This window comes from Primulina tabacum, chromosome 7, assembly GCF_025594145.1.
Source record: "Primulina tabacum isolate GXHZ01 chromosome 7, ASM2559414v2, whole genome shotgun sequence".
Classification (NCBI taxonomy): domain Eukaryota; kingdom Viridiplantae; phylum Streptophyta; class Magnoliopsida; order Lamiales; family Gesneriaceae; genus Primulina; species Primulina tabacum.
Window position 1 is genome coordinate 35,857,711 of NC_134556.1, and position 52,484 is coordinate 35,910,194.

General features: G+C 32.6%; 6 protein-coding genes across 7 annotated transcripts in view; 4 read left to right on the forward strand and 2 right to left on the reverse strand.

Annotated features, from left to right (window-relative positions):
* The window catches only part of LOC142551517 (protein DCL homolog, chloroplastic), a 5,468-nt gene extending 2,560 nt beyond the window's left edge, over positions 1 to 2,908 (reverse strand). The window contains exon 1 of the mRNA XM_075660794.1: positions 2,515 to 2,908. Coding sequence (XP_075516909.1) covers positions 2,515 to 2,888 — 374 coding nt within the window. The 5' untranslated portion in view covers positions 2,889 to 2,908. The remainder of the gene's footprint in view (positions 1 to 2,514) is intronic.
* A 2,300-nt stretch (positions 2,909 to 5,208) lies between these two features.
* On the forward strand, positions 5,209 to 8,562 carry LOC142551518 (protein RER1A-like). The gene is made up of 3 exons (XM_075660795.1): positions 5,209 to 5,633; positions 7,911 to 8,091; positions 8,205 to 8,562. The coding sequence occupies exons 1-3, from the start codon at positions 5,269 to 5,271 to the stop codon at positions 8,259 to 8,261; spliced, it is 603 nt and encodes a 200-aa protein (XP_075516910.1). The 5' UTR covers positions 5,209 to 5,268; the 3' UTR covers positions 8,262 to 8,562.
* A 5,674-nt stretch (positions 8,563 to 14,236) lies between these two features.
* LOC142550912 (uncharacterized) lies at positions 14,237 to 16,209 on the forward strand. Of its 2 annotated transcripts, none has more exons than XM_075659957.1 (7): positions 14,237 to 14,482; positions 14,629 to 14,682; positions 14,788 to 14,919; positions 15,041 to 15,149; positions 15,265 to 15,303; positions 15,391 to 15,447; positions 15,538 to 16,209. In XM_075659957.1, the coding sequence occupies exons 1-7, from the start codon at positions 14,259 to 14,261 to the stop codon at positions 16,108 to 16,110; spliced, it is 1,188 nt and encodes a 395-aa protein (XP_075516072.1). In that variant the 5' UTR covers positions 14,237 to 14,258; the 3' UTR covers positions 16,111 to 16,209. The 2 variants fall into 2 exon arrangements, with proteins under 2 accessions (XP_075516072.1, XP_075516070.1); XM_075659955.1 differs by having other exon boundaries at positions 14,239 to 14,482; positions 15,262 to 15,303.
* Positions 16,210 to 24,842: 8,633 nt separating this feature from the next.
* Positions 24,843 to 26,419, forward strand: LOC142550913 (putative WRKY transcription factor 7). Its single transcript, XM_075659958.1, has 3 exons — positions 24,843 to 25,610; positions 25,691 to 25,816; positions 25,891 to 26,419. Exons 1-3 carry the CDS (start codon positions 24,946 to 24,948, stop codon positions 26,042 to 26,044), a joined length of 945 nt encoding a protein of 314 aa, XP_075516073.1. The 5' UTR covers positions 24,843 to 24,945; the 3' UTR covers positions 26,045 to 26,419.
* Positions 26,420 to 37,545: 11,126 nt separating this feature from the next.
* LOC142551521 (uncharacterized) lies at positions 37,546 to 39,598 on the forward strand. Its single transcript, XM_075660799.1, has 2 exons — positions 37,546 to 37,821; positions 38,903 to 39,598. Exons 1-2 carry the CDS (start codon positions 37,663 to 37,665, stop codon positions 39,266 to 39,268), a joined length of 525 nt encoding a protein of 174 aa, XP_075516914.1. The 5' UTR covers positions 37,546 to 37,662; the 3' UTR covers positions 39,269 to 39,598.
* Positions 39,158 to 48,400, reverse strand: LOC142551519 (kinesin-like protein KIN-4A). The gene is made up of 26 exons (XM_075660796.1): positions 48,305 to 48,400; positions 47,936 to 48,074; positions 46,652 to 46,798; positions 46,395 to 46,544; positions 45,788 to 46,041; positions 45,138 to 45,325; positions 44,934 to 45,058; positions 44,818 to 44,854; positions 44,567 to 44,658; positions 44,335 to 44,445; positions 44,092 to 44,205; positions 43,886 to 43,973; positions 43,607 to 43,719; positions 43,273 to 43,371; positions 43,085 to 43,195; positions 42,865 to 42,981; positions 42,713 to 42,793; positions 42,572 to 42,643; positions 42,101 to 42,191; positions 41,861 to 41,892; positions 41,677 to 41,774; positions 41,433 to 41,531; positions 41,050 to 41,271; positions 40,736 to 40,889; positions 40,498 to 40,638; positions 39,158 to 40,419 (listed from the first exon to the last, which is right to left on the reverse strand). The coding sequence occupies exons 2-26, from the start codon at positions 48,059 to 48,061 to the stop codon at positions 40,192 to 40,194; spliced, it is 3,090 nt and encodes a 1,029-aa protein (XP_075516911.1). The 5' UTR covers positions 48,062 to 48,074; positions 48,305 to 48,400; the 3' UTR covers positions 39,158 to 40,191.
* Positions 48,401 to 52,484: the final 4,084 nt, after the last annotated feature.

A 52,484-nucleotide genomic window follows, 5' to 3' on the forward strand; every position in this document is an offset into this window, starting at 1 on the left:
TGACCACATCATTCCCCTGGAAACCTATTCCCTTGTTAAAAAGGAAAAACCTTAGATGAAGTATTAAAGCAATTTTAAATGATCCATCAAAATCTATTTGGGTAAATAGGCATTTAAGAAACTGGTTTAGAAAGCCACTAGAAACTGCATTTAAACTGGGACACGTCTGAAATGGTAAGATAGATTGTTTTGGCAGGTGTCTATGGCAAAAATGAGCTGCATAGGTTTGGTTAGAGAAAGAGTGATCAGAATCTGAGAAAGGCACCCCTTCAAGTTCTAGAAAAGCTCAACAGAAAGGTACAGCAAGCTATGGAAGAAAAGATGTGTGTTGAATACTCAAATTTCCGAATATAACATGTTAAATGTGCCACTTCGGTTGAATTAAGTTCTCGAAAGTTGTATATATGGACTTGAACAATCCTCCCATTGAGCTAACTTTTGGGTTAAGTTACACACAAGTCTATGATCTTGACATGAGATCAGAGTCTAGACCCACTATTATGTGTTGGAATGTCCTAATGGGCCATCCGCTAATGTCTTGTAAACATCACACTCTAATTGTTTATTTCTTGGCCTGAGGGTGTGTGTGTGTTATATTCCACATCGGACAGATTAAGTTATTGTGAGTTGTACATATGGACTTGGACAATCTTCCCTCTAGAGATAGTTTTTGGGGTGGAGTTGGTCCCAAGTCCATGATCTTAACAGAACATTCTATGTCTCCAGCTGTTCGATGAACTAGTCCTCGGATAGCTTGATTCCACAGGAAAGTTTATAATAAAACTTAGAAAAGTTATGAAGGAAATCGGCCACTTTATCTAAATGAAATAAAACAACATACCATAGACCCACGATTCTTGTTCAAAGAAGCCAGAAACAGGAACCATCTTCTAGCAACCAAAGTCGAAATTGTTTTTCGGTTTCGATTAGAAAACCAAAAGCTAAAGTAAGCACATATATTTCAGTTTCGATTTCTAGAAATGATAAATTGGAATCAAAATCAAAACTGCATGAAATCTTTGCCAGAATTATAAACACATCTTAAGTTTTTTAGGCCCCCAATATATGCAAATAATTTAATGATATAATTTAAATTACTTCTTTAATGCAGATTAAATTTAAAACCCTATTTTATTTTAGTTTTTACAATTGAAATATAAAAATTCATAATGTTTCATTATTGACAAATATATTTAATTAATTTGATAGTTTGATGACCCAATCATACTCATACCCCTGCTTTTTCTTGGCATTCAAATTGTAAAGGTGTCAACTTCCAATAAAACCTATTCAAACCATAACAAATTCAGAAATGGAACGGAAACTTGTTCCAACATTTAGTTGAACTGGAACATTTGGTTTCAGAATAATGGTCAAACCTATTCGCTGCCCAAGAATACACCACAGGAAACACAGAAAATCAGCAATTACAACTCATCAGATCTTGATAAACTTTTACTACAATCTCTTCTAAAGTCCTTCTTAAAATGACATCCTCAATCACACTTTTTTGTTAAAAAATCTGGCATTTTTTTGCAGATTATGCTTCGCACGGGAAAGGATACCAAAAAATGGAGATAGGTTGAGGCTGAGGTTGTGCTTTGATTGATGGATTTGATTTGGAGGGAGAGATTTGTTTTGGAGAGATATTTGAGGGATGTATTTAGAATAACAATTGACACTCATCTTAGGTATATTTGAAATTCACTACTATTACTATTAAAATTACATAGCTTGATACGGAGTGGACTTGAAATTCACTTCAACTTTGTTCAACTTTGTCCATCTACGCAAATTGAGGAATTCACAATTAATGGATTTTGAAATTCATGACCTCAAGTCCATCAATCCAAACACAACCAGCTATACCAATGGAAAGGAAAGAGGAAAATCACATATTTCCTAGCCACATGTTCTATTCCTTCAAGCTCAGACACGTTTCATCAAATTAATTGAGGAGGAATCACTTTTGAAATCAGCAAACTAAACTACACTATCTATCAAGTTAACCACTTTGGCCTTTCAAAAAAATAAGTTAGCCACTTTGGAGAACCTCAAGGAAAAAGAACCATTTAGCTTAAAAGTTCAACTGAATTCTTAGATGGAGCATATGCTTTTGCAATTTCAAGAATCCAAAGGCACGAATTGCCTCTTCTAACATGAACAATTTGAATATAAGTGACGACTATGGATCATGCTAATAGCATAATCACCTAAAATATCAGAAAATAATAACATTTACACAACATATAGTATTCAGCGGAAACTCGCCATTTACATGCAAAGCAAAAACGTTGTACCCCATCGGTTTTGATCAAAGGGCTCCAAAAATCTATCTTTCCGTCGTAAAAAGGGGACAACATATAGCCAACAAGAAGATAAGCAGTGTTCGTCATACCATAGACTATATAAAGAGGAAATGCAGTGACCGCAAACCCCAAGTGATCGAACCAGCACAAACTCAATTTAAAAAGAATCCCAGCAAAAGAACGAGATCAAGCGAAAATTGTTTACCTGTCGGAGTGGAGGATTTCTTTGGTGAGACAAATAATGGGCTCAATGTCTTTAAGTATTTCAGCTTCTTTATCTTTCCATTTCCGAAAATCTGGGTCATCCCATCTCGAATAATGTCTCTGGTCATTAGCAGTCCGTGAGCTGGGGATTTTACCCAGAGACGGCGAGTCACTGTCGATCCGACTTGATTCTGCAGTGCCGCACCAGGAACGGAGAGTTACTGGCCCAGTTATGCGTCGTATGTGCTGCGGAATAAGGCGGTGGCGGAGGAAAGGTAGAGCTCTCAGGAGGAGCGGAGCGGCCATGGATTGGGTCGCCGTGCTTACCGGTTTCAGCACAGTAAGAAACGCACTTCTTATTTGCGAAGGACCCATGATTTTCCGAAAATTGCAAAATCCACTCAATGGTTATATATATATTTTTAGTAATCTTTGTACATAAAAATTTGACGTCATCATTTAACTGTTGAGTATTAACGAGAAAAATAAATAAATTATTCAATTTTAAAACCTACTTTTCAACACATAAATCCACATCAATTTACAAACCAACTTTCCCCCTTTTTTTTAGATAATGTTCAATAGTTAGAGGATGTTAGTGAGCTGAAGCTCTCACGATGTGTCAGCGTTCGAGACGATGTTACAGAGATGATACTAAAATTTGAGTTTTTTATTCAATTAAAAAAAATAATTAAGAACAAATAAAAATTACACGTGATTAAAAAAAATAAAATTACACATAACTAAAATATAAAAGCTTACAGAAAAATACACAAAATAAAATAATTTTTAAAAAAAATTACCGATCATCCTTACCAGTCATTTCCTTTTTTAACACTATTATTAATTATTTAAATTTATTATTTTTTAAATCTTTTATTAATTATCTGAATTATTTGAATATTTTAAAAAACAAAAAATATGTTCAAGGGAACTTCACCATCCCTCGCACGGACCACCTACACTATCGTGCAAAGATTGCTTTATCGCACCATTTTCTCGCCCATTGAATTGAAATAAGGTGAGGAAGCCCACCTTGTACACAGCTTCAACTCATCTTTTTTCAATTGTCCTACATCTAATTTTTCAATTAGTTTTTATTTATGATATTTTCAAGTCATTCTTATCCCATTTTTTTAGTTTTCTCGCTTTAATTTACATTTACATGTAGCATTGTAATCTATATTTTATATACAAATTCAATTTTGTCTATCACTTATGATTAATTAGATGAGGTGGATGAACAATTTACCGGATCAGGTTCTGTTCATTTTTGCGAATGCTAGTTATCAGGCAAAAGGGCTTCCGTACACTTAGAAGAGCAAAGAACGTTAGTGGGGCCCCAGAAAAAATTCTGGTGTAGCCACTCCGACGCTCAATTTAGTCGATTATTCACGCAAAGGAAAGTGTTGTATAGAGAATATATAGTGCTTGTGAAAATGTTGAGAGAATATATCTAATGATCGAGCAAACTTGAGTATTTATATGAGAAAAAGTAACGACGACCTTGTTTTTAGTGCTCGGTCACTCTTCGTGATCAGACAGCTGCCCACGCCTTGCCTTCTCACACTGTTACGACTAACAACTCATATTACTTTTAGTGTTGTCACATCGTCCCTATGTGTGTTGGTTGATATACTAATGATTTCAAGGTATGTTGATCCATACTTGTGGGCCTATAGTCGATGTCTGTTCCGAGATGCTCAGGCACTGATTCGGTTAAAATCACAATATGTAGATACTCCCGAAATCATTTTGATCACTCTCAAGGTAGGGGATTTTCCACGGCTTTGGTCAACTCAAACCTTGTATCATTGAAAGGGCTTATCATGATTTCTCGATCTGGATTGGCAACCTTGGGTGTTGGCAGGGATGATGGGACCTGGGCTCGTGGATTCCTCGAGTTTTCTTTATTGACAGACCAACTTCGATAGAATTTGGTCGAGAATGTACCTCTTTGATATCCTTATCTTCATCACAGAGGTGTGCTGCTCAATTTTTGAAATCTTCAAGGGTGTATATTGAGAAAATTGCTCGAGAGGGTTTCTTCTTTGTATCTGGTCCTCTATTTTCCCTACTTGGTTCCCTCTTTCTTTCTTCATGGCTTCCCTCTTCTGTCTCTGGATCTTTTCAATATTGATGTACTTTTATTTTCGAGATATCATATCTTCAAAATCCCGGGGCAATTTCTTTACCAGAGACCATAAAAAATCTCCTTCCCGGAGTCCTTACGTAAAAGTTGTGATTTTGTTTACAGGAGCACAAGATGGTATTTCCAGGACTGCTTTGTTAAACTTGCGGATATAAACCCATAATGATTCGTGTCCATTCAGCTTAACCTCGAACAGACTAAATCAGTCTTCTTATATGTCTTGCTTCCACAGAAATGATGCAAGAAAATATTCTAGAAATTGTCGAAAGAGTGGATACTTTGTGGCTCGAGTTTGTCAAACCGTCGTTGGGCTGAGTCCACCAACGCGGTGAAGAAAACTTTACACTTGATTTTGTCCTCGTGCTAATGTAACATGAACATGTTCTCGAATCGGGCCAAATGTTATTCTGGATCATTGTTCCCATCATACTCTCTGATTTAAAATAAATTTAATCAAACGTCATCTTAACCTCATTTTAAGCCTTTGGAGAATAAAATAACTAGTCAATTCACACACATGTATTTTCTTTTTGTACAAAACATTTTCGAAAGTCACAAAAACATTTTATTGTTATTATTTTAAAAAACGGATTATAAACTAAAATGAATGCGGGTGGCGGAACAGGCGACCTCGGCGATACTTCCGCCGCCTCCGCCGCGGCGCAATTCAGCCACGCGATGTGGCAGTGGTACCAGCACTTACTGGATAAATCGACTCCGTTGGTACTGTACCGGTGGATCTTCCTGTCGGTGATCGCTTTCATGTACGCATTGCGTGTGTACATATTGCAGGGCTTCTACATCACCACGTACGGTCTGGGAATCTACATCCTGCAGCTGTTGATTGCGTTTTTGTCGCCACAGGTGGATCCCGAAATCCGAGAGCTGAACGACGGCCCCACGCTCCCTACTCGGGGCTCCGAGGAGTTCCGCCCCTTTGTCCGCCGTCTCCCCGAGTTTAAGTTCTGGTTAGATAAAATCTCATTTATTGAATCCGTGATTGTTCTGAAATCGACAATCTTGTGCTATGCTAGAGCAAATGTTGCTGATCTCAGCGGCTAACACGTTTATGCGTGTGTTAAAGATAGACACAAAATTGCACCTTGTCATATGGGCGATTATTACATGTTTGCGAAGTTATGTTCATAGAAATGATGAATTCATTAACTAAGCGATTTGAAGCTTGATATTTCTTGTGTTATCATATGTGAGATATAAGGCTTTGCATTTGATTTAAGTAGTTCTATCATAGTTTTGAGTTGTTCAATAAACATGTTCAAACCCACCTCGAAAACGATAAGTGGAATAAAATAATGTCAAGGATCCTAATTAGTCGTAGGCTCGCAGCAAACACTTTAGAAATGGCATCTCTGGAAGAGGGGAGATATATTTTTTGTAGGAGGCACTATGTGCAGACTTCCTATCAAAGAATCAGGAGCAATTAGATATGAGGAGGCAAGTGTATATGGATGGATGACCCAGCTTAGTATTTATAGATTATGGATATCTCCATAGATGCTAGGGGTATGTCTGGTTTTTGTTTCCCGTGTTCCCAGATATTTGTTTTCAGAAAAAAAATGAGTTTTAATATATTAGGTAATGAAATGAACGTGTGGTTCTGTTTTTTCAAAACAACGTTTACTCTAATAGCCAAATTGTTCAAGTTTTTGGTTGGTAATTGAATTTTTAATATCATGCATGATTAAAAAATTTCAGAGATATTTAAAATGGTGTAATGTAATAATAATGTATATTTCGAGAGATATGAAAATTTGAATAAAAAGAATAATTATGTTGGGATTTGTTAAAATGAGCTTTTAGAAAACAAATGAAAATCAGTTAATGCTGTTATTTTTTGAAGATAGAAAATTGGTGTTCGGAACAAAACCAGTCATTCCCTATAAATTCCGCAGAGCTGCTACACTTAGTCTGCTGGTTGCCAATACCAGTGAGCAAGTGTAACTATCCAAATTGGAGCGAGCATGTGCAGCAATCCAAATTGATGGTCACTTATATAACTAAATATGTTGGAAAATCATTGAGATTCGTAAATTTATTCTTGATCTCGTTCTTGGTATAGTTTTGCCCGAGACGAAATGCCGCAACTCGTTATGAAATGACTTAGTGCAGTATCAAACTAATATAACACACAGAGATGGGTATTCTCCCTGACAAAACCAATGTTGTATGGTAAAAGCTTAAAAAACTAAGTTGAGTTGCCATGTAGGCATGGCCACGGCTTTGTCAGACTTATTCAAAATAAGTTTATAGATAAAAACGATAAAGTTGCATTGATCCATTCATTTACTTCCTATAATCCTATTCCATATTCTTCAAATTTTGAGGGCGTTCGGGACTTGGAGGTCGAGTGGCTGTATGAATTTTGGCTAATGGTTGCTTTGACTTTAGGTTCAATTGATTTGGTAAGTCTTGAGAAATTTGTGTTGTGATTTTTAATTGAATTTTGCAAGATTTGAATAAAAATATAAATTAAATTTCTGTAAATACTCATGGACGCTGACGTTTATACACAAACATTTATCTTTGAATAGATATCATCATGTTATGCCGCGTACTAATTTCTTTTAATTTCTTTATTGTGTCCTATTCACATTTTATCTGTATAATAGATTTTGAGGACACTGGTTAAATGAAGCAGGGAATTATTGAGAGGTCCCTCTTGGTGTCTTGTAGCATTAAGTGATAAAAATGAAACCATTGGTTTGCCTCTTCAATCAAATTTTTCTCTGTGCTGAAATAAGATGGTATCTTTTGCATGTAAAACAACCCCTTTGTTAGAATTATTGCCCTTGAACAATGTTATCGTCTGTTGATTTTGTGCCAGTAGTCAACGTCATCAAGCTCCAGTATGACTCTATGAGTGACATAAATCCCCTAAGCATATTTGTGGATGAGCTGTGTTCTTTATGGACATATCAAATATTACTATGTATTGTTTCGTTGACTAGCAATACTTTGGGCGTCCGTGTTTTGTTTCTCCCTGCCTCTGAGATTCTATGCAAGACAAGTTTAATGTTTACGTCCTGTAATCCATAGTTGAGAGCAATGAAAAAAGCATGGTTGAAATCTTTTGCTGCTCTGGACTTCTCCCATTTTTAACATGATAGAATACTTGGGGATTATGTCCTAATTCCTTTATTTTTTCATTCATGAACCAGCTTTGAATTTATGTAGTGTACATCTAAATTCTTATCCTTTCTATGTTCTTGGTAATTCAATTGCAGGCATTCTCTCACAAAGGCATTCTGCTTTGTTTTTGTGCTGACCTTCTTCAGTGCTTTTGACGTGCCAGTATTTTGGCCAATTCTTCTTTTCTATTGGTTGATTCTGTTCGTTTCAACAATGAAGAGGCAAATAATGCACATGATCAAATATAAATACGTGCCTTTTACATTTGGGAAGCAGGCAAGTTCAAAGTCTACCTGTGTTTATAATATTCCACTACATCTCCTATCTTTGTTTTTTTTTACGTTACCAATACCACCTCTTGTTGATCAAAATATTTCTCATTTATTCAGCGTTACCATGGGAAGAATGTAGCTTCTGGTGATGATACAAATACTGCCAGGCTTTAACAGGTGGAGTAAGGCCTTTGATTCAGAGGACAGACTTATGTTTAGAGCTTTGGAGATCGATTATCACTTGTAGCGCCAGTAGTGAATCTCTCCTTTGCTAGAGCTGCCCTATCATATCACCTGAAGCGTCGTGGACTAGAACAGATTTTGTTTATAATCCGATTATGAGCAGCTCTTGCCTGTAGAAACTCCATGAAACATAGGAAAATACTTAAATGTTTTATTACGAAATGGAATCTTGTATTTTCATCCCAAATTAAATGGCAGATATATCTAGATATTTTCTCTTCCGTTAAGATCATACTTAGCTGTGTTGCCTGCAGCCTTTCAGTCTGAGAACATAATCTAATCTGATTTCAAGGCTTGGCACTTGGCTTGTCAGGACCACATATATAGGGCAAAATGCTTTCAGGTTTGGGAAGCTTCCTCATTATGACGCATTTCCCTGAACACCAACCTCAAAATCCAATAAAGCATAAGGTGACTGCCTGGAAAATATGCTAAAGTACACATCAGCCATAGGCAAGGACAGTACACACTCGATACTTATTATTTGGTCCTAGTTAAGCCAGGATATTTTCTTTGCATTTAGCAATTTTTTTACATCATTAGTTTTCTGGCTATGTTGTTTGGCAATGAATTAATGCCATGTAAAAATTCAACAAAATTCAAAAGTCGAGTATCGGATAAAATTATATTAAACTTTAAATGAGTACACAACTAAAGAAAAAACTTAATTGGCAAGATTATGGCTGGATATTCGAAGATTGTTTAGGCATGTTCGCGGCCAACAGCTAGAGCCATATGTGTAAGGTCGTGATTGAAGACACAAATAGCGTACTCAAACAGAAATCTTTTTAAGTATGACAAAAAATCTGGCAATCACTGAGTTAATTCCCAAAAAAAAAATTTATAGTAGGAGATCCATATAGCGCCATTAGGGCTTGTGAGACTAAGAGTTGTCTGATGATTTAGCAATGGACTATCATGATATATTCATGGAAGAGATGAGAATTTGAACATTAGTGTGAAACAGAACCAATAGGATTTTCTCATGGAAAAAATACAGTATATCCCAAAAGATAAGGGAAGGTGGGGACAAATTATTATTGAAGGGACAGAGGGCCATGCTATTGATATCACTGCGGAAAGTTCTGCCCAACAATTGTAGTTGTCAAGTCTCTTTACTAGCCTCCACATTGGGGTGGATTATTTAACCTCTAGCTATCCATTAAAGAGAAACGCTTTAGGTGAACTTAAATTGTCATAAATTCTGATACTTAATCCTGCCATGCAAAGTTGTCTAAGATTTTTTTTTCTTTTTTGGTTCCTAAAGATCGGACACTCAATTTTGTGAACCATGGAGTATGGTATAGGTAGTTTTCGTTGTCATTAATTATGCAAGTCAATCTGTAACTAAATGGGATCCACTATGAGTAACTCCTTACACCATCTTGTTCTAATATTAATTGGTTTATGACTTGGAGCAAATGCTCGTGGTTGTATGTGCGTGTTATCCTCACATCTCAACAATCCTAAACAACTTTGTCAGCAAATAAACTTTGCAACAAATTTCTTGGTTAATCCTCTGCTACATGATTGGAGATGCACCTACATTTGTTGATTACCACCGTCTGGCTCGTGTGATGGATGATGAATGATACATGATATAGGGATGATAAATCAATATATGTGGATGTTATAATGATTTATATCTCTAATCTTCGTTAGAAGTTGAGTATGTAGCACCGTTGAATAAAATTTCTTCGGACACATTTAAATATATATATCTAGGAAAATGATGAGAAACATAGTCCATAGATTTTCCACTCACTAATTGATTGGTGGGTGGGTGGAGGACCACCATTTACTGGTCTCGTGCGAGTGACCCTGACTTACCATGTGTAAACTTTTGTAATCTTGCCTAGTGTTTTTTTAAGTTTCCAAATTGTCCAAGGTTACTTATTTTTTGTTGTCTCTAATTCATGATTTCAATGTTGGATAAATAAAATTTGTCCGTGTTTTGGTCTGCGAGTGTCACCATCACATGATTGCAACCATGCAATAACAATACTTTTAGACCAAAGAATTACATAATATAGATCTATTCTGTTGGTGTTGTGTGTGAGACAAATTAAACAAAATTATGGACTTTTAGCTTTTGCGTAACAGCGTATGTATCCGTTGTTTTCTGGGAGTGGATGTAGTCCAGTCATTTTAAAATACACATATCCAAGATTTGGAACACGAACTAATAAACATTCTAAATTTCACGTGTATGCACATGACTTTGTTCTATTCCAATAGTCCCATGATGTGATCCTTTCGTTTTCTTTTTTTCATTCTTATCATAGCCACTGTGTTGTAACTTGTAAGATCCACGTTTCCACTGGGTACCAGTGGTCTATCGTGCCCGATTTAGATCATCGATTCAATAAGAACTTCAGACGCCTATGACTTGTATGTTGTATAGGTCCCCAGAAGAAAAAAACCCACTTGAAACTCAACTTCCCCTACAAAACTTGCTTCCTCTTCTCCATTATCCCCATATCTTCTATGTAATTTTTCATTTTTCTAAATTAATTCCTTTTTTGTTCAAAATTTCATGTAAATAAAAGTTGAACTTAGATATTAACTTTTATGTACGAATTTTTTTTTTATGATTTTTCATTTTATTTAATTATGCACAGACAACGCTTGTGTATGACGGCCAGTAAGAACAAATGTGGATTTGTTTGATACTGTTAGTTGTCTCATATTGGTTGAATAAAATACCTGGGAGTTGTATATATGGTCTTGGACAATCCTCCCCCTTGAGATAAGTTGAACTCAACCGTTGTACAGTGAGAAATCAATGTTTATCGAGAAGATTGATTTGTTTAGGTTGTGTTCAATGTGTTATGATAAGGACATGATTTTATCATCAACCTTACTCACTCGTTTGGTTGCAACTGTGATATATAATAAATTCAATCATGGGGGCCGGCAGTGAATACAATTTATGGTTGATATTTCATCACTTGTAAATACTTTCTCAACAGATGGACAACACAGTAATGTGGATTTCCAAGGATCAAATTATTTTCTTCATTGAAGAACCGAGAAAGTGCAAGCAAGTACTGAAGAGCAGTCGAGTCGGAGGAGAGATCAAAAGGAACAGCGGCTCATGCACCACGTAATCAACCCTTGATCTATGAAATGATGGACTTTATCACTCGAACTAATCCAACCAAACCCAGAGTTGAAAATAAACTATGCACATTAATGGTCACTGCTGATGTGGGGATGGTTGTCAATAGTGATGGTAGTAGAGACAAAGGATCAGACCAGTACTTTTGTTCCCCTGTTTGAGGTGATAAAACCAATCCATTTGAGAGGACCACACAGCAAACTGCATCCCATCTTTTCTGAATGGCTGGACGATGACTTTCGGGTTTATGCAACCACAAATTCAAGAAATCCGTTTCCATATTCAGCACTTGCTTATGGGTTAACATATGACTCGATTATTATCTCAATACGTATAGATATTTCATTTTCGTGGACTGATTTTGGCTCAAACCTTTCTCCCTGTATGGCTTGAAACATTATAGTTCGAGAAGAGGAGAGCAGTACTGGTACTGTCTCGTTCGTCCCATCGACCCACACCTCGGTTCAATTGGAAAATGGTCCATAAAATATTGTAGCTTTTATGCATTAAAGCTGTCAAGATTTGCCCCGAAGAAAAAAATAAGCTCATTATTGTTAGGTGATGAACATAATGGTGGAATTAAAAGTTGAAGCAGGCAATTTAATGGACTCCCCCATCAGTTTTTCTTATATTTTGGTTACCAAAATGGAGAGAAGGGACATCAATCTGAAGGTGGAGATACAAAATTTGGCAGAGGGGCCTAAGGTTGTCAGTGTAGTGTCCATCGAAGTATATTAGTGATGGATGTGTGGTTTTAACTTTGCTCAACAAAATTTGTACTACCATGCTTTGTGCTAAGATATCATAATTTTTTAATTTTCAAAATATAGATAATTATACTTTAGCATATTTCTTTATAAAATAAATGAAATTTTTTCTATCACCGAATAATTTTTATAATATAATTATCTAACATGATTAAATTACCAACATGGTAATGGATTTTTTTTTAAAAAAAACAAGAATTATAGATGCAATACATTTATCGCAGTAACTATTTTTTGTGCATTGACTAAACTTCATACTAACGTAGCAGAATACAAATCACACTATTCAAGTAACAAAAACCTTACCTGACATGCTTTATTTTCTTAATTATGTAATGTAAAAATGAAAAAAGTAAAAATGCAGAAAATAATTAAAGTAAAATATTAATTACAAATTTTTTTTTCGCGAAACTTTGATTTATTTAGTATATTTAAAAAAAAATCGACCAAAATTTAAAAATCAGTAACCAAATTATCAAAATAGACCAACCGAAAATTTCACTTAAATTGGTTCGACAAGTTATTATGATTAAAAAATGTATTATTAAAAAATAAAACTTTTAGTTAATAACAATAGAATATAATCAATTTTTTAAAATATAATTATCATGATATTTAATATACAAAAAAATTAATGCATTTTGAAAATTAATTAATTTTTATATAAGAAATTTTATGTAAAGGTAGGTAATCTTGGTATTAGCCAAAAAGATAAGTTTTGAGTTTCATTCATACGTTTTGGAGTACAAATAACATCCTCCACAATATAGTTATATTTGTAATAAAAGTAATTAATGTTACAGTTACATTATCAATATTATCTACCGTGAAATTAAAAGAATTTTTGTAAAACGAAATTAATAAAAATTAAAATTTAATAATAATAAACATATACATGCATGTTTTTATTAATTAATAAATCATTTTTCCAATTAATTTAAATGACTAATTTATTTTAATGATTATAAATCTAAAATCATCATATTATAATTATTACATCTAAAAAATTATTAATTCATATGAATTTAGAAAGTAATGAATATAATATTAATGGATCATTCATGGGAGTAAGTCATACGCTTACTAATACCGTTTGGTTAAGTGTGTGTGTGTGTGTTTATATATATATATATATATAAAATATGGATAGTTGAATGGGACAAAATGACCTAATTGACAGGTTGAGTGATTATATATACTATGTTTTCAATTGCAAATATATATATATTAGTTTCTTTAAACTAAAAATGATAATTTTTGTACATAATTATTATCATTCAAGTGTGTATTGGGTGAATCCCAGATAGTAGGTCTCTTGTGACATGGTCTCACGAATTTTTATCTGCGAGACGGATCAACCCTACCGATATTTACAATAAAAAGTAATAATCTTAGCATAAAAAGTAATATTTTTTCATGGATGACCCAACTAAGATATCCGTCTCACAAAATACGACCCGTGAGAGAGTCACACGTAAGTTTTTGTCAATCCCAGATACGTGCGTTACAGCGTAAACCATGTAAACTTGTGGAAGACTACAGACAAGATCAAACAGATAAAAGTTTTGCCAGATTGGGATATTTGACAATTTTGATTGTATACAAAGATTAAAGCGAATGTGATTAATTATTATATTTACAGTGGTGGAGGCAAAATTGGTGTCGTTTACCAACCAACAAACTGATGCATTTTGATTTACATACATTACAATCTGGTGCAACTCAGTCTTTCAAACCAAGATTCGAGTCCTGACAGCTTGCCTTGTGGGCAGCAGCAAATTTAGTACCAGAGAAGATTTTTATACAGCATCGCTGGGCAGCGCCAAATTTAGTACCAGACCAGATTTTTATGCAGCATCGCTGGTGTCAACTCTTGTTCTTTCACGTAAAAATAAATAAATTAATTAATTAAAAACACTATATATATATATATATTAAATAATTTCTCCAGAAAATATATTAATTAAGCAGATTAAACTGTGGTAAATTGAAATGATATTTTCTTTATGTATAAACGGAGCTTTTTTTTCCTCCCAATAAATGTTTTTGCGGGCACTAAAAATACTACAAAAGTTGAGTTTATTATCTCTGAATTTGTGCGTTTCTCTTCCCCTTTTTCCCACTACAATGGAAGGCGGACTTCCAATGCTTAACTGTCTACTACAGCACACACTCAGAAGTCTGTGTACAGCTTCGGATTCTTCTTCTAAATGGATATATGCGGTCTTTTGGAGGATTCTTCCAAGAAACTACCCACCCCCGAAGTAAGAAACTAACCAGCTTTTCTTTCGCTCAAATATAATCAGCGGCATTCGATAATGGATCCCTTTTGTTGACTGATTGATCCTTAAAAGCTCATAAACTTTTTAGTGAAGCTTATCTTTGATTTTTTTATTTTTTTTTGCTGCAGGTGGGATCATGGAGGAAGCTTGCTTGATCGGGCCAAGGGAAATAAAAGAAACTGGTACTTCGTTTTTCCCAAGAAAAACGAGAAAAACGGATTTATTCATTGTTCTCATATTTATGTTCATCCTAGAAAACTTTCAACGAGTTGAGTGTTTTGGATCAGGATTCTTGTTTGGGAAGATGGGTTTTGTGATTTTTGTGAATGTGAAAGAGCTGGAAGCGGATTCCTAAAGGGAAGATTTGGTGCTGATATTTTCTTCAAAATGTCCCACGAGGTCTATAATTTTGGAGAAGGGTAAAGTTTTCTGGTTTTGCTTCTTTGAATCGGTCTCCAAATATTCAAATATATCATAAATCTTGATGGGCATATTTCTTTTCTTTTCTTTTCTTTTGTTTTACTGCCATTTTCTTGACAGATTGGTGGGTAAAATTGCAGCAGATAATAGCCATAAATGGGTTTTCAGAGATAGCCCAACTGAAAATGATCCTAGCTTCATTTCTTCATGGAATGCATCCGTTGATCCTGTAAGAAAATACAAAAACCTTAACTATTATTTCATCTTGTGTCAATTTTCAAGAAGATAGCCTTTTCAAATTATGTTTTTACCGACGTTTTTTAGTTTTTTGTCTGTAACAGCAGCCAAGAGCATGGGAGTTTCAGTTCAATTCTGGCATTGAGGTTTAAAACAATGTCTTAATTAAGTACCTTCTGTATTTCTTTGCTTATTTTCATGTTACATCACTCAGAAAGTTCCCTAATTGGCAGACTATTGCAATTATATCAGTAAGAGAAGGTGCCATTCAACTTGGATCATTTGACACAGTCTGTCTCTATCCTTTTCCTATTATGTCTAGGATTTTAACATAGAACTTTAATATTAGTTTGAGCAAGATTCTTGATTGATATATATAGGTGGTTGAAGACCTCAACTTAGTTCTAAACATACAGAGAAAATTCAGCTCCCTCCAAAGCATACCGGGCTCATACATGATACAAAGGCCGTATTTACCGATCCAGAATCCGAATTTCGACAGCAGTAATCCTCAAGTACTAATGGCAGCCAATGAAGCATCATGTAGACTTGAAGATAAGCCTCAGATTATCGGTTCAAAAAGGCGAAACGATGATCAAACTGAGGATTCGCCCGTAAAGGCGATGTTTTTGGGGTATAATAGCCCAAAAAATGACATGAGTGAATCAATTCCAATGTGGCCAATTCCACCTCTTTTACCCTCCATGGCCTGTAACCTCGGAGCCATTCTGTCGAAAATTCCCTCTGCCTCCCAATCTTGTTATGTCAATCAAAATAATTTTTTCAATAGCAACTTGAAGAGTGGTGGCACGAGCCACGACCTCCGGTTCGATGAAATCCCGATCGATAATGTTAAAGAAGAGGTGAATCAAGAAGAGAATGCAAGCCATTTGGGATATGATCAACCTCATAGAGTTAGAGAAAGTGTTGCAAATGATCAAAAGTACCAATAATATCTTTGCCGTTGTCGGAAATTCTATTTAGGAGGGGCATAATCAAAATGCTAAAAATTTGAGGGATGCATTTGCAATATATATTGTATGAAAATATTATATATACGAAATGTCGAGTAAATTTGTGGCTCATAAATTGTTCACATTATAAAGTTAATACTACAAGTTATTATCTACTACAATATACAATATCATGCAAATTACGCAATGATTGATTATTTTCTTGGAAAAAGTAAGATTTGTTTGAGATCATTTAAACTGTTATAATGATATTTATTTATTTATTTATTTTTATCAAGTGAAGATTCAAAACTAATTTTATGATATAACTTTTTAAAAAATTAATTATCATAATTTTGGTCTCGATCAATTTTCACACAACCGAAATATTGTATGAAATTTATGTTTGGTTTGATTTGATTTGATTTATAAAATTAATGCTAAAGAAAAGAAGCATGCAAAGAATGTGTGGAATTAACTTGATTTGTGTGTATTATAAAGAAGAGAATTATATGCTAAATGTGTGCTAATGACACTTAACAATCTAAATCAATAATTAAGTAAGGCCCGCCGACAGCAGAAGAGGATATTATAGGCCACACGTGAGAACACGCGCGTATTATATTTTAAAAATGGGCCTAAGGCTTTTGTCTTAATTTAGTCGGCCTGATTGTAAATTGATAAAGTATGGCCTCAGAATGTTAAAGTTATTGGGCCGTATAGATTATCCAGAGTATATATGGGCCCATCTGAATGAGAACTATTACACATTTGTGGGCCCTATTGTTTGTAAGGGAATCGATTCTAAGTTTTTGGAAACGTCCAACAAAAAACATAGAAAAAAATAAGAACAAATTCTCCACACAAAAATGGGGAAAAAGAAAGTCGTGGGGGAGATTGGTTGGGGAGGAATTAGCACTTGAACTTTTTATGAATTAGACAAAAAAATTTGAAATTACTCGTTGAACTTCAATTTAAGTTACTAGGAGAACACTATTTTTGGTCATGTAATTTCGTACATTTTTCGTTTTCGGTTAGGGTACCTGTCAGTTCACAGTCTTAGTATACTAACATGGAAAATTCATTCAAATAACGAAGTCGACACGAATAAAATTTAAAGAAATATGGATAACTGGGGTTTGTTTATTTCCCAAATTATGCTCTAATTTGTCAATACAACAACATTAACCAAGGCAAGTCATGATTCATAAACTAAAGCAACATTGCATGCACGCATCATCTTCTCTTACACATACGAAGGTGCATATTCTTTCCTTAACCCAGTTAGGGAAAGTGCACAAAAGTCAAATTCTTGGCAATGGCGTGAAATAAATGGGAAACTTCCTTGAGTTTGAAGCCTCCTTCGTTATCTATCTTTTCTAGACGATTATTGGAGATTGCTTTTCGGAATTATATTATTAAAGTAGGTCTCTTGTGACACGGTCTCACGAATCTTTATCTGTGAGACGGATCAACCCTACCGATATTCACAATAAAAAAATAATATTCTTAGCATAAAAAATAATATTTTTCATGAATGACCCAAATAAGATATATGTATCACAAAATACGATCCGTGAGACCGTCTTACACACATTTTTGTCATATTATTATTTTTTTTATGTTAATGTTTGATAAATCAATGACGACTATCATATTATTATTATTTTATTTCAACTTGGACTGGAAAATATAAAGTAATAAGTTGGTTAATAAATAATAATTTGCTAAAACGTTAATTCAAAAAAAAAAAGTCGTGTCAATGGCCAGTGAGACATTATTTGGTGTGAATATAAGACTGAATTTCATTGTTTAACTTGACTTGATTTTGTTAATAATTTGAATTAAAAAAAATATGTTTCCTAATATTATTATTTCATATAGATTGAAAAATATAAAATTCAAACCTTATTTAGTGCGTAGCTTTATATTTACCTTAATTTATGTGCCTTTATCCAAAAATATAAAAATATAAAAGGAGAAAAGTCTTCCATAAGTTACTGTAAAAAATAAAATATCATTAAAGAAAATAATTATCAATATTAACATGAAGTCTCTTGGATTTTTTTAAAAATTTAAATTTAAATATGATATCTTTTAAAAATATAAACTACATTTTAATATCGACAGTAGATATGTTATTTAATTTAATTATGATACTTTTATATATTTAGTTTTGCTTATTTTCTAAATTATTAAATAAAATATAATTTTTATATAATATTATTTTCTATTTTTTTGTATGAAGAGCGTCATCGTGAGTTTTTTTATATATTGAATGTCTAATAGATTGACATTATTATTATGCATCTTAATAGAACTATCATTCATGTAATTTTTTTTTAACATGTTCTAAATTATAACTAAAATTTTAATCAAAATTCATTCATTTAAAAGAATAAGATAATTTTGAGTTTTTAAAAATTGTTTATTTATTCTGGTTCTCTAAATAAACTATTTTTTATTAGCATGCATCTAAGATCGAATGCAATGATAAATAAGTCAATTTGATGGTAGAAGATTATTATCCTCTTTTGAACGTTATCTCAAATTGTATAAACATTTTTTAGAATAATATTTAAATTTTAAATATATTATTATATTATATCAATAATATTAAGTAATTATTTAAACGTTTCATATTTTAAAATTTAATTATTAATTATATAAAATAATATTTTGTGCATGCACGCATGAGTGAGATATTAGTAGAATTTATCCAGGAATCGGTGTATGTAATGTCATAGGACCTACTTGATTGAAAGAAAAAAAAAGGCGGACAAGAAATCCAAATATTTATATTTTGTTTTATTCAATTTTTACCAAATTAAATAGATTTTAAGATTTCTCTGATTGAGCTTATTTCTCTTCAACTGATTAGATTTTGATGTCTTTAAAATCCAATACAAAAAAATGCGTACTTTTTTATGTTGATTTTTCAAAATTTTAAAGTCATAGATACTACCGATGGAACTGAAGTTTGGGAAATACAAAACCTGATATCCTATTTGTTTATTGATATAAAACGTCGTAAAAGTTCAATTCAACAATAAAAGTTATTTTTTTATATGATAAATGTTCTGAAAATGAACATTAAATCTTTTGTGATCGAGTTTAGTGTTTAGAAGGGATGATCTCTTAAAAAAAAGTTTCAAAATATTTTGATTTCAGATAGTTATTGCCAGGATCGTAAGATTTATTAGAAGAGAATAAATAAAAAATTTCACAGAATTCTCAAGTTAATTCGGTTGGGTTTAGAACACTGAATTGTAAGTCTTGTCGGTTGGGCTTCAGAACTACCAGATGGATATTGTGTAGAAATAGACCCACAGAATCGTTTGAACATTTAAATTGCTAGGCTAAAATCAGTTAGGCTAGTAAAACTGAAAGTAAACGTAAGTGCACAAACAACTATTTATGGATGTTCAAATATTTGAACAACTCTTACATTACTCTTTCTTTCACTTAAGAATGACTAAAAGATTTTGGCAATTATAACAACTTGCAATAACCCATTTCAGTAATTAGCATTGGTATGCTAAAACTCTTAGCTATCTCACAGTCAATCAATCTGATTTGTAAAACTTTTACTGTCAGTTAAGGTATTTCAAAACAAAATACATTTAGCACAAATGATCATCAATGATCGAATAAAAGAACTTAAGTGTGTGCTAAAATATGTTTGATCAGTTGGACTATCAAAAACTTGAATCTTATAATAAGGCTCGTGAATGAGAACGTAATGTCTCAAAGTTCAACCAACTGATCTATATACATGAACTTTCTTCCAACAATTGAAATTTTGACAGACGTTCTCAAATATAGTAATTGTCGTGTCACGTTATTGTCCTTTATAACAAATCATATACTCTAATAATGCGCACGAAATTTGACATTTTAATGGATTGAAAATTGTTGTAGTACGGAAGATTTTATCTAATATGACAGCTATCTCTGATACTTGGAAAAGCTTCTTAAAGTAATCTTCAGATAAGATAGAATAACCAGTAAGCCTTGAATCAGTGATCTACAATGTTCGGTTATCTTCCAATAATCAATTACATTAAAGTTCATTTTTCTTAGTGTCCAGTTTGGTTGGAGAAAATAATTACAAATAATTATTTAGTTTTCTCTTATGAATTCAGGGTGGATAAGTTCTGATTAAATGATTATCTTGAATCACTAGTTTTTGTTAAATCACTAAACTTAATTGATCTAACAGTTATCAAACCGGACTTAACAGTTATTTAACTTTAAAGTCATTTTCTCGACGAGATGGATGTGGCCGGACCACTTAAAAGTGTTTATCAAAGTGTGGAACGGTCCGGCTCTGAATAATGATATAATCAAATGATTGAACTTTTAACAAAGTATATAAGATAATGCAGTAAAAAGCAAACATGATATTTTAATGAAAGTTCGAATTTTAAATCTTTATGCATCTCTCTTTCTTATACTTAAAAAATAAATTACTGTAAAACTTTGATTTTACAACGATTTGTTCAAATTCACTTCGATTTTTGATTTATCACTTTTTAAACTGGAACATGTAGCTCAAATTAAACAACATTACGTAAATGAATCATAAAATTTAAACAATTCTTATTAAACAACGAATTGAGAAATTGTGAGAAGCCTTGTTTGATTTTCGATGATATGTAATAAACTTGAATGTCGGGTCTTATGAGTAGTTGAAGAATGATTCAAATAATTATGCTAAAAAATCTTGAGAAAAATGAGAGTTTGTTGATTTGTAAGTTGTTATAGCTGCCTCAAATGAATAAAGCACTTTTAATTTATAATTGCTCTTTATTCTAACATTCGAATCTTTGCAACGTTCATTTTTTTAACTAATGCAAAAATAACTTTATATTCATATTTTTCTAAATCATAGTACGTTGCATTTAATGATTTGCTCGCAAATTGTCAAAAATAGTGACTGATGGCTATGAAAAATTGATCGCATGACAGAAGACAACAACAACTCTCTGTATCGTTGAGAAGCTAAATTTTCTTTTAAATTTTTTATGTTCGGAAAATTTATTTAATCATCATTAGCGAGTAAAGCTGGCAACAGGTACTTGTGGCTTTCGTCAAGTGCTCGTGGAGTAAATTGTCAACCACTTCATTAATTTTCATAAATAAAACCGACTTATGTGCATATATCCTACTATTTAATTAAAAATATACTCCTTTTAAATGTTATTTTTAATTAATTTGATGGAGTTCACAATGAAATTAAAGTAATATACATTATTTCTTTTTTACACAAAACACGCTTATAATTAATTTCATCTTTATTATCTTAAAATAGTATTTCTTTTTAAATCTTCGATTTAATCTTTATCTATATTTTAAAATTCAACAATGTATTTATCTATATTTTAATTTTTTTAAATAGTTCATTACTTTTAATAAAAAATGTAGAAAAATAATTAATTTGAAAATAATAAAAATTATCATATTTATAAATATTTCAATTATGCATGCATCACGTGTAGAAAGATATTATTATATATTAGTTTGTGTTATAATATCGACTAACAAGTCGTATAGTTATTTTTCAACTTTATTAAATTTTTTTTAAAAAATTTAGTTATTATTATAATTAACAAATCATTTAGTTAATTTTAGATTTATTACTAAAATATGTTGTTATAATAACTTTTATTAGATAGAAGAAGGGGTATTTTTGTTCAACTATTAAAATGACCGATGTAGTTATATATGGTAAGAGGTTTGTGCGTTGTTATATACTAAATATAGATAATATATATTATATATATCAGCGGATCGTGACACGTGCGATTTATGTATTATGTAGAAAATTAGAAACCGGATAGTCAAATTTTTTTAAAAAATAAATAAAATGAAAGTTAACAAGTCCTGAAATTGAAATGATATGAGAAAAAATAAAATGTAAAAAAAATATGTGACATATATGGTTGGATTATTAAAGAGTATTTTGGTAAAGTTTTTTTTTTTAAAAAAAAAAACTCGGTAGGAAGATGTGTATGAGTATTATTAATGTGTGTGGTGTGAAGAATTATTTGTTAATAATCAATTTTGTTATTTTTAAGTGTGTAGAGAAAATATCAAAAGTGTACATAGATAAATTGTTAAAACTTATTTGTCGAACAAATCTCAAATATATCACTATTAAAATTATTTGTTCCTCTCTTAATTATATATTGATTATAAATTTACACTTGTTTTTTTATTTTATCATTAGTCATTATAAATTTCAAATTGCATAACAAAATAAATATTTAAAGTACTCAAATCACTTATGTGTAATAATCTCTATTTGGGGAAAAATTTAAAAACGTGTTTTTACGTTTAAACTCATAATAATCTCTGTTAAACTTGATAAACTTAAAACTTGATCTCTATGTTTCTAACTATTTAAAATTAAAAATTTGTCAAAAATAGGTAAATATACATTTTAACATATAAATTTACATTTATAAAAAAATTTAAGATATTTCATCGCATTCTTTTTTTTTTTTTGAATGGAAGATATTTCATCGCATTCTATTCTTAATCATTTGTTGCATCATGTTTACAATTAAATAATAGTTATTATTATTTTTAAAATCAGCCTTCGAATTTTTTTTTAAATCAAGTTATAAATACAAGATGCTTTAAAAAAATTAGTCAAAAACTTGTGTAAAACGGTCTCACGTGTCGTATTTTATGAGACATGTCTCTTATTTGGTCATTCATGAAAAAATTATTACTTTTTATACTTAGGGTGTGTTTGGTTGATGTGATTAAATAAGGATAGATGAATATCACATACTTATCTAATGTTTGGTTAAAATTTTAGGATATATTAATAATCATTTTGACCCGGTTTAAGACCTAATTTTATAATTAATTATTTGATTATTAATCTAAAAAATTAAGTGAGATAAGTTATAAACACACCACAAATTATATTTTTATCCCCTTATCTCTTATGAAGATAAATATTTATTAAATTCTAATTTATTGTGTTTAATGATTACCGTAATATTTTCAAATATATTTATAATAAATATATTTAAATTAATTTTAATAAACATAAATTATAATTATAAATATTTAATTATCTATTTAATTATTTTAAGAATATTTATAATTATTTAAAAAAACAATAATATTATAATATCACTAAACTTTATTTAACATTAAAATTAATATTCAAAATATTACAATTATTTTAATTATTAATTATATATCAAATTATTTTAAAAATATTTATAATTATTTTAAGAAAAACAATAATATTGTAATTATTACTAAAATTTTATTTAACATTAAAATTCAAAATATTATTGCTATTTTAATTATTAAAGTAAATACATATTTACAAATTTATTTCTAATAAATATATTTAAATTAATTTTAATAAATGTAAATTATAATTATAAATATTTAATTATCTATTCAATTATTTTAAGAATATATATTTAATTAGCATTTGGGACATTTTAGTCATTACAATAAAATTTACAAAATTAATCCATCATTTTAAAATCATACCAAACACTATGTTTTTTATCCCACCATACTATTAATCCATATATCTCGTTTTTTAATCACTCTAATTATTAATCATTTATTTATTCTATCACACGTACCAAACGTAGCCTAAGAATATTATTTTTTATTATAAATATCGGTAGATTTTACCAATTTCACAAATAAAATTAGTGAAAATGGTCGCACAAAAAATTGTCTCACCTATTAAAAAAAGGAAAGAAAAATTGAGACACCACAAAACCAAATGCGGACATTGTCATTTAAAGCTGTGGAAAGGTCAACCTTTCCCAACTTCACCAGTTTCCACAGCCAAGATTAAATCTGGTCACTGCCTTGTACACGTGAAACAATGTAATTGGTTTTAAAAAATAAAAGATTTTATTTTTAAAAATTTTAATCCAAATTACTAAACCCGTCTTAATTATTTAAGTTTCTTTTTCCAACAAAATAGCAATTGTGGTATCAACTTTCCAATTTTATCATTATTTAACGAATATTTATATAAACTATTTTTGTTTTTTTCAATAGTCTATTAATTACAAGACTCCAAATTAAATAAAAATATATTGGTAAATATAAATACATATCTATATATTTGTGACAGAGTAGGTCTCTTGTGAGACGATTTCTTGTGAGACGGTTTCACGAATCTTTATCTGTGAGACAAGTTAATCCTACATATATTCACAATAAAAAATAATATTCTTAGCTCCGTCTCACAAACTACGATATTTGAGACAGTATCACACAAATTTTTGCCTTTGTGATTATCTAAAAGAAACATATTAACATCTTAAGTTACCAATATATAATCTATAATTTTATACACTGAATATAAATAAGTTACTGCATTTAATAATATATATATGATGCACAATATATTAACAAATTATATAGAATATTTTAATTAAAGTCAAACACGATATTTGATTATTTGTTGCATAGAATGATATTAGTTACTAAATATAAATTAAATTATGAAAATCTTGGATGAATTTGTTTAATCTTATATAATATATAAATACTTTTACAGCCTTTTGTAGTAATTTTAATTTTTTTAAAAAAAATTAAAAACACTTTTAGCATTTCTTAAATATTATAATTATTTATGTAAATAAAAAATTGATAAATTGAATATCAAATTCAAAGTTGATTTGTTTAAATGAAAAGTAAACCTCAAAATGGGAAAAAAGACGTCATCAGTTTGACTCCCTTGGAGAACTTTATTTCACTTTCCCTTTATAACTTCCCTGTCCTTTCGATTTCAATTCCCTTTTTCTTTTGTTGTTATCTCTGTATTTGTAAATTATGGCTGCCGATTGTATACCGGCCTATAGTTTCACCGCCAAGATGGAAGAGAACGCCGCCCAAGAAGCGGCCGCCGCCGGTTTTCAGAGCGTCGATAAGCTTATCAGATTATTATCCACCTCCAATAAGTTCCAAGCAGAATCGACCCCTGACGTCGACTGCCGGGCCGTGGTTGATGTCGCCGTCAACAAATTCAAGAAATTCATCTCAATACTCGACCGCTGCAGAACCGGCCACGCCCGATTCCGCCGCGGCCCGATTCAGATTAATCGGGAGAAGGTCGAACCGGATCTCGAGACAGCTGGGTCCCCTCCCCGAGCCTTGCCTGCGGTGGATGACTCGCCGTGTACCAAAATTCAGTACCCGACGCCGGTTCAGAGGCTTCTGCCGCTGCCGCACCAGTTGACGAGGAACGGGTCGTCTGAGAAAAAGGAGATGGCAACCACGATAAACTTCGGGTCGCCGGCGAATTCCTTTAGGCCCGCCTTAACCAGTGACACCGACAGTCTACAGCAGTCGATGTCCTCTGGATTTCAGATAACGCACCTAGGGAGGCCGCCGCTCTCCATATCCTCTTTGAAGAGGAAGTGCACCTCCATGGACGACTCCAACAGCAAGTGCGGCGGTGGGTCAACTGGGAGCCGTTGCCACTGTCCCAAGAAAAGGTGAAAGCGAAACCAAAAAGTCAACAGAAGAAGATTAGTTATTTAAGATTAATGACTGATTTTTGGCTTTTGATTAACAGAAAATCAAAGGTGAAAAGGGTGGAGAGGGTGGCAGCTATAAGCATGAAGATGGCTGATATTCCACCTGATGATTTCTCTTGGAGAAAGTATGGTCAAAAACCCATCAAAGGTTCCCCTCATCCTAGGTAATTTTAATCAAATCATGTTTTTTTTAAAATTTTTAATACATATAATTACTGATTTCATATAATTTTGCCAGGGGATATTACAGGTGTAGCAGTGTAAAAGGGTGCGCGGCCCGGAAGCACGTGGAGCGGGCCTTGGACGACCCGAATATGTTGATCGTCACTTACGAAGCGGAACACAACCACCCCCATCCCAATACACAAGCATTGGTCCTCGAATCATCTTGATCTTATCATCAGAGACTGAAGATCAAATCACCACCGTCCGATGCTGGAAAAAGATTGGCTTGTGGTCAACGCAAGTTCCCATTGTTTCTTTTTTTTTTTAATAACAAAATTATATTATATATTCTCACTTTCTTTTTCTTATTCGGCGTTGAATACTATTTAGAGAAATTGGTTTTCCTAATTTAATTATGGTAAATTTTGACTTTTCCTAAGAATTGAATATTGGATGTAAGATGTTAGATGTATTAAGATTTAAGAATGTATTTTGATATTGTAGTCGGTCAAAGGACAGAAACAAAATCGGGGTGTCGGCCATGAACTTTATGATCTATGTGTTGTACGTTTGTATAAAGCTAAATTGTATTTAAATCATCAATCTACGTTTGAGTTTGGGATCAGTACATGTTAGAAAAAATATTTTTTTTTCGGTTTCTGAATCACAATTTTTTTTTAAATCCCTTCTTGATGCGATCCGAGTGAATTGGGTGAGCTAGTTGAGGCAATCCACCAGATATGATAGTAGTTTTTGTTTAGGAAAATGAGCGAGGACATATATTTTGTGGTGAATGTATATCTCTATATAATATGGTTACAACCGTGTCCTACAAACAAAAGAACGAACTCATGAATGGACGTCGGAGTGGTGTCCGGCTTAGCCATTCCAATGCTTAAGTGATCAGGTGAAGAATGAAGGAGAAAATGACTACGTATATGTGTGAATATACGTGAGTGCCAAGAGCTTAGAAATAATAATATCTGGCATTCTCAAATGTAAAACATATCTGCTATTTATAAGAGTGAAATCTCATGGTTACCTTGTTTTCAGTGCACACCTGCTAGTGTGGCTGCCCACACCCTATCTCTTATAACTTCTTTGACACGCTAAACCCTTGTAGTTCTGACAGTAATGATTGTCAAGCATAAGGTATCCCATTCTGGTACACTTGAGTGAAGTGTTATTTTCGAGGTAGCCCGATTACAAATCATTCGGGAGCTTGCATGAAAACCCGGCAACCCAAGGAGAAGATATCTCGGGCACTCATCTGCTTGGCCTCTGACGAACTCTTCCTGCATATTTACCCTGATTTGAGCTATCCATATAATATCTCGGATCATCCATGACCCTCACTCTAATGAGGTATCATCACTTCTTAAACTCACGTGTTTTTTCACAGATGATAACCGATACAAAATAATGAAAATATAATATTAATATATGATATTTGAATTTCAAACATGATAAATAAAAATAAGTTTTTAATATAAAATTGAAATTAATTTATTAATGTTAACACTTACTGAACATTTTTGATTACTAATGTAAGAAAGTTTAGTTAAAAATGTCAGATCAAAGTATTGATTTATATATTTATGATATTGGCTCAATTTGAATACAGAAAATAACCTACACTCAGTTTTAGAGAGATGAAAATGTAAACGCTTTAGGTTAAATATTTTTATACACAGGGCATCAGTTTTTGTATCAGATCTGAAATAGTAGTACTGAAAACTCATAATTTTATACAATATATTCAATTATTTATATCTACTTTTCACATTGGAGATTATATGTGAGTCTAGTTAATGTAAATTTTTGTTTATTGTAGATCAAGAAGTGCAAAAACATTTTCTACAGAGATTAGTTTTTTAAAGGCAGTTCACCCTTTGTAAAATTGTTTTTTTTTTTAAAAGAATTTTTGAACTAAGCCAGTTTTTATACAAACTATCAATAAGCTGTGCATGTAATTATTTTGTGGCAGTTTCTAACTATTGTTTCGATAAAATGTGAATATTTTTCCTTCTTGAAAATAATGATACGATTATATTATTTATCTGAATTTGTGTGAATAATGTTTCGGATTTTGTATAAATAATTTTAGAATTATCTAAAATTTATATGCAAAATGTTTGGGTTATTTGAAATTCCATTTGTTTAGCAATCTTAAAGAGTATTTTTGGAAATTAGAAACCACGTACGTACCTACACAAGAGATCACTAGGGTTCTCTAACCTAAGCAGTGTGCATTTATTGTCTATGAGTAGATATATCAATTTAAAAAATAATTTTTTTAATTTTTTTGAACTTTACATTTTGAAAAAAAGAAAAGAAAATTGAACTTGGATGACAAGTAAATTGATGAAGATGGTATATTATTCAATATCATTTACTTATATTTACATTAAGAGAGTGACGTCTCGTGTTCGGAGGGTTGACATGAATTTATTAATATTATTATGAAAATTGTATTATAAAATTAATGGAAATGAAAGTGGTGGTTACAAGTAAGGTGTTCATTGGTTGGTTCAATTTGATTTTTATTTTTTTATTTCGGTTTTAGAAATATGTAATCCGATATCTGAATATTTTTTTTCGGTTCGGTTCAGTTCGATTATTTCGGTCTTCATGCAATTATTTAAATTAATAATATAAATATATTGTAAAAAATATTATATGTTACATTTTTATAAGATTTCTTAGTAAACGTGTAGATATAAAGCCTAAATGAATTAAATATACAAAAACCAACTAAAAATTATTTAAAATGATTCTTCATTTAATAAATATCATCTAAAAAATATATATGATATAAATAAAGATATAAATAAAATTATTATTTTAATTACATTTTTGTTTTTTCGATCGTTTCGGTTTTGACATCTATAATCCAAAATCGAACCAAATAAACTTCGGTTTTAACATTTATATCCGAATTACAAAAATCGAATTTCGGCTTAGTGTTTGGTTTTTTTGGTTTGAATTTTTTCGATTTTATTTGAAGTTTGAATATCCTAATATAAGAATATATAAAAATATATTGTAAAATATAATATGTTATATTTTTACATGATTTCTTGGTAAGACATTTAAATATAAAGTTTAAATGAATTAAATAAACAACAACCGACTAAAAATTATTCAAAATGATTATTCTTTCACTAAATATCATTTCAGAAAATATATAATATAAATAAAATCATTAATTTAACGAAATTTCTGTTTTTCGGCCGGTTCGATTTTGACATATATAATTCGAAATCGAATTAAATAAAATTTGATTTTAACGTTTATATCTGAATTGCAAATATCGAATTTCGATTCAGTGTTTATTTTTTTTGGGTTTGAATTTTTGATTTTATATGACTTTTGAGCACCCTAGTAGCATGAATGATTTGACTTTTGGATCATCTACGTTTATATTATATTTAACAAAATGCGGGTGAGGTGTTTTTATATATAAATTTGTTTAATAGATTTTGAATTTTAAAAATTTAAATGTAGTGTTATATTTATTGCAAAATCTATAGGTTCTATAAATTATGTGGATTGTTGTAAAAAAGTAAAAATTTATGGTAAAAAGTAAATATTTCAAACTCTCAAAATTTACCAAACTACACAACTTTATAAAATTTTTCACTCTACTCACTTGTGTATTTCATCACAAATGGTGAGGCTATTTATAGAATTTCTTTACAAATAATCCAAAAATAAATTCATCATTACCTACATTATCACACACTAATTTTCAATATTTACAACTCTTATTTTCAACATTCAAATATTCAACATTAAAATATTCAACACACATGTTTTAAATATTAATTTTCAACACTCCCCCTTGTGATGATGATCATAATGATTGTCTTCATTACGTGTTTTTATACTGGCTCGTTAAAAACCTTACTAGGAAAAACTCATTGGGATAAAAACCATAGTAAGGGAAAAAGAGTGCAGTCACGTAAACTCCCCCTCATGTTGACACGAACAATTCTTCACAAATTTCGTAGATTGTGCATCCTAATATTATATATGTGATTTCTGAATATTGTCGTAGGAAGTTCCTTTGTGAATAGATCTGATGAGTTTTCACTTGATTGAATGTGACAAACATCAATACATTTATTCTTCTCAAGCTCCTTGGTGAATGCGAAGAACTTAGGAGGAATATGTTTAGTTCTGTCGCTTTTTATGTATCCTTCTTTCATTTGAGCAACACATGCAGCATTATCTTCATATAGTAACACAAGCTTCTCGTCAAATGATAATCCGCATGATATTTGGATATGTTGGGTCATTGATTTTAACCACACACATTCACGACTTGCTTCATGTAGTGCAATAATCTCGGCATGATTTGATGAAGTTGTTACGAGCGTTTGTTTCTGTGAACGCCAAAAAATTGCAGTGCCTCCACGAGTAAATACATATCCAGTTTGGGAACATGCCTTGTGTGGATCAGATAAGTATCCAGCATCGGCATAACCAATTATACTTGGATTAGCATGTTTTGAATACAAAATCCCAAATTTGTCGTTCCAGTGTCTCTTTGTTGGATATGTGCTAAATCTTGCCAATAAATTTACGGCAAAAGATATATCAGACCTTGTACAATTTGTAAGATACATAAGAGCACCGATAGCACTTAGATATGGTACTTCTGGACCAAGAATATCTTCATCATCTTCACATGGACGGAATGGATCCTTTTCTATGTTTAATGATCTAACAACCATTGGAGTACTTAAAGGATTTGATTTATCCATATTAAAACGTTTAAGGATCTTTTCTGTATAATTTGACTGGTGAACAAACATTCCACATTCTTTTTGTTCAATTTGTAAACCCAGACAATTCTTGGTTTTTCCAAGATCCTTCGTTTCAAATTCTTCCTTCAAGTATTACACAACTTCTTAAATTTCCTTATTCGTTCCAATGATGTTTAAATCATCAACATATACAGCAATAATTACGCATCCGGATATTGTTTTCTTAATGAAAACACAAGGGCATATTGAATTATTTACATATCCCTTTTTCATCAAGTGATCACTTAGCCGATTATACCACATTCGGTCGGATTGCTTTAACCCATATAATGATCTTTGTAATTTCACAAAATAACATTCTCTGGGTTTTGAACTTTGTGCTTCAGGCATCTTAAATCCTTCAGGAATTTTCATATATATATTACTATCAAGTGATCCATATAAGTAAGCTGTAACAACATCCATAAGACGCATTTCTAAATTTTCAGATACCGCCAAGCTAATCAAATACAGAAACGTAATTGCGTCCATCACGGGAGAATACGTTTCTTCATAATCAATTCCAGGCCTTTGAGAAAAACCTTGTGCAACAAGTCGAGCTTTATATCTTACAATTTCATTTTTCTTATTTCGCTTTCGAATAAAAACCCATTTGTATCCAACAGGTTTTACACCTTCAGGTGTAAGGACTATAGGTCCAAAAAAATTACGTTTATTTAGCGAATCCAATTCAACCTGGATGACATCTTTCCATTTTATCCAATCATGCCGATTTTTACATTCACCAAAAGATTTTGGTTCATGATCTTCATTATCATTTATGATGTCAATTGCCACATTATAAGAAAATATATCATCAATTTCTTCTATATCTTTTCGATTCCATATTTTTCCAGTATTAATACAATTGATAGAGATTTCACGATTCTCGTCAGTTTGTGGTTCTGACAGAACATTTTCATCGTCACGTGTTTCTTCAGGAACATCATTCTCTATTTTGTGATCATCATGTGTTTCTTCAGGAACATCATTCTCTATTTTGTGATCATCGTGTTTCTCTATGAATTTTTTTTTTGAGGAATTTTATCCTTGGAACCGACTGGTCTTCCACGCTTCAGGCGTTTTATGACATCATGAGTATCTTTCATTTGTTTCTTTGGAATTTCAATTCGAGCAGGAGCATTTACAACATGTATATATGATTTAGTTACCCTTTTGCATCTGTAAATGCATATGGTATTTGATTTGCTATTCTTTGCAAGTGCACAATTTGCTGTACATCTTTTTCACATTGTTTTGTTCTTGGATCTAGATGTAACAATGATGATACATACCATGTAATTTTCTTTTCGGTATGTTTTTGTTCTCCCCCTAACATTGGGAAGATTTCCTCATTAAAATGACAATCAGCAAAACGTGCTGTGAACACGTCGCCTGTCTGAGGTTCAAGATATCGAATGATTGATGGACTATCATAACCGATATAAATTCCAACCTTTCTTTGAGGTCCCATTTTCTTTCGTTGCGGTGGTGCAATAGGCACATACACCATACATCCAAAAATTCTCAGATGAGAAATGTCTGGTTCTTTACCAAATGCAAGCTGCAATGGGGAGTATTTATGATATGCACTTGGTCTGATGCGAATTAATGAAGCAGCATGTAAAATTGCATGTCCCCATATAGAAACATGGAGCTTTGTTTTCATAATCATTGGTCTAGCAATCATTTGCAGATGTTTAATCAATGATTCAGCCAATCCATTCTGTGTATGTACATGAGCAACATGATGCTCAACAATGATTCCCATAGACATACAATAATCAATGAAAGTCTGGTAAGTAAATTCACCAGCATTATCAAGTCTAATTTTCTTGATTGTATAATCGGGAAATTGATTCATCAATTTTATTATTTGAGCAAGTAATCTTGCAAATGCAACATTTCGAGTTGACAATAAACATACATGTGACCATCTGCTGGAGGCATCAATTAATACCATAAAATATCTGAATGGTCCACATGGTGGATGGATTGGTCCACAAATATCACCCTGAATACGTTCAAGAAACATTGGTGATGCAGTTTGGATTTTGGCTGGTGATGGTCTTATAATAAGTTTTCCAAGAGAACATGCTTTACATTGAAACTTATTATTCTGAAAGATCTTCTGGTCTTTCAGTGGATGACCATGTGTATTTTCTATAATTCTTCGCATCATTGTTGAACCAGGATGTCCTAATCGATCATGCCAATTGGTTAATATTGAAGAATTATCAACTACCATGTTTGATTCAATGGGACTTATATGTGTATAATGCAATCCAGTAGGGAGCATTGGTAGTTTTTCAATCACATATTTCTTTCCTAATTTATATGTGGTAAGACACATATATTTCGCATTCCCTTCATTCATTGTTTGAGTATCATACCCATGAGAGTATATATCATTAAAACTCAACAAATTTCTTTTCGATCGTGGTGAATATAAAGTATCATTAATAAAAAAATTTATACCATTAGGTAACAAAAATTGTGCTTTACCACATCCTTTAATCAAGTCTACAGGACCTGATATTGTATTCACCATTGTTTTTGTTGGTTTTAGTTCCAAGAAATATCTTTTATCTCGGAAGATAGTATGCGTTGTACCACTATCGGGTACGCAAATTTTAGCTTTGTTCATAGCATTTTCTATGTTTGAACTTCAAAAAAATATTCAATGAAATAAAATTACTGAGAATACATTTATAAAAATAAAATACAATATAATACATATGTAAAAAAATATAGCACACGATAAAACATTATCATACGTGTACATAAAATATTTTACATATTTATTCCACCAGCAAATTGATCATTGTCTGAGAAATCAATCAGAAAATCTCCGGCATCAAAATGAGTTGAATCACTCAAAAGTTTCACTCTGTTCAGTGAATTTGATCTCCTTTTCTTTCCCCTTTTGATTCTTTATAAAGTTTACAAAGGTGCTCAGGGGCTCGACAAATACGGGACCAATGTTCTGGAGTATCACATTTGAAACAAGAACTTTCAAATTTTTTTTGAGTGATTCTCATTAACACTAATATTTTCATGATGCCTTTTCTGTGGATGGTTTGGGACACTCTTTTGAGATGAGTTATGGAAGTAACTATCTCGATTATTTTCAAAGCCACAGCCGCGTCCACGACCACGACCACTTCCACGTCTACGTCCACGACCTCGATTTCGTCCTCGACCAAAATCTTGTCTATAACTTTGATTTTGATTTCCAGATTTAAATTCATTTTTGTTTACGACATTTACTTCAGGAAATACCGTTGAACCAGTGGGTCGTGCCTGATGATTTCTCATTAACAGCTCATTATTCTTTTCCGCCACAAGGAGACAGGCAATAAGTTCAGAATATCTCGAAAATCCACGCACTCTATATTGTTGTTGTAGAGTTATATTCGATGCGTGAAAAGTGAAAAATGTTTTTTAAGCATTTCCAATTCAGTAATCTCGTGCCCACAAAATTTCAATTGCGAGATTATTCTATACATCGCCGAGTTGTAATCACTGACTTTTTTAAAATATTGAAATCTCAGCGTATTTCATTCATCTCGTGCGGTCGGAAGTATAACTTCCCTTATATGTTCGAATCTTTCTTTTAATCTCTTCCACAAAGCCATGAGATCTTTTTCAATTAGATATTCACATTTCAATCCATCGTCGAGATGTCGACGCAAAAATATCATGGCTTTTGCCTTTTCTTGTGATGTCAATATGTCATTTTCTTTGATGGTCTCACTTAGACCCAATGACTCAAAATGCATTTCTACATCGAGAGTCCATGACATATAATTTTTCCCCGTAATATCAAGAGCAATGAATTCGAGCTTTGTCAAGTTTGACATGGTGGTACTAAAAAAAATTACGATGCATTTTATTAGTTAATGAATATTGCAATACAAAGTAATGGATAAACAATAAGTACAAGCATTCGTAAAAATAAAGAAAACACACGAGGATGATATTCTCCGATAAATACAAGACTCGTGAGTATGATAACCAAAATAATTAAAAATAACCTTGAGAAAGCCATCTTCTTTTTTCTTCGAAAATTTGATGAAGAATAATTGTTTAGAGAAGAATAGAAAGTTGGAGTGATTGAATGTGTTTGTGAGATCATATTTATAGGGCAAAAACTAGCCGTTTTGTTACTGTTTATGACCGTTGGTGTACAAAAAAATAAATGTATGTATTTGTATAATTTTATGGTAATAATATGATGTATATAATATTAGTCATGTTTAAATAATTATGTATATCATATCACATTATTATAATGAGGTGTCATAAATTATTTTGTTTAAAAACCTTATAGGCTTTTATACTTGTCGTATCCCTTACCGGGAATGTGGGATGTCGTCTTAACATCCTTCTAGGATTTATAACAAGTTTTTGAAAAATTTATAACATTATATTATATATTAAATATATACACAATAAATAAACAGTAAAATAAATATTATTACTTTTGTTACCTTTTTCTTCTGTTTTGGAGCTTGGAAAAATATGGATGACCTTTAGAGCTTCGTGCTGATAACGTGTTGTGAAAAAGTAAAAATTTATGGTAAAAAGTAAAAATCTCAAACTCTCAAAATTTATCAAACTACACACTTTATAAAATTTTTCTCTCTACTTCATCACAAATTGTGAGGCTATTTATAGAATTTCTTTACAAATAATCCAAAAAAAAATTCATCATTACCTACATCATCACACACTAATTTTCAATATTTACAATTCTTATTTTCAACATTCAAATATTCAACATTTAAATATTCAACACACATGTTTTAAATATTAATTTTCAACATGAATAAATAAAATAATATTATCTGGGAAAGAGAAAGAAAGTCCACACTTATATTATAGGAAAACAACAAAATACAATATTTCAAAGAAATTGGGTTATTTTAGGCAATCTATTTTTAGTTACATAAACAATTACTAAAAGCCACTCATTCTTAATTAATAATTTAGCCACTCAGTCTTAATTAATAGTATTATATTTACACACAAACTCACGTGAGATCGTCTCACGAGCTAATTTTATGAGATATATATTTTATTTGGGTCATCTATAAAAAATTATTACCTTTTAATATAAACAATTTTATAGGCAAACTTTATAATTATAAAAAAATTATATATAATATGTCTTGTGGGATAGAGTTAGCATGGTTATATGAAAATTCATTTGTTTAGTAACCTTAAATAATACATAAAAACTCATGTGAGATGCTCTCGCGGGTCAGTTTTGTGAGAAATATATTTTATTTAGATCACCAATGAAAAATATTATTTTTATTATAAAAATGAGCTGTAAAAATTGATTATGGTTGAATTCATACCATTTTATGTTAAATGTAATATGTCCTGCTTCATTTCTACGTTCCTATAAATTAAATGGGGCAAATACATTTTGTGGGCCAAACAAATTATGTTTTTAAGTTTATTTTATTATAAAAGTTAAAGTTCAATTATTAAATTATAATCAAATTAAAATTAAATGTGTATCTAGAAAATATGTAAAATGAAATTTGAATGAATTTATGGAGAAGAATATTGAAGCTAGAAAGCAAAAAATATGAAATAGGTATGTCAATGGGTCCGGGTTTTACCGAGATCCGCAATGGACCCGTGTGTATGGGGTGAGTTTGGGCATACTAAATGGGTCATGGGGTGGGTCTTGGGTCCAATTTTTCAAACCCGTCCGGATATGGGGTGGGTCATGGGTCCTATAATACACGCCCCATATATGTGGATATAAATACTCTAGGATTTTAGTTTTATTAATTTTTATTTTTTTAGTAGCTCACCTCAACCATAACGGTTTTAGTTATTCCTATGTCAACTGTTGCATTTGAATCTGCTTTTAGCAATAGTGGAAGAATAGTTAGTCATCATCTTAGTAGACTTAATCCAACGACTTTGGAGGTATTGATGTGCTCGCGAAGATGGTTATTGTACTTTCATTTTAATTTTTTTACTGTACTTTCTCCTTTTTAATTACATTTTTTTACAATTTGAAATTACAATTTTATTTTTTCAATGTACTTTATTTATTTAATTTTGTAGTTAATTATTCAAGTAGTTTATCAACTTGTCCCACAATTCTTGATAAAGAGGAAAATGATCCCGAAGAATGTGTCTGAAATATTATCTATTCGCTGATTTTATATTGATCTGTTTAAATTATGTTATGACGATGTCAAGATTTTTTTGGAGAGCTAGTAACTCTTTTTTTTTTTATGTAATTCTTTATGTCGTAAAAATACTTTGTTTGTTATTATTAAGTATGGTCGAAGACGTGAATTAATTTTTCACAATGTTGTGTTTAGAGGCTTGTCTGTTTCATAATTCAGTCATGTGAGAAAAAATATTACTTTTTTATTTTAAAAAAATTCGGGTCTCACGGTTCTAACCGATCCCGTTTCGTAATTGAGATGGGGTGGGTCCGAAGAATATTTAATCGGGGTGGGACAGGTAATGGGTCAAAGTTTTTTCATGGGGAGGGTCTTGGGTTTTGCCAAACCCGTCCCATTGACATTTCTATATAGGAACATATAGCTTATATGTTTTTTTTATCTTTCTATTTTCCTCCGTATGAGAAATGTGTCCCATTGTATATCATTATATTGCATCTGATTTCTATGTTCCAAAGATTGGGACGAGATCTCGAGTTCTCGAAAAAAATTACGATCCGTTTCACAGATTTTGAATATCAATATGGTTGACCCGTCTCACAGATAAAGATTCATGAGACTATGTTACAACAGAGTTACTTTAATTGAAATAGTTTTCAATGACGTTCAACCTTCGTCACGTGACATTGAAATTGGGCATTATGAACATAAGCACATAAAATTCGGAATCATTTAAGGCCCAAAATGTAGAGGATCTCTCGTAGAATCAAGAACAAACCAGAAAATTGTTTGAGATCACATAAACTGCATAAAAAATCCAAAAGGCGGAGGCTTTAGGGGTGAAAGTGAAATATATGAAGAAACAGTAATGCCATGAAGTGTACGGAAGAAGATATGATGGAGGCGGAGGCCGTCGCCTCTCCGCCGCAGGGTGTGGCGTCCAATTCTGACCCCATCAACATCGTCAGGAATCTGTTGTCAATGGCTCGCCAGCTCGTTGATCAAGACAAGCCCTCCCAAGCTCTGCAAGCGGTAAATTTCTCTGACCTACTTGTATTTTTATCAATATTAGTTTTCTTACGAAAAGTTGGCTTTCTTGATTGCATCATGGTGGATCAACTATGAAATGTTCATTTAAACTATATGCCTTTATTGGCGACATCTCTCGTGACTGATCATTTGAATTCTTTTGTATCCAAGTTTGGATTTCTTGAATTAGAGCAAAAGCTAGCAAATGATATATTTACAAGGCATTTCTTTCGTTTTTTTCCGTGGTTTGGTGGATGTTGTGGTTTGAATCTTGTCAATGTTTCAATAGTTCTGCCATTGCCACAAATGGAAAACATTTGGCTTTATGGGACTTGTGTCCCAGTCTCCCGGTATTTGAATGGGAAAAACGTGGGTAAAACAGAAAAAGATTGCCTAGCGGATTAGAGCATAGCAATTTTTCCTCAAGTACTGTTGGTTTACCGAGAAAAATGCCGAGGGACATAAGATTTTGGGACGTGTCAGGCCATGTTCACCGTCTTTTCCTCCGTTCATAAGCATCGCAAATAATTGGTTATGACTGGTCACTAGTATTGCTGCTTTATATGGTGCTATGTGTGCTCCTATTGCGGTATGATTTTGCTCATAATTGTTCATAGTTTGGAAGAACAGCGGGTTGAGATGCCAATAGTTTTATCCATAAGATGGAATGGCACCACCTTTGTGATCGTGAAGCTGAGCTTATAAGCCAGACAGGCCCTAATGATTGCTAGGACATCGTAAAGAAGTTCTATATTAAAATCCTTCCAGCCTTTGACATATTTGTGTTGCGATAATGATTCCTCATGTAAAACGACCAGTGATATAATTTGGCATTGTGGTTTTTCTCGACTTCTTGAGACGCCTCTTTCCACAAAGATAGTGTGTGACTAAAGGGAATTACGAATGGATATGCATCAATATCTTTCTTATTCTAGAATAAAACGTTTGGGTAATGTGCCCTGCCTGGTCGTTTATCACTGGTAATCTGATGATGATATTGGATGTCCGGAAGTCTTTAATCGGTTATTGTTTGCCATTTTTTAAGAGCACTGCTTTTTTACTCAAATTATTTGTTTGGTTAAAGGTGGTGACGGCTATGAAAATACAAGGTGGAGATAAAGCCGTCTCTGAAGCTCTTAATCGAGCACGAGAGCTATACATAAACAAAGTTAGAGCTAGTGCTGCTGCTGCAGAGTTGGCTTCACTGTTTGCCGAATGTGCTATCGCTGAGGCCATCCCTTCTCAACATGGAACCTCATTTCACAACATAAATGGCCACCCGAGTGAACCAGTAGCTCGAGGAACTTCAATCCTTGCTGAGACAGGACGTTCTCAAATCGTGCTCGATGCATCCTCAGATGGAAGCAGCTTCGTCTGTTTGCAGTGCGGTGGTCTTGTGAGCAGTCATCGTAGAGAGGAACATTTTGCGTTCTGGTGTAGCAAAATCTGAGTTTGCCGAGCACTTGGTGTTGGGCCTGTACATTTCATCGTACGTTGAGAGACATTTATGTGATATGTGTGCAACATTCCAATGGGGTGCAGCGTAACATTTGATGGCCTCGAGAGGCGTGATGAAACAATCTTCACGTGGATGCAGGGTACCAGTGAAATTGGGTATATTGTGAACCTGATGAATGTTCCATTGTGTCGTCGTATTTGTTCTTTGGTATAGTGGATGCACAATGTTCTTGTAGGTTCAGTGTCACATTATGATTTGCCGTTGATGGTTTAATAAGAACAGTGTGCAACGGAGGCACTGGATATATATTTCGAAAGAAAAGCATAAAATGCAGGTTGACTGAAAGATGTTAACCTAGTCGGACAGAGTTCGGATCCATACGGAAGAAATAAAAACATGTTAACAATACTACTAAACTAGTCCATCGTTTTTCTCAAATTAACGATTGCTTCATTGTATGTTCTGTCCCGATCTACACAAAGGCCAATCAGCCATCAACCAAAGAAAAAAGAAGAATAAAAGAAAGAGAAAACAAAAGAAATAAACACATGATACACAACCACTAGTGTATATTTGATACATTTCCCTTTCAAAGATTGATTTACATGACACTGGCCATCAACGAAGATGCATTTTGTCTGCCATTCCATTCAACAGTAGTTCCAATTCACAGAAATGTGACTAAGGCTACAAAACTCCAAGGTGGAAAACCACTTTTCCATTTCATACTCATTTCTACCATCGTAGTTAACAAAGTCTCCCAAAACTGTTATACCTCCCCTGCTGCATTTCAATACACGGGATGAGAATGTGTTAGGGGGTTATAAAAATAGATAGTGGCATCGACACATTCTGGTTTTACCTGCACTTATTTCAATACAATTCCCTACGTAGAGACAGTTGAGATATACAAGCTAGCGACCATTTCTATACATGACGTCATGAAGAGCTTGTGGACGAGGCCTAGTCCTCATGACGGTTTCATCACTGTGTCTAATCAATTCTGATAGTCTCCAAGGTTTTTGCCACTTCCATTTGAACTGTAACAACCACTGATGATGACTCCTCTTCCATCTCCACAGTTTCCCACCCTGTCCAACAAGTGCTAATTTCTTCATTGACAACTGTCCAATAGGAACCATCTGTGTTTGCCAGAACTTGAATAGTAAGTCAATAGAACTTTACGTAGCAACACAGAGTTCAAGGAATAGAAAACCAACCTTTCTTGTTTGATCCATGAATGCAGCCGACTCTCTGACTGAACCGTTAACTATTCCTGCGGTGTATTTGAGTTGTTTCTGTGCTGGAACGGGAATAGGAGAAAGAGAACCAGTCATGTCAACGTGTTTGTGTATGCTTCCCTGTAGCAATTGTACGGTCCAGACATAAATAGAAATAATTGAAAAACGAAATCAACTGAAGGAGAAAAACAAAAAACATAAACAAAAACAATCTTACTGCAGGTGGTGTTCCCAATGCCATGGCCACGGTATGTTTTAGCTCCTTCTCGACTTCCTTCCTTCTAACTTCACTTTGTCGTAACAAGCCTACTAGTTCCTTTAACTGATCTTTCATCTCTTTGATTTCAACATCTTTTTCCCACAATTTGCACCTTTTGATCACAAGAAAATCCATAAAATTGATTTTTGTTCCGAAATGGTTTTTTTACAGTGACTTGCTTCTCTAAATGCTAAATTATGTGATGTTTTGGTAAAAATATAAAAGGAACACAAAGAAGAAAATTTCAATCAGACTAGGGAAAACCTAATCACCTGGTTTCACCAAGATAGTTGAATGTATACTGGAGTAGGTTTTTTGCATCCCCCATAGAACGTAGTTGGTTCCAGCGTCCACGATTGCTGATGCAACGCTCTCGTTCTTCTGCTTCTGAAAGCTGTGAAGCCATTGCGACAAGTGAATTTGATGAAATACTCAGCATGCTTTCAAGAGAAGAAATTCTAGCCATTCTTGCGTTAGGTGACATTGAAGATGCCCTGAAAAAGATAAGAAACTAATCAACCACAGTTCAAAAAATTTCGTAACATTCAAGCATGAAATGCTGTCAATACTACGCTGTGTAAGAACTAAGAAGAAATAATGTCTAAATACGATATCGCCCACATGAATAAAGAACTAATTTTGATGTCATTCTCACCTAGAAAAGCCATTTTTTCCACTATTTGGAGAGACAGCCTTCAAAGGAAATTCATCAACTTGTCTCAAAACAGCCAACTCTTCTGCCACTGCAGCTCTACTGGAAATGAGACAACAAAGCTGTTAGAAATACTATCGTGATTTGCATGTCTGAAGGTGCATGATGAAAATATAACATATAACACGATATTCAAATGCCCAAACAAATTAAAGCAAATATCATTAAAACTATAACTACTACATACACTTGGCTTTGCTTCTCATACTCATAACGAACTTCATGAACATTCACCATAACTTCGAGCTCATGCTCAATCCATCGCTGCATGGACTTCTCGTTACTCTGGAAAACAAAAGTTAGTTTTACATGGTCAAGTTTCGTCAGAAAAGATCAGTATCTTATTCATAAGGATTAGAGTATGCAGGTACCTGTCCATTAACACCATTTCCATTGCTAGACACTGAGAAAGAGATGACTATCAGTATATAAATAAGAAGTGGGCGCTGTTCATTATTTCGTTTTTGCTGAACCATAAATATGAATACTTGAGTTTCCAAACATCATCAACATTGTTTCCAGAAAATTTGGATGCGTCGAGTCATTACATCGCTCGGTACAAAGAACATGAGGTGACAAAACCAATAAAATTATCGAAGGAAAACACCTACCAGAGTTGTCGCGAGCTGATTTACGTGCTTCCAGCAATTCTTTCAGTCTCTTGGTAGCCATTGCAGCTTCCTCCGTCTTCCTCTGAAGGACCTGAAATAAAATATCAGGGAGTTCCCATTAGTATTTCCTCTTCAATACAGTACATATTAAAAACGGAATGCTATCCTTTTGGAATCACTCTTTATTACAGCTAAAATTTTATTCAAGGGAAAAATTGAGGGTAGGGCCAAATTTATCTCCCGGAAATATAGGATGACACAGTAAGTATTTAAATAAATATTTATTGGATTAAAGAATTCCAGTATTTTGCAAATAGATGAGTAAAGATAAGCTTAATTGTTCTGAACTCTATTTGTGATGCAAACAGAGGGTTAAAAAAACCGGTTAACTGTTTCGACAACATTGATATCATATTAACATCTAACTATCTTTTTAGTCCATAAAAATTGAAACTAGACATAAGGTCTAACCATTTTTTGTCGCTGATTCAGTACTTGCAATTTATGTCTCTCGTACTCGTTTCTTCTTCCCTCCTTCCGCAACTGTATGGAGATTGTATGTCAAACAAAGCTCAATATTTGGAAGTAAGAGAAATCAGTAGCGAAAAATACCTGCAGCAATTCCTTTTCGCGAGATGCCTTCCATTGTCGAAATTGTTCAGCCTCTTGCTTAATCTTATGTTGCAATTGAACCTACAAAATCACTGAATGTTAGAAACCAAAAAATTTGACAAATATGAATATACAGGAAGAAAATGTGCGACCTTTTGTGCCTTTATGCATTGTATTTCCTCTTGTAACTTTTTAGCAGCTTCATCGCTCTTCTGTTTCTGCTTTAGAAGTTGAACCTGATTCTCTTGTTTCTTTTTAAGATCTTGTATCTGATGTGTACAAATGGAAACATTTAGCATAGAAAGATTAGAATGAGAAAAACAAAAGATAATTGAGACAGGTAATAAGTTACAAAAATGAAAAACGGAAAACCTGAGCTTCAAGAACTTTCAGTTTCTGTGCATGCACATCTTCCAATTTCTGTTGTTCACCAGTATTTGCAGAAAGATTTTCGACTTCTGTCAGAAGTCGATCCCTCTCATGCTGCATGAATTAATAGGTGGATGAGTTAGGTTAACTACAAAAAGCTAACAGCATTATAATTTATCATCCTACGAAACCTGAACAGTCCTTTTTTCCTCCTCTAATTCCAATATTTTCTTTCCAAAATGTTGCTTAAGAGCCATGGCATTATGGCCTCCAAAAAGTTTCATTTCTGACTGCAAGATGTAGTACAAATTTAGACTCAGTTAAACAAATATTGGCAAGAAAATTGTTCCATACAGTAGTGGCAAATGTGCACATATTCATACTTTATTCGATATTATTGAGCATTCAAACACAGACACTAATAATTTTTCTTCTAGAGTAGAGCATGTATTTTCTGATATGAACAGAAAAGATCAGCCAAATATGTCCATCAAAGATAGAAGCTGATTTTAGAATGTCAATTACCTCCTTCTGCTCCAATCTTCGATTCAGTTCATTCAGTTCTTTATCCATACTATTCTGCAAATAAGTATGCTCCAACTCTTTAGCCGTATCTTCATCAACTTCTCCAGAATCACCTGAAATCATTACAAACAAACCACAAGTACAGAAATTACTCTTGAATATCTATAGGTAAATTAAGTTTAACTACATAAATTCCTCCGTCTTCACAGGATTCGATTTTGATTCATGGATAGAAAACTGAAGATTAATTGGAGCTAAGTTCGAGCTCAAAAAACATACTGCTCTCACTCATTTCATAGTCAGATGATTCCACATTTTGCAATCCCCTTTTGAGCCCTTCACTTTTTATCAAACCATTTACATAAACCTGCGATGTAGTAATTTCACTTTGAAGAATGACAGTATAGATTTACACAATCTTTGATATTTGATGCCAAATGAATCATCTATTTATGATGAATGACCCTTAAAATATAATTGCATACTTTAGAGTCATCTTCATATAGCTCAAAGGAAGTGCCCCTATTGCGAAACTCATTGAGTTCCCGACACAGCTCCTCATTAGTAGCCTCGAGAAAAGAAATCCTATCCTTGAGACCCTGTACAAGTTAACACTAGCTAAGACTCTTCCTCAATATTTAATTTTAAACACGTGAAAGCTTCATGCTTGTACCAGTTGAAGACTTTTCAACCACAAAGGGGTTAAGAATAAGGATAATCCACTTCACCTGCATCTCATTAACGGAAACTACTCCTCCACGAGCACAAAGTTCTGCTTGCATAAATTCTAATTGCTGACGCATCCTCATCATTTCATTAGATATTGGGTCTCTGTTAATCTGATCATCGAGAAACTAAATTCATTCAATTTGAAAACATTGAAAGGTAACCATCGGCAGTTAATATGGTGAAAATAACACATTGAATATGGGGAGAAACAGATTCTACTGCAACACTTACAACAGGTTTATTCTGGATATTTCGAGCACGATTGGCATACTTTAAAGTGTTGAGGGTTTCTTCAGCATTAATATCAGCAGGACTAATACACGCTGATGAGAGGAGTTAAAACACAAAGAGCATCAGTAGTCTAAAGGTATTCCTTTAAACATTTTAAACCACATTTCTTAAGATACGAAAATAGATTACTGGGATATGGAAGTTTAAATGAAAATCAGGCACACAAAAGCTTATGACAAACTATGCATTACCTATCATTACTGTTCTGCTGTTGCCACCGAGAGAATCCTGCCAACATCCAAAGAATAAAATTTTAAGAACCATGGAGGGATAACTATTGCATTATACAGGAAATGATGTGACAGACCTGCAGTAACCGAGTAAGTTTGCTGTCCCGATATGGCACATGAACTCCCTCTTTTCGTTTTTTCTCATCACCAAGAGCACTAATAACATTCCCAAGAGCAAGAAGCCCCTTGTTAATGTGAACGCCTGTAAAAGATATGTTACAAACATTCAACATGAAAATGAGCACATATGAACAGATAAAAATTACTTCTCTGACTCTAACCTTCTTTAAATCGTAAGCCATCAGAGCCTGTTCTCTTGGCACGTTCTGATCCGGCAAGATCCACCAGATGCAACTTGGCACAGAGATATTCATCAGCCATATAGTCGGTTAAATTGCCATCATTAGACTGACCTGGATGGAGTTTACGCATCTGCTCCATTGTTATGGTGAATATGGCATGAGAACGGCTGAGAGAGAAGAAGAAATTATTGCACTCATCAATAACTTAACCAAATTTAGGCAGAAGATTTCAGCAAGAGATGCATCTTTTAATATACTATGCCATCTACACTTTTCAAACCAGGAAAGACCTACTACCCTGTTCATTATTGTGTGAAAGTTAGATGAATATGGATATAGTGAATACACAGGTTAAATCGCTTAACATAGCCTTTTGTAAGGCAACATTCACAAACTACAGTTGTCAGAGGATATGTTGAGAACTTAGAACAAATGGCCATCAGTTATACACTTACTTTTCTATAGGAAAAACAGTAGGATTTTGAAATGCAGTGGCATAATAATAGGGTAAAGTGGTTAGGCCATAATAGTTCAGCCAACTGAGGAACTTCGACCAAACAGTTCAGATACACGAATTTGCATAAAATTACAACTTAATAGACACCAACAGTTGATATTGGATCACCAACCTTGATTGGTTGTTCATGTTTGTACTCCCAGTTGCTCTGCTTAGTGATCCTTTCTCCAGGCAATCAACCATTTCTTTGAGTGTATTTACACTGCATTCAGTGGATCCAGCAAGCGTAATTACACCATCTGATGTTTCACGGATTTGTATAGGAGGTTTCCCAGGGATGTTTACTTTTCCCGCATGTCCATTTGCTACCTCTGGCTTACTGATGGAATTGGGATCGAGAAGGTCTTGTACCTCTTCTTTATGAATCTATAGGAAGAAGAAGATACAGTCTCAACCATAACATGAGATGCTATATAAATCCGACACTAATATGAAACAGAATATCATGAACATTACAATGCTCGCAATCCTTCATTAATAGCTCTTTTTGAACCTTAATTAAAAAGAAAGACATTATCTAAATATTACATGCAATATAGCCTTTGTCTCCACATGTATAAATGCATGAAAGCATTATAATTATTTTCATCTAGACATGTTTCTTCTTATTGGAGTGGAGGAAACGCTCTTTTCATTAAAATGATATGCAGGATACTTATAGATATAAAGGTAATAGCTTAAAAATCAATAGAAGAACCGGACAAGGTGATTGGATAAACCTCAATGAAGGAAACATGCAGTTGGAATTCAATTTCATTCTTCAATGTTTCAATCTTGCTAAACAAAGCATTCATCACTTTGGGAATTAGCCCAGTTTCATATCCATCTTTGAGACTAGTACCCATGGTGTATGTTTTTCCTGACCCGGTCTGCACCACATTGAAAAGTCAAACATTTAAATATCATAATTAACCCTAGCCACCAATATAAAATGAACCTCATTAGTGAACAAAAGGTTAACAGCATGTAATCTCACCTGTCCATAGGCAAGAACAGTAGCATTATAACCTTGAAACAAGCCATCGACAAGTGGCGTAACACATTCATCGTACATTAATGTCGATGGAGATCCCGTGCTTCCATAAACATGGTCAAATGTAAATGAATGGGAACCAATTTGTACCTGTTGCACACAGTAGTATCCATTACAATAAAAGAATTGATGAGCTAGCCAATCTGAATATCGAGTGCATTTTTAGGCCGTAAATATAAGACAAACTTCTTAAATAGAAAATTCACTAGTCCGAACCAGGAAATCAAAATAGAAATGGTTCTGGAACAAAAACGTTAAAAATCATACATCCGACAAAATTTTTTGGGTACTTCGACGAACTGAGAAAGTAAATAGATATCGCAAAGCGTTCTTGCACAAATGCATATTCATGCAGCTAAATTAGGCAAAATTTTCAAAAGTTTTGACTCGAACCTTCTTTCTTCTAAAGTGTATATAACAACAATAAACATCACAATGTAAGAGAGGATTCGTATTAATCCTCCTGTAAATATGAACAGATACAAAACACAAAACAAAACCAGGAAGGAAAATAATTGGTTTTTTTATATTAAGTTCCAAAAGAAGGAATTATCCAACAAAAGTTGATTCCACCAAAATATCTCCATGTATCCAGAATGGGAATGAAGTCAAAATACGTAAATACAGAAAGGGGTAAAGAAAAAAGAAAAATTTGTGTACAGAGCAACAAATCCCAGAAACAATCAACGATCCAATACAAAAGCTTCCAGGGTATCACATGCCAAATGTTTTTTTCTTCTATATTAGAGACCAATCCCACTCAAAATCCTGAATGGTTTAATAAGTCCAGAAACTAGAAATTAAGGAAGAACATAATATGATCTTCCTATGCCTCAAACTTCATCACTTCCACTTCCATGAATTTGCGTTTTTCAAGTGCTAAAAAAAGTCCTCTCATAACAATGCAAAAGAAAATGTGAGACTTATTAAAGTTTTTGCTATTGTTAGACAACCCAACGCTGGATTGATGTGGAATCACCAAAGAGCTCACAAACACAGCAACATGCACAGCCTCCAGTAATCACAAGCAACAAAACCAAAACTCCATGGGGATTTTAGCATCACAGAACGATCAGATCTTTAAGAATCCAATCAATTCCACAAGAAAAAAATGGCCAAATTCATCCCACAATCAATCACAGAACCAAAACGCATGTTTCTTCAAATTGCAGCAAATTCACAACTCCACACTAAAAACACGTCTCATGTAACAAACATTGACAGTACCTGAGGCTTCCCAGTTACTACAGTAACACAATCTTCACAGCCCTGAAGCCTTTCGTCTCCCACCAAAGGTCTGATGTGAACTGCAACTTTTACGCAACAATCCTCCCCAGAAGAATTAGCTTCCATCGGGAGCGACAAACTTTAACAAAATAACCAAAAAAATAAAGTAAACCAAACCCACAAGAAAGAGAAAGCTAAAATGTATTAATTCGGGGTTGACAAACAGTTCAGCATAAATTTGTACAGAAATGAAGGTGGAGAGGAGAATTTCTTGGACCAGAAAATGATGCAGCAACCAGAGAGAGAGCGACGAAAAGCTAAGAAGATTGCCAACTAGATAGTACAAGAGAGAGAAGAGAGTGTACACACAAAAAGGGCAGTTGAGGGAATTGAAGAAGACGAAGAACAATCCTCTCCTCTTCTCTCTCCGAGGTTGTTTCAGTGTGCGTAGCTAGCTGTGAGCAAAGACAGCGCACCTTTGCTTGATATATTATTAATAACTTGTGTCAAAATTTGTTCAAACATAAATAATTAATTAGCTCCTTGATAAATAAGTATCAAATCTCAAATAAATTGTACATATATCATTACTATAATTGTGTGAGATGTCCTGTATCGGTTGGATCAAATTTTTTAGAGTTTGTATATATGAACTTGAATAATTATCCTTTAAGCTAGCTTTTTAGGGTTGAGTTAGGTTTAAATCTCGATCTTCACACGATCAGAGCTCAGACCCACCGTTATATATTCCAATATTCTATGAGTCATCCGATAATATATTATAAATTTTACATTCCAGCTGTCCATTCCGGGGCTTGAGTTATGTGTTGGACTGTACTATAGTCTAACCAATAATGTTTTGTAAACTTCACGTTCCAGATATTCATTTCTAGACGTAAGGGGATGATAACTCTGTTGGATTAAGTTCTTGTAAGTTGTATATACAGACTTGGATAATCTTAAATTCTTGAACTAATTTTTTAGGCTGTGTTATATTCAAATATCAATTTTAACACATATCATTCATATCAAATGTCATACTGGTTCATCAATAGAAAATTATTAAAGGTGGAAAAAAAACCAGTTATTACATTCAAATCTAACCTTCGATCAATTGCAACACCAGAAACCAATACTTGCTAATTTAAAAGACAATTCATACTTCTTTTTTCCCTAACTCAGACATTTTCACTAGTTCGACCATTAGGTAAATCTGGATATGTCAATAATTCTTTGACATTTTCATATCCTGTTTTTGTATTATACTCTCTAATCATCCGTGTAGCTAAAATGCCATATCAATGATCCCTCAAATAACATAATAACGATGTATAATTTATTTTCGTTCCTTTCTCTTTCAATTAGCTGAAAATAGGATGTTACCAGGCCTAACGGTCAGTATCAATTCTCCAGTGATACTCCATTAATGATTTGTTTCCTTTGTTTAAACAAAAACTTGGTTTTTGTTAAGACTTACGGGTACAAATCTTGTTGTATACGTAGAATCATGCTACCAATTCCCATTTACGAGTCAATTAATGTTGGGACTTAAAATTAGTTGGCAAACCATCACCCTATCAAGGATCTTCATTCGCTTTAAAATATATAATGATCTTATGATCGATTCGTTGATTAAAATAATAATATTAATGATTGAATCATAAAGTAATTTGAGATAATCATGTCCATAAATCGAAAACAAATATAAATTAACTGTTACAGAATGACATCATATAGTCATGTTTGTGTCGACCTGGACTCGATGCGTGATATTGAAATTACTTAGTGTGAACAAAAAATAAACATATTTTTTAAAAATTAATATATATATATCACTTGATTTAGAAAAATATAGAGAAGCTTTGCTAGGAAATGAAACGTAAATGAATTAAATAAAATAAAAATAAAAATAAAAAAACAGCGACGCGCGGCTCCCAACGGTATCCGTGTTTCCCCCGCTTTCTGTGAATGTGCATTTACCTTTTTACCCACCACTGGCTTTAGTGGATTGTACGTTTGGTATTCGAATAAGAATAACAGGAAAAAAGGTGCAAAAGACAGGTAAAACCACGTGATGTATAGAATCCACTCCCACTAGCACGAGGGCACTCTTGTCTCTGCGTACAAACAAAGTAAAATACACGCACTCTACACTCATTTATTACCATAATATATGTGCATGTACACTTTTTTTTTATTTTTTTAAATATAAAATATTTAATATGTGCATGTACGCTTTTTTTATAATTTTTTTAATAAAAAAATCGACTTATTTTTAGTTTTTGTTTTTATTTTTAAAAAAAATTTACAGGAGCGATTAGTTTTTGGATTTGAAGTTTTTTTTTTTGGGAAGAAAAATAGTGAAGCTTTAAGAAGCCATAAATTGGTTTATATCCTCCCGTTCCTATTATTATATAGTTAATGAAATTCTCTTTACGAGGCATATGATTCGGTTGAGTATGCCCAGTTCGATTTGTCTTATTAGTGCGATTTGTAGATTGTTCCATTAGCCTACCCAGTGTATGTCGAAATATACTAGTTACGAGTTTCATTGTCATAAAAAAATTAGTTTTTTTTATAGATACAAATTATATTAATTTTTATGTATAATATGTTTTTGTGTAAGATATTATATGACAACACTATTACAATTTTTTTAATCACATGTCACAACTTCTGGGTAGCATTTAGTTTAAACACAAGAATTATATGAGATCGTTTCATGAGTAAATTTTATGAGATGTATCTCTCATCTGATCAGACTAATTAAAATATTATTTTTTATGTCAAAAATATTTTTTATTGTATATATAAATCTGAAGGATTCGTATCATGTATATAAATTGATGATGCGTTATACTATAATTTAAATCATTCAGATGAACTAATTAATTAGTGGACCCTTTTTAATCATCAATTCACTTCCCATTATTGGTTACGTGGGGTGAAGGCTGTAGGCTATTATTCCCAAAATCATGGAGAAAAATAAATATTTCGCTAAAATATGTAAGAAAACTAAAATTAAATATTTTTTGATTGACTAAATATATCTGAATAATGGATCCCATCACATTTAATTATAAGAATAAATAAACATATACAAAGGAAAATATATTTTGTTGAATTATGCCGAGTGTCACACAACATGTGCGATGTTTTCGTATTCACATATAATTATCACAATTTAAGTGTGATTATTGGCCATTGTGGCTTTCAATCAAGGCACAAAATCACATGTTAGGAGACAAATTATAAGCAAATTAATGCTAATTAAAGACCCACCATTGATATATCGACTCGTCGCATGTATATAAATCAGTGAGACCGTATAAAAAAAACAATCTATAAAATATAAAATCACAATTTTTTGGTTATCCAATTCATTATTTGATTACACGACGATGGAAAACAATCGATATATCATCATTCAGACCAAACGATATCTAACAAAAAAAATTAATGATGTGATAAAATTATCATTTGTATATTTGATATTTTAAGTTTAACAAAAGGGAATTTTTTTTAAAATTAATTTTTATATAGAAAACATTAAGAGAGGGATTAGAATGAAAGGGACAACGGTTGAAAAGTGGTAGCAGTGTAAAATGGTGAGGCCCACACATCTAGAGATAACCAGCTGGCAGTCTCCACCTCACATGGGCTTTTCACCACCCCAATAATCTCTTGGGCCCACCCTCGCCCAGTCAGATTCAAGGCTCCTTGTAGGGCCCAGTCCACAGAAATTGTGGTACTTGATTATTATTATTATTACTTCACTATTTTACCAAACAAGTTATACTTATTTATTATATATTGAAAGTATCTGAATTTTGGAAACCTTCGTCAAAAGTCATGTGGTGGATCATTCTTCATTTATTTATTTTGAGTGTGAACAAGTTCATAACTCACAAATTTATAATAGTTATTTTACTTCTCATCGAGTCAACATAATATGCATGGACGAAAATGCGTAACAACATATATAACATTCCAGCAAATGTAACATTCATTTGAACTCTAGAAATTTCAAATTAGACTACCGATTTGCTAAACAAGTAAAGTTTGAATCGGAGATTAATACTGTTCAATCTCTATGTCGACGTTTAGTCGTTACAATGCATGCGTGATCGTTTGAAAAATCATAAGTATACCGAAGGAAACGAACCTTCAGAAGAGCTCTTATAACTTCGCACAATCTATATATATATATATATATATAAAATAATAATAAGATAAATATACCTTTTCATGAATCCAACAATTCAATGAACAAAAGCGATTATCGGTCTTACGAGATTGGAGCACCGATGGTCCTTTGGTGAGTACGCAGTATTAATTAGAGGGTGGTCCATTAATTTTATTAAATATAATTGATGACATTATTAATACTGGCAAATGATAAGTGGTCCCATTGTAATTGAGACTTTTGGTGTCTTTTCCAATGCCTTTATCCCATTAAAAATATAGCCATTGTTTGGTGGAATTGAGTAATAATATGTTGAGACTTGAGGTACTAATCTAAAGCTATAGTGGTCAAATTTCTTTTAGA

What these genes read in the sequence shown, in the direction of transcription:
- LOC142550912 (XM_075659955.1), top strand. Translation starts at nt 14,259, where the DNA reads ATGTTTTTGCGGGCACTAAAAATACTACAAAAGTTGAGTTTATTATCT. An exon ending in AGAAACTACCCACCCCCGAA is followed by an intron (nt 14,483 to 14,628) that starts GTAAGAAACTAA and finishes TTTTTGCTGCAG; the next exon opens with GTGGGATCATGGAGGAAGCT. An exon ending in AAGGGAAATAAAAGAAACTG is followed by an intron (nt 14,683 to 14,787) that starts GTACTTCGTTTT and finishes GTTTTGGATCAG; the next exon opens with GATTCTTGTTTGGGAAGATG.
- LOC142551518 (XM_075660795.1), top strand. Translation starts at nt 5,269, where the DNA reads ATGAATGCGGGTGGCGGAACAGGCGACCTCGGCGATACTTCCGCCGCC. An exon ending in CTCCCCGAGTTTAAGTTCTG is followed by an intron (nt 5,634 to 7,910) that starts GTTAGATAAAAT and finishes ATTCAATTGCAG; the next exon opens with GCATTCTCTCACAAAGGCAT. An exon ending in CTTTTACATTTGGGAAGCAG is followed by an intron (nt 8,092 to 8,204) that starts GCAAGTTCAAAG and finishes TCATTTATTCAG; the next exon opens with CGTTACCATGGGAAGAATGT.
- LOC142551521 (XM_075660799.1), top strand. Translation starts at nt 37,663, where the DNA reads ATGAAGTGTACGGAAGAAGATATGATGGAGGCGGAGGCCGTCGCCTCT. An exon ending in CCTCCCAAGCTCTGCAAGCG is followed by an intron (nt 37,822 to 38,902) that starts GTAAATTTCTCT and finishes GTTTGGTTAAAG; the next exon opens with GTGGTGACGGCTATGAAAAT.
- LOC142550913 (XM_075659958.1), top strand. Translation starts at nt 24,946, where the DNA reads ATGGCTGCCGATTGTATACCGGCCTATAGTTTCACCGCCAAGATGGAA. An exon ending in TGCCACTGTCCCAAGAAAAG is followed by an intron (nt 25,611 to 25,690) that starts GTGAAAGCGAAA and finishes TTTGATTAACAG; the next exon opens with AAAATCAAAGGTGAAAAGGG. An exon ending in AAAGGTTCCCCTCATCCTAG is followed by an intron (nt 25,817 to 25,890) that starts GTAATTTTAATC and finishes TAATTTTGCCAG; the next exon opens with GGGATATTACAGGTGTAGCA.
- LOC142551519 (XM_075660796.1), bottom strand. Translation starts at nt 48,061, where the DNA reads ATGGAAGCTAATTCTTCTGGGGAGGATTGTTGCGTAAAAGTTGCAGTT. An exon ending in TATGAGAAGCAAAGCCAAGT is followed by an intron (nt 41,532 to 41,676) that starts GTATGTAGTAGT and finishes TCTCATTTCCAG; the next exon opens with TAGAGCTGCAGTGGCAGAAG. An exon ending in AACTATCTTGGTGAAACCAG is followed by an intron (nt 40,890 to 41,049) that starts GTGATTAGGTTT and finishes TGTGATCAAAAG; the next exon opens with GTGCAAATTGTGGGAAAAAG.